The sequence below is a fragment of the Amblyomma americanum genome, chromosome 5, assembly GCF_052857255.1.
Source record: "Amblyomma americanum isolate KBUSLIRL-KWMA chromosome 5, ASM5285725v1, whole genome shotgun sequence".
NCBI classification, from domain to species: domain Eukaryota; kingdom Metazoa; phylum Arthropoda; class Arachnida; order Ixodida; family Ixodidae; genus Amblyomma; species Amblyomma americanum.
The window spans coordinates 38,984,926-39,057,014 of record NC_135501.1 but is presented as its reverse complement, the minus strand read 5'-3'; the positions used below and the strand labels follow the sequence as shown (position 1 = coordinate 39,057,014).

The following is a 72,089-nucleotide window of genomic DNA, read 5'->3' as shown; positions in this document are numbered from 1 at the left end:
ATCCCACGGATAAAGGGCTGCGTTCGTGTACACTGTGTTTTATAGTTTAGCCAAATGGCGTTCCACATAATCTGCCCGCGCCTGTCTTCTAGACGCGCGGAGAATCGGGTCCATGTTCTTTGGTATAGGACAGACTTGGAGGGTTTTTAGGATGTTGTCGGGTATATCGGCGGATCGATCAAAATACCCTTCCATGTCGTAACCTAACTTCTTTAGGAGTGCTCGGCCGGCGGCTGACGTTCGGAGTCTGGAACTCTGCGTCTTGAGCTGTGCTTCCGCTAGTTCGCTGAAGGTGTTGCTGAGCCCCAGCTGCAGCAGCTAGTCGTTTGGAGTGTTTCTAGGCAGGTGTAGCGCCGTCTTGTATGCTTTTCTTGAGAGCGTGTCAGCTTGCTCCCTTTCTTGATTGTTCATGGGGTGGTACGGGAGGGAGTAGGTGACTCTGCTGACCACCAGACTTCTGACCAGTTTTATCGTATCCGCTTCTTTCATTCCGTATCTTCTTTGGGAGACCCTGGTTATCATACCACTCACCTGCTTCGTTTACTTTTGGAGCAGGCTGATCGTGTGGCTGCATTTCTTACTTCCTTGGATCCACATGACCAAGACTTGTATCATGTTTCTCTCTGGTTTGTTTTGTCCCTCGAGCTTCACTTCAAGCTCTGCTTGGGTGGGGCGTCTTCCTACCCTCGGGTGCTCGGATTTCTCCGTGGAGCAGGCTAGTCCCCTTTCTTTAACATAATCTTCCACGAAGCTTGCTGCTTCTTGCAGTTTCTCTTGTTTTTCTCCCAAGGAGCCTTGGTTGACCCAGACTGTAATATCATCTGCGTACATAGCGTGTTGTATAGCTTCGATCTTGCTGAGTTTCTTGGCTAGACCAATCATCGCTATGTTAAATAATATGGGCGAGATGACGGAGCCTTGTGGCGTGCCTTTGCTCGGGGTAGTGAAGATATCGCTTCTCAAGTCCCCAAGTCCTACTGTGGCCGTTCGGTTGGTCAGGAAGGCCCTCACGTAGTCATGGGTCCTTCTTTCGCAGTTGGCGTTGTTCAGCCCTTCCATGATGGCTGCGTGGCTGACATTGTCAAAGGCCCGTTTGATGTCGAGGGCCATGACTATGTTTTCGCCCGTTTTGGGTGCTGTCTCGAGGACCTCCTCCTTGATCTGTTGGGGGACGTCTTGTGTCAATAGGTTTGCTCTGAAGCCGTACATGCTGTGCGGGTATAGCCCTTTGTTTCCTAGCTGTAGTTGGATCCGTTTCGTGATGATTCTCTCGTAGAGCTTCCCCAGGCATGAAGTGAGAGAGGTGGATCTGAAGTTCTCTATCTGCAGCTTCTTGTCCGGTTTAGAGATCATCACCACTATGGCGTGCTTCCACTCCTCTGGGATTCTTCCCTCTTTCCACAGTGTGTTGAGGTATGCTGTTGGTTGATCTGTCGCCTCGTCGCTGAGGTTGCGTATCAGGGAGTTTCTGATTCTGTCAGCTCCCGCTGCCGTGTTCTTGATCCCTTAAACATTCATTTCACAATTATCCGCCAAATGTATAACAACTCATCCTCTTTCCAGATTGAATTCGATGACCATTCCTATCGAATTCTTCTTCTTCGTCCTCTTAAGGAATGGCAGAAGCTGCAGCCCTTTCCTCTTCTTTAGGGTTTGTTGCAGGACCACCCCATGTCCTTTCCCTCTCATATACTTATGGCTACCAATGCCTCGCAGAATCGCGAAAAGGCAGGTGTGGGAATTTTTTTACCTTCACTGGGTTGGTCTTTTTCTCTCCGTCTTCCTGACTTCAGTCCAATTTATCTGGTTGAATTATGAGCCGTATTCTTAGCGTTACAAAAATTAGAAAGTACCGTTTCCCAGGTCGTGGTTATGACGGACTCTCTCTCCATTCGCTCTTCAATATCCTCACCCACTGAGTCTCGGGCGTTACGCCTCTTTAAGTTACTGATCCCGCTCCTTCTAAATTCGTTAAGGGTGCTTTGGGTACCAGGGCACATGGGCTTTCACTTAAATGAGGTAGCAGATTCCTTAGCAAGGGCCTCTCTCTGCGGCCCAATTATTGCTGTCATGCCAACCTGTGCACATACAGCTGCGATGAGGTTTCGCCGCTACACAATAATTCAGGAGTTTGCTGCCTCTGCTCTTACATCATCTCCCGAATATCAGCATCTTCTGCATCCTTGGAGTAGGGAAGACTGGCGCTCGCGCAGACTAGAGGTCTCTTTCACGCGTTTGCGTTGCCGGGTTCCCTTTCTAAATTTCTACCTTCACAGATCTGGCCTTGCGGTTTCCCCGTTGTGACTTTTTGTGCCGAACCTGAGAAAATAGATCACTTCCTGCTGTTCTGCCGCCGCTTCTCTCATTTGTGGAAGCGTCTTTTGCTAATTCCGTCTCATCAACTGGGCTTGCCTGTGTCCTCTGCGGTTGTTCTTTCCATTGGCGCTTCTTTGCTTGTACGAAGTGACAGGAGTGTGCGCCCTGCTGTACAAAATTTCCTTCAAGAAACGCAGCGACTTCCATTCTAATCTCTTTTCCCGCTCTCAGTCAGTACGAAATTGGAACATTACAGACATTGTATACCATTATGCACATTAAGCCATTGCCCCGTCTTCAATCTTCAAGTTAACAGTGCCCCGGTCCATGCGTCTTCCAAGCTATCAGCCTATACTATACATACTGTAACTACTCCTTTTCCCGCCAAAACGTTCTTGTATCCAGCAATTAACCGCCTGTGTCTTGGCCCCTCCCCCCGCAGTTGGTATGTGCCAGCAATGTTTAAGGTCAAGCAACAAGCCAACCCAAAGCAAGGAAGGTAGACGCCCATCCCAATCGACCAGTCAACAACCCACGAGCGTCGTAGAAAGCTGACTGTTCCCCCACTTGTCCGGCCGCAAGTTGCTGCTGGCCCGTCACGCGCGGGACATCGCAGACACCGCTGGGATTCCAATTTAAGACCACATAACATCGATTTCTAAACACTAATAAAGATTCCTTTCTCTCTCTCTTGTCTGGCCCCCACATGCGCGAGCCTTGGCGACGCCGGGGCCCCAATGCAGTCTAAATTCCGGGAAAAATTTCCCCGGAGAAAACGCCCCCCTTTTCGAAGTAAGCAAAAACAAGTCCTCAAATGGGTGCCACCGAACGTCGCGTAACCCCCAGTGAGTTCAGCATTCGCCCAGCATGCGGGAGTTGAAGGGTTAGAAATTCACTACCGTTGGGTACCTATCGTTATTGTAATGGGTACAGGCTTTCCCGTGACCTGGTGCTCGGCTTGTGTTATGTTACCTGCAGTAGCGGTATGCAATGCGCTATAAATTGCATACTTGTACCACTGTTGATTTAAAGGATGCAGTATTTGTTTTGAGAACGGAGACCATCACGTTCAACAAAGGCGGCCTAAAGCTGTGCCTTGGCAATTATACGTTGCCGCGCCACAACGATACTGCCTGTGGCACTCGTCTGTGCTATGTTAAACCTAATGGCCTTTATTAACGAACAATTTTTCAATAGACTATTGACAAAATCTGCCCAATAAATATTAGATGGTTTTGATACAAAAAATGTTTCCAATACCTATTGGCGGGTAAAGAGGGCTAAAAACATGGCAACTTTCCGGCGAATGCCTCCCAATTATCCCCTTACAATGTAGAGCGTCCACTCGGCCACTCTTGATGGAGACCAAACCAATAATCATGCAGCATCGTATGTTAAAGCGATTCCCCACCCATCGGCATAGAAGTGACGCCACAACGAATAGATGCGGGCGTCAATAAAAATAAAATGATGGAGGCGGAAAGAAAGTGGGCGAGGGCAAGTGCGTCTCTGTATCGGCGCTTCAACGATGCCACCGGCGGAAGTGCTTTGTGGTGCGATTTGTTCTTGGAATGACCAGCACTGGATCACCGTGGCGTGATCTGGTACTGCAAAATGCTTTATGCTTACAGTTATTCTCAAGGTCGGACCTCGCTGTGGCTCAATGGTTACGGCGCTTGGATGCTGAACCGAAAAACGCGGGTTCGATCCTCGTCGCGGCAGTCGCATTTCGATGGAGGAAAAATGCTAGTTACCTCCGTACTGCGCGATGTCAGCCAACTTTAAAGAACCCCAGGTGGTCGAAATAATCCGCAGCCCTCTACTACAGTGTGCCACATAGCCTTGGTCGCTCTAGGACGTTAAACCTCATGAATCCTGCTCCCAGTGTCAAGGAAGAGTCCAATAAAAACGGCATAGTTTTGTCAAGTGAGTTCATGAAGAATTCATTCTTTGGGTAATTTTTCAATTGCGGACTTGGTTTTTCTAGAGAACGCTTACTCAGAGGACTTTTTTCTCGGATTCTTATCTTCCAGGAACATTTTTTTTTACATTCCTAAATTCAATTCGGGACCAGCTGACGCGCCCGTGGAACGCTCACACGCTGGCGCACCACACTCGTTGATCAATGCGCGCATATGGCGTCGCGCCACCCTCATATCGCCTGCCGCACAGGGACTATCCCCCGATAGCCTGCAGCCTACGTTTTTCTAAATGAGAAGTAAAGGGGTCACATGTCAACGGGTGAAGGCAGCGACGCAAGTCTATTCTTCTCACTTCTCTCGTGTTTTAAATATCCTTCCACCGCCATCAAACCTTTACAACGTCGTTGAGGGACTCAAAATCATCGCTTACGAGCAAGATATTTGTAATCTAATTGGTTACCTGCCTAATAACTTTTATCTTGGTTAACATGGAATAGCAGCCAAGTTTATAAAAAATATCTGAACCTAGCGTTAAGAAATCCTAACAGAATTTTGCACGAGCAAATTTATAGATAATCACTTCGTACTGCTTTGAAAATAAGGAAGGTGGTTCCACTACACAACTGCCTTCAATTTCTCTCACCAAAACTTCCTGCAAACATTTAGAACATTGACTTCCTGCTATAATTAATTATTGTTCCTGTCTGAGCATAGGCTACTCATATGCAATGCATCTTACCTCCTTCACGCACAAACTACACCACATTTCAAGGTATTCCTCACGGCTGCCGATTTCATTTTTTTAGGTTTCTGAAAAAGCTTTCGACAAGGTTTCCCGCAATCTCCTCCTAGTGGCTATTTTCTTGGCCACTGGGAGGAGATTGCGGGAAAGAGTGTCGAAAGGGAGAAAACTACAGAAAAGGAATATATCACCAGGATCAGATACTTAAACATGCAAGAGTGTAAAACGAGACAAGAATGGTTAGATGCATAATAGCAGTTAAACCATGATGAAATATGTATGTACGCTTTGTGCAAGACACATCTCAAGATCTAGAGGATCCACCGTTTACCGATGGCTATGTCTGGTAAGATGAACAGACCACCAACGAAGAATAAGGGGGAGGGATATGTGTACTGAGCTGATATATCAAGGAAATATTGGCAAAAGAAATATCAAATTTCAAACAACATGTCTGGATAGCGGGAACAATTGCCGGTAAAAGGAAAGGGATAGGGTAATCCAATTTGGGGACAGGGGACAAATGCAGGCAAGAAAACAAGGGCGTAGTTAAACTGTGTCAGTGACGATATAGAACTGTTCGGAGACGGTGCCGATAATCTTCAAAGGTGTGACATAAATGGCTAAATCTAGCATTTCGATGGACACACAGATTGTAACGGGAAGTTGATGCTAGAACTTTGTGAGCATCGCAACGTAGACATTACGAAAAGAAAAGCTAAATAAGTGGGAAATATTGCGGGGGGGGGGGGGGGGATTTGGACGATAACAGGTTGGCAGCGAAGATATTTAAATGCTTATACAAATAGAGCGTTGAGCCACTGTGGCGGAAATACTGAGAAACTCAACAGTAAGTATGCAGGAAACAAGGACAGAGAAATAAGGAGCTATAAACGACTGGTAAAAACGCTGAAGGTAACTGGGTTCATTCAATAGAAAAGAAGCAGACTGCAGAATTATTCAAACGTGAGAAAAGGCAGATCAGGAAGGAATCGTTCTGTGATAACTCAAGAGGCAGTACCATAATTTATGAAGCTAGATCAGGGTGTCCTAGAACGCGAAGCTGCGAAAAGAATTTAGCTTAGGCGATAACACATGTAGAGTGTGTGGAAAATCTGTAGAAATAATTCAGTGTCTTGTACTCGAATGTGGCAGTATAAATCTAGATTTCGATGCAGGCTGAGTCAGTCTCCCTGGGGCCCTTTAGTATACTGTATAGAGATAACAGAGATAAAGAGCGTGAATCTACGGTAGAAGCTAGCGAAAGTAATCACAAGAATGGCATTTAAGCAAACCTTGAGGATTTATAGATAACACTTAAGTTGGAGCGAATTGCGTAAAGAAATATAAAGGGGGAAAAGGCCGAGCATGGTGGCAACGGCCATCACCCTGTTTTAAAGGAGACGCTCCTACGCACAGGACTTAAATTCAGGGAGGGGGGGGGGGGGGGGGGGTCTCGGAGGGTCCCAGACCACCTGCCAGTTTAAACAAGGGACCAGACACCCCGCGCGCAAGAGTGCAGAGACTGCATAATTCTGAAGCAGACAACCATTTGTTTATTGTTCTTTTCAGTAGGGACCGGAAAATTTCGTTCCTATTGCTTAAGAAATTTCACCGTGATATTTCGCAACAATCATTAACATGTCTTCTGAAACCGGAAGCAGGAAAAAAAGTAAAATTTGGAAGAAAGGAATGTCAGGGTTTTAATGTAGTCACACCGAGTAATCACCATCATCAGCAGCCTGACTGCGCCCAGTTCAGGCCCAAGGCCTCTCCCATGTGCTCCTGCGTGTTCTTTGGCTCTATCCACCGCTCTTCAACACATGTCACCTCACCAGTGGTGCTGCAGATCTCCTGATGACTTCCATAAAACTCACCATACGTGGTTATAGCATGCACAAGAGTTTATTTATTGAGTTTTGTGTCTCTGTTTTCCCGGTTCTTCCTGTGACATGCCAGAGCGAAGAGAATCAAGGCAATCAAAATATTTAGTGCGCTGTGCAGCCTGTAGAAATTGTCGAAGGAGCCCATTCCATCCCGGAAATAGCCTGCAAAAAAATAGGTAAAACTGTCATTATCTTTTAAAGGTTTTGCATGAAAAATAAAACAGAAAATTTGCACTTGCAAAACTGAAGACTGGGTTTTTAAGTAAGGCGAATAGGATTTTCTTTATGAAATGTCTCTCCTGCGGGAGCACGGCTCCTATATTTCTTCAAATTCGCTAATTTAATTCCAAAATCTGGATTTCTTTCCAGGCGAGTGCATCGCCCGAGCGCTCTATACAAGGGTGACGCCGACTGTACATCCGTATTCACTCAGCATGGCGAGTCTGTCCAAGTCAACATCATCCTCTTAATTTCTGCTGTGATATGCACCACATAAATATATTCTCTAGTGCACGTTCAATTCATCATCATCATCAGCCTTATTACACCCACTGCAGGTCGAAGGCCTTTCCCTTGTCTCTCCAATTAACCCTCTCCTTGCCAGCTGCATCCACCTTATGCCTGCGAAGTTCTTAATCTCATCCGCCTACATAGCATTCTGCCGCTTGCCTCCTCTTGGAATCCACTTCGTTACCCTTATGGAGCCGCGGTTATCTCGCCTTCGCATAACATGTCCTGATCAATCCCATTTCTTCTTCTTGATTTCAGTACGATGTCATTAACCCGCGTTTGTTCCCTCACCCACTCCACCCGCTTCCTGTACCTTAATGTTACACTATCATTCGCCTTTACATAGCTCGCTGCGTTGTCCTCAATTTAATTGAACCCTTTTTGTCGGCATCCATGTTTGAGCCCCATAGGTGGGAACTGGTGAGAACCGGAGCTGCTGTATACTTTTCTCTTGAGGGGCACTGGCAAACTGATATTCATGATATGAGAGAACCTGCCAAATGTGCTCCACCCCATTCTTATTCTTCTAGTTAAGTCCCTCTCATGGTCCAGATCTGCGGACACTACCTGCCCGAAGCACACGCATTCCTTTACCTCTTCCAGCGCCTCACTGCTGTTTCTTTGCGAGACTACTGTACATTACTTTGGTTTTCTGCATGCTATTTTTTAGACCCACCGTTCTGCCCTGCCTGTCTAAGTCATTGACCATGCTTTTAAATTCATCCCCTGAGTGACTTGGCAAGCGCTCAATTAAGAAATCTTATATTTGCCCCTGTCATGTTTTATTCACAGATGGCTAAGAGCCAGTGAGCTCACAACATCGGTGCCCACTTTCTAACGGATCTCCTTCACGTCAGTTGCATTGATGCCTCATGATTTGGTCTGCTATAGCTGTACCTTACACTCATCCTGTTATTCGTTGTCAGTGTGGTCCCTCTGTGTGGGCAGGTTGTGAAGACGTCAGGCTACGGCAGCTAGCTGGCCCACTTGACACCTAGGTTGCTTCTCTGGGGATTATAATGCGCTAGTACAAGCTTGAACGAAGATTCTTAATGCGCTTGAACTGCTGGGTGGCTGGGTGTCGCCTGCCTACTTGGGTGGTATGTGGGTAACCTAGGTCACGTAACTTTGTGACGGTATTCAGTTAATAGTTAGTTTCGAGAGGTTGCTTCATCAGAAAAAGAAACAAGCCTCACAAGGCCCACCGGTGGCAGCAACTGTCATCGCAGGGCAGTGGCTCATCGCTTAAGAGCTGCATCACTGTGCCTGAAATGGCTTGGAAATTCCCAGGGATTAATTAATGTGAATTAGAGGACAGCAAATTAGAGAATTAAAACTGAAATTTTAGCGCACCCAATTTCCATCTGGCCTAACCACGCTAAATCTTCGGTCATTTTTTTTTCACTCTTTTCTTAATTTCTTATAACCAGGATCGGTTGTCACCATCTGCCCTTAATAAATGCACTCTGTCCCTACTCTATCGTAAGCTGCTCCTCCGTCGGACCAGTGAACATTCGTTTCGTTTTCTAGATATTAATTTGAGCCAACCGTTGCATTTTACAGTTCTGGCGCTTAATTCAGCACTGCATTTCATCCGCAGAATTCAGACGAAACTGCCATTTGGAAATACGCAGTTGCGTTTGTAACGTACTCCTAACAGCACCCTCTTAATATTTTTACAGCCGTACTGAACACACAAACAGAAACATTTTTCTTTTGCATGGAAGCATTTCTACTTATAATCTCTTTCTCGTTTTATTAGTCACTATTCCCACAGTTCTGTAGCTGCATATATTTTTAAGACGTTAGTGTATCGTTCCACAAACCACAAGTCGAGCCAAGCTTTCGTCTTATCACGCACTGAATTCTAGCTGCAGTAACGTCGCCACTCACGAATGAGCACGACTACTGCGCGTGTTCCCGGCTAGATTTCAATACCGCTCATAGCAGCCACGGGCGTGGCTACCTTGACGTTCACATTTGGTCCTCAATGAGGTTTTCTGCCGCCTGTCTACAACATCATTCTGGCAGCTGGAGCGGTTTCCACACGTCCCCCGCAGGGGACAGAACAAATAACATGCAGATACGGCACTGTGCTTACGCTCTGATCATAATACGGTTAGCTCCGCAGAACTAGCCTAATAATTGTACAGAGACTGAATTTTTGCACTGATTGAATAGTATATTTCCGCGAATCTTTTCAGTGTTTGTTCATTCTTCAATGCTGCCGGCACGCCACTTTATCGCTTTGTTTGCGATGCAAGACGCGACCAGATTTATCTCGAATGATCGCATCAGGGCAGAGCTGATTCTACATTATCGCAGAATGTTCCAGTAACTTTGAATTCTTTATCTCGAAAGTTCGCTATCAGCTTTAAATTGAGGACGGCCAACAGCGCGCGGGGGGGGGGGGGGGGGCATTCTGTTAAACGACTGCCGAGCACGCTTGTTGCTACGCCGCCGCCGAGTGATTCAATCCATTGTGGGGGCAATTCAGCCCAATTAAAGAGTTCTGTTTAGACACCATTTTCGCAGCCTTTTTGCTCTTAGGACCGCAGTCACCACTTCGTGACAATATTTTCAGGTTCCTATTACCTCTTGGGTCATTGTCATATCTAAATGGTCTTGCCGTGCTTGTGCGTCATTGTCTCTGACAGGAAACTGTATGAATACATTGCATTAGCTTCTCACGAAATAAAGTTGAAAGTTAAGCGCTTCTCTACGTGTCGTACTCCTTCATTCCTCTTCGTTGTCCTTTTGCGCTGGTTCTTCTGGGACCATGGCTTACCAACAAGCCCAACAAGTGTTGCTGACTTACTAGAAATTTTGGTGGAGTGGGAAGCTCATAGCCCATTCATGAGCACTTCGTTAACAGCGCACGCAGAAGTAATTTAACGTAATGCGCAGGGCCGGAATCGGAAATGATGGACAAAAACTTTGTTTTGTTATATTAACTTGTGTGCCTCGTTTTTTTTATTTTGTTCCGAAGTTTCATGGCTGAAATCAACCAGGAGGTGATTTCCAAAAAGGGGGGTGCTGTAAAAAAATTGCTTTAGTAAACCACGGAGGCTCTGAATTGCAAAAACTCGGAGAGGTGTTTTTCCTTGCCACGGTTTTGTGCCTAGATACTGACTTTTCGGAGCAGATTTTGTCATGAAAGTTTTATCTCTTTAGGCTCGGTTTTTTTTTTGCACTGTTAGGAGCATATTGCAGGTCAAAACATTTTGTTTTTCATATGTGTGAATTTAAAATTTTTGTATGATAATTTTCATTGAATCTGATACGTCGACGGACGTTGCGAAACCAATATTTCTGATCTCGGAGAACAAAATCTACGAATGTGTTGACCTCTAGCACGCCAGTAGGAACTCATCAGAATGTTCAACCAACATTCTGCACATATTTTTGACTGCAGCCTTTTCACAATATCAGAGAAAAACTATATATTAGAAAAAATTTCTGGAAGTATAACAGTTAAATGTTTATGACATCAGTCATTAAATTATTTCTAATATGCTTAAATTTTTCATGTATATACATCAGTACACCAAAACATCTTTACGGAAAATCCGTGTCCTGCCTTCAGATGATATCGTCGATTATAATGACTGCATGTGAATCTCATACCGGAGCTCCCTAGAAATGGTTGCGTCTGGGTGATGCTGCAATGCGTATCATGCGTAAATTTATTTTTAAGATCAACTTAGGATTCAGATGCTGCTGTGGGGTGAGCTGAAAGCATTATGCATTTTGCAATTACTGGTGTGTGTAGCGACTGCAACTTTAGGCAAAATATGGAAATAAACGCAGTAGAAAGTTTCTGCACGCACCTACAATCCGAGGATTGGACACCATCAACGGCACCATGAGGACGCCCATGAGGCCCCAGGTGGCCGTCATCATCTCGACGCCCACGTATTCTGTCACAAGGACGGGCTTCATGGAAAGCACGCTTCCCGACGCGATGCTGACTCCGACGACCAGAACGGCCATGTGCGCATGCGCTGACACCTCGGGCAAAAGAGCCACGCAAAGTGCAACGACCATTATGTTCCAGGCTACGAAGACATCTCGCCTCAGGGCTAATGAATCCGACGCGAAGGGAACGACCAGGCGTCCAGCCATGCCTGACACTGCGGTGTACATGATGAGCGATTCTGCCAGTGGTAACGGCGAGCCCTTGTCGACGGCGTAAGCGACAATGTTGCTCATGATTGCGATATAGGAAAAGTCGTAAAGCACGTATATCCCTGCCAGTGCGTAGAGGGATGGAGTGCGGAGCATAGTCCAGATTTCAGGCGACACATCTGCAGCGATGCCACTAGGCTGCCGTGTATCCAAGACAGAGCCTTCCGACGAAGTGTTGCCGAACAGTTTCCTCCTCCAGGAACGACTTGATGCATTGTTTCTGTCTCCACCGTTCTCGCTCTTCGCGTCGACAAGACTGCGCGGCAAATGTTCACCATTACCATGAAGGACGACAGAATTCAAGCGACGTTCATCGACATCCTCGCCTTCTTTTTCGCTGAGGGTGCTGAACGCATGTTTTCTAAACGAGCGCTTGCTAGTGTCCTGGGGAACGGGCACAGGATCAAAAACGTTAGTTCCGGTTCCATTTTGCCGAGGCAACCTTTGGTCCAGAGTTGAATTAGTGCCTGAACCCTCCACAGGAGAAGTAAGATGGCTGACACCACGGGCAGCACAGCCTTCTGTTGATCTGACCGAAGCAGCTTCAGCGGGCGGTATTGAGCAGTATTTTCCCGGGCATGCGCCGCGTTTGTCGTTCACAATGCCTTTGTGGACACTCCCTTTCGGCGAGAAGTGCTTCATCATTGAGAGCAGGCAATCCCACCTCATGGTTACCCGAGGGTGCTTGAGAAGAATCATCATTGGCGTGATGTTTGCCATGAGGCCACCCAGCAGCAGGAGCATGCCCCGAAAGTTGTAGGCGTCGACCACGGTAGCGAGGATTACAGGGAACACGAGGCCCGATGCGGACCAGCCAAAATATTTCAGCCCACTCGCGGTGCCCCGGAACTTGTCGAAGTAGTCCATTGTATAAATGGACAGGCATATCATGACGACTCCAAGGCCGGCACCTGCAATGGTGATTGAAGGTATTCATTTGTCTAGCAGACACCACAGCGTTAAGGTTCAATAAACGCAGTAGTCTGAGGAAACAGCAATTCGACGCGCATAATTCGATGTTAGCGTCATATCATATCCTCGAAGCCATCTAGTGGCATTTATATAGACCGTTAAAGCTCCGAGCAACGGGCAGACAACACAACGGTTGGACGCCAGTCCTCGCAGCCAAGGTCGCACGCAAGGCAGCGCCAACTGCCCCTAAAGCGACGTGGTTCGCGGTTCGCAGCTCGGTTTCGTACCGCACTGAAAGTACGCTGTACTCTGCTAGTCATCTTCTGTTTTCTATCTGAATATAGCGCCTTTCGTGTGACCTTTCTTGTGCATAGTATCACAATATATCTGTGGTTGGACCTTACATCGTCGATCTGTCTCATGCTTCATTAACAACTCTAAGCACAAAGCGGCTAAAGCTACAAAATAAAATACGTTTTCTTCTGTCTTGGTTCGAAAGCGTGCGCCGCATTTCTCCAAGGCCGCGAAAACAATAAAAGAAAAAATCAGCGAATATTATTAGAAGCCTATTTTATGATGCGGTTTCAAGTCATCTTGAAGACTGATCATTTTGTCCCAATCTTCGGAGCATATAAGTGTCATGTAGAACGAATGTCTCCATAACCTGCGAAAGGAAATTAATGCGTACATGCCCATTTTGTGTCAACGACCAACTCATTTCATCCGTGCACATTAGAGAAAGCCAGTCACGCATCAACCTAAGCAGGTGTGGTCTCGAGTAATCGGCTGATAGCACAGCTACGCGCATCGGTTGCCGCGTCCTGCGGACTTTTGTCCCCGATGGTACATGAAGTGCGTCAAATATTCATGTTCTTCAGTTCACTCTCGCTGAACGTATGCATATTTGTTTTTTTCAAATGCATCAAAAGGATATTCTATCACCATACCAAGCTTCTAAATATATTTGGTGAGAGAAAGAGAGAATTAAGGTTAATGAGTGGAAAGATCGAGAGGTCATATATTTGGTAAATAATTTTCGCGGTTCCAGTACCTACGATTAGGCTTTCTGATACATACTCTGGGAGGAACATTTTGTGGCCACGGATTTAAGGACATGGACTTGCACTTGAGAGCAAAAGCCTGAATTTCACAGATATACAAATATTTCGGAGATTTTTTGCATGTGTTCATGATGGCGTTATCCTGGCTGCTATTCGCCTTCGCACGAAAATTAATTCGCCTTCTCATGTATAGAATATGTACCAGCAAAGCAATGACCACATGGGCCAGGCAGGTCATGAAGTGGCCCGCTCACGAAAATGTGTCAGTTGAGGTCCTGCGACCTATGTTAACTTTTGCGAAAAAGGGAGAGCTGCCGCACCTCAAGGAAGAGTTATAACTGCAAAAGTCTCAAAAGGAAAAAGACCGAAACCACACCGGCCGAGTTTGAGAGCATATAATTGCTGGTTTGACGCGCGGTTGCAGTCTAATCTATAGCGAACCAACTAACGCGCTTGGTACAATGTTTCATAACTTTTTTCTGCAATCTAAACATTGTCTTGTTTTCCTTAAAAGCAAAGCCCCACTGGTCAACTCATTTTATCCATATGTTACAGCGCAATGGCCAGTTTAATTCACATTTGATGAAAACGAGACACACTCAGAATGTCTTTACCGTAAATCACACCAAGTGAAAACGTCAGCCAGGCAATTTCTGTAGCGAAAGCACTTGCTATGACGCCCATCCATGTCAAAATGCTGCCGACGAAATTTATTCGGTAGAGAGAGATGCGGCGCTGAAGCAGGTAAACAGGTACTCCTGCAGAGATACACATATGACATAAGAATATTACTGTAGGCCCACTCTATTCAAACAATTCTTTATATGGTAAAACGTCGGAACCGGAAGGTTAATGAAAATAGGAGCAGGTTCCCGATGAAAAAGAAAAAGGGCTTTTTGGCCCTCACCTAGAGAAACAATATCATTTGTTTGTGTAAGTGCAATTAGCATGTGATACAATTAAAAAAAAGTTTGAAGATAGAGGCATTATTTACACGGTGTTAATGAAGCGATAATCTTCCTTCTCATCATAACTACTTTCTAGAAAGACTGGTACAAGATTTCAAATCAGCTTCTCGGATTTTGCTATTCTTCGTAGGGACTAAAGTGGGAAAGGAAAATATACGGGATCCTGCTCCTCTGGTGCGCAAGTTTAAAAATTGGCCAACGCACTCTAGGAACACGCAACCTAACCATGTTCTTGCGGGGCAGTTGTGAAAACGCGCCAGTTTTGTATTATGTTTATTTAAAACAATAACTAATTTACGATTCCAAACTTAAGGATACAGAGAAAAGGGAAATTCAAAACTTTCAAATTTATACAGCGTACCAGAAAAAATTGTTTACTTTTTTCACCTCAGCATTTCTTACAAAATGTTTTGTGCTTGTTTAAAATGAAAAATATCAAAAACGGCCAAATGACCAAATGCTTGTTCGCAGGCAACGGCAGGAATGTCCACGAAAGAGCAGCTGATGAACGCGCCCTCCTCCTAGCGTGTATTTGTGAAGTGGCAGGGCAGTAACAAAGGCGAGGCGTCGGCGGAGAAGCTCGAACTCGAAAAGGCAAAGTTGCGTGGCGCAACAAAACTAATCAGAGCGTGGAAGATCATCCGCCAACGACGGTGTCGACGAGCACGAGGGCAACGCAGAATTTCTGGCGCATTTACTTATGGTCGCTCGTGGTCCGCGTGCCTTTCCCGTGAACTGCCAACTTTTTCCCGCACTGAACGCGAAATTCTGTCTACATCTAGCTTCTCCGTCAGCGCCTACATCTTTGTCATTGCCATTCCACCTACAAAGTACAGGGTAGGAGAGTAATCGGTTCATCCCTTGCTCGTTGAGACGAATGCGGAAACATCAGAGAGCAGGTGATGATCCAGTACCTCCTCTACATTAGACTAGCTTATCGCTCAGCCGGTGACAATGTTTTTCAGGCATCAAGTGCAAGATGTTTTTTTTCTCTCTTCCCTTGCCCGTCATTCAGTACTGCTATTCAAGCACGTGCGCTGCTGCTCACTATATAAGGCAAGAAAGCTTTTAGCTTCCACTCCTGGCAATTTCAGTAGAACGTTTTACCGAAACCGCGAAGAAACTTGAGCCAAAGCTGAAACCTGAAACGACGCGTATTTCCGTCCGAAGGGTAGTCATATACAACGAAGGAAATTTTTACACCGTTCGACCTGGATTCGAACCCATGTTGGCAGAGTCCACTACCTTGTTCGACAGACACCTCTAACCGCCACCAGCTCATTTCTGCATATTATGTTACCTCTGAAATCTGCTAACTCGTGTTCCAGCGATATTTCTCTCTGCATCTTACGGTTTGCTTCTATCGGCCTAAAATATGATGTGCTCTCGATTTCACATGCGTTTTACATTATGTTTTAAGCAGTGTCTCATTAAAAGCATGCTCGTGCAATGCCAAGCGTATTTTTCTACAGCAGGAAAAGACTTAAATCTTCACCGACGTACGTGCTCTTTAGAGCGCAAATACTCTCAATCGCCTTGAGAAGGAGACGCCCTCGAATAGGCAGAGCTACTTGGCATCAGTTAAGCATTTCTCTGTATCCTGCACCGAACAGCTCGACAATGGGCGACATTAAACCTGTAAAGCAGCTCTAAAGAATCGGTCAAGCATGTTTAGAGAACTAATAGCCAACCAGTCTCATGAGACATTTAATCACACCACCACGCCACAGGAGCCAGCCACTGTGTACTATTTTAATAAATCCCAGCTGACTGTGGCATTTTGGCCAACGAAAAAGTGAACGAAGCAGCCCGCCTTCGTTTTGTAAAGAATGGTTTTCTTTACAAATTGAGACGCCTCTTAAATGGAAAAATATACACGCTTATGAACGAAGGCATGGCTATAGAGCTCATAATCTGCTATTTATGCATTCCTTCATTTCACTGACCGGCACCTCAACTCCAGATTTGCACATCAACTCTCTCACTCTCTTCAAAACCTGTACACCGACTGAACGCTGCGCTCCCGCCAGGTATTGCGCAGGACAAGCGAATAATCCACACTGTGACAGCTGTGGCTCAATTGAAACGATGCAACACATTTTGTCAGAAAAAAAATGAATACTTTAACTCTCCTTAAAAACGAAATGTGCTTTAGGTCCTGTTCTTCATACTGAACTCTTTGTTTACCTTTTTTTGGACATGCGGCTTCTTTACAAGTCTTTTCTGATCTCCCTTTGATATGTATACTTTCCATTTCTTGCGGGAAAGTTGTTTCCTCTTCTCCCTCTGTGCGTTCCACAATAAAGGGTCGGGACAACTCCGGCTGGGCGACGCGATAATTAGCCCCCTCATGGGGAAAGGGGAAGCAGCGACGGGAGTGCTCCCTAGACGTCTACGCGGATCGCAGCGCAGAGACGAGGTCTTCTGGATCCGACCAGCGACGCAAGCGGTAGCGGCCACACCCGCTCTCCCGACTACTTCTTCCTGGCAGCGAAGCGAGCGGTAGACCCCTGGTTCCGGGCAGCGAAGCGATCACTATCGCCCGCTTTGCTGCCTGGAGCCTGCAAACTTCGGCCCTATGCGTGAATATGCGTAGACGTCTAGAAGCAGCTGCCGTAGCTACGTCCATTGCTCCTAAGAGGGCGCTAATTATCCCTTGCCCAGCCGATGCTGTGCACGTGCGTGACGATCGATCGCGTAGAGGCGGCAATCATTCTGGCGTAGGAAAAAACAAATGCACATAAAACCGTACCAGCCAAGTGCGAGACTACAGCCACGATTGTGAGCGGCCACGAGGCGGCTTCATGGGTGGCGCCGTATTCGTTCAGGAACCGCACGTAGAAGAAGGGCGCGTTGGTGATGACCACGGTGGAGAGGAGAGCCGCCAGCATCACCAGGACGGGCATGCCCCACAGGGAGTCCACATCGGCAGCCCGGGCAGAGCTCTTGAAAGGTCTTCCGGGGAGAGCTTCAGTTGGGGCGATTGACGCAGTCATTTCAGGCCTCTGTTTTCACCTGCAAGTACCTGAATGGAGGAGTGGACAAGGAGGCCAGTTCTGAAGGCGTTTTTTCACAGCGCCTGTTTCAGGTTTCCCTCTTGATGCCCAGTGTAAATGTATGAGTTGGTTTATCCCTCACGCCACTACGCAGTTCTTTCTCAGCAATCTTCCTGTCTCCGGTCCTGAACTATAAGAGAGCTTGACGACTCCAACTGAAGCACACTGCCCTACGCTGAGACCATGACTCTCCGAATTTTCACTTAAACGACCGTTCTAACTTTGTCAGCGATATGAAAAAGAGCTAATTTTAAAAATCATCTCTGTTGCGCCCGTAGCTTACATGCAGCCCCAAGATTTATACGTCGTAGGGTAAGTAGCCCATGGTCGGTTCCTTGGTCTTCATGCAAAAAAAAAACATGTAACAGTGAATGCGATCACTACTTCGTTTCAGAGAACTAACCTCCAAGCTCACGGTAGAAATGTGAACTAACCATCGCCTCGGGTGCTCTCAATATGAAGCACTGAGTACAGGAAATAACTGCAGCAAAGTGTACAAGGTGCGAGTGGGCGGAACAAAAATTATTTCGGCGCATTCACGGAAACCAATCACATGTAAGGCCTGGAACCATATATATGAGGAGACAGGCATGCTTCACTCACTCATACATCGATACCAGGCGGATGGGTCACGAGGTTGCACTACGATTCAGCTGTTCCCGAGCATACACGTCCCCTACTACTACTACTACTACTACTACTACTACTACTACTGCTGCTGCTGCTGCTGCTGCTGCTGCTGCTACTACTACTACTACTACTACTACTACTACTACTACTACTACTACTACTACTACTACTACTACTACTATTACTACTACTACTACTGCTACTACTACTGCTACTACTACTACGAGCGTTCTACTGTTAGCGGTCGGCGTTCGTGCTCACGGTTGGTTCGGTGCGGATGCGGCGTTGTATGGGTCCAGTAGCCTGCGTCGAGATGGCGTTTGACGGGCTGCGGCTGGCGTCGTTGGCTGAGTCGTACAAGCTCCCGGTCCTTGCGCCCGTGGAGGTGATGCCGGTGTTGTTGGCGTTGGGGGTTGTTGCGGGGGTTGTTGGCGGTGTTGTTGGCGTTGGGCACCACCCGGATGGGTGGAAACAGCGCTGGAGATACCCCTGGCCGTAGCAGGTGGTAGCGTTCTCCGTTTACTCCCCGGAACAGGCTCAGAAAGGGCAGGAAGTCCACGATGCGAACCCGTAGAACGCGAGCTCACCGGAGCAGTAGCCGGCGTCGTTCTCTTCCAGCCGAAGCGTCCCTGACCTGCCGGAACCTCCGCTTCTCTGTTCTCTCCCCCCCCCCCCCCGTGCCTCGCTCTCTCTCGCCATTTCATAGCCTTGGCATTAGTCCACGTAAGCCTTGTCGTCGTCTTCTTCACTTTTCCACCAATCATCTCTCTCCTCCTCACCGAATGCTTCTTCTTTATCTTCTTTAGTCTTCGGTTAATCCGCGTCATCCTTATCGCCTACCTCGTCGTCTTCTTCAAACCTTTCGTTCATACTTTTATTTCGAACTTCCTATTATTTATATGCGACAAGGGCCCCCTCTCTCAAGAGTTTTTTCCATGAAAAACTGCTCACGTCATCCTCATCTTCAAGCCATCCAGCCAACCGACTATCTTCTGTGGCGATTCTGGACACAGCACACAACACACCGCAGATGTCCAGCACACACCAAAAGCACACCACTAGCACAGCACACCAAATTACACTTACGGAACATTAACACATCCCTGCCGTGTCTGTGCGGTGTCCATAATACACATGTTAAATGTCCACAACACCCACCCTTGTATAATCACATATCAATAGCAACAACAACAAATCAACAACACCAAATGATACATTCGAGATAGCTAGAGCCGTTTAGTTGGCTCTATCTCTAGAAATGTCTAATTTGCAACATATCACCTTCGTTTTGCCTGGCACATCCGAAAACTCCTCATCCCTTCATATGGAGTAGAGCTGAGACCGACTGTGTTCGTTCAGATTGGGCTTCCTTAGTACCTCATCGCATCCTAAACTTTTCTTCCCACTGCACGTGGGCACCCCGGCAACGTCACCTGTGCCCTCTACCATTACCTAGCATGCTACCTTGAGGTACCTTCGTACGGGACCTCTTTCTTTGTATTTGTTCAGCATTTTTACATGGAACACCTACTTGGTGGTATTTATCAATAACTCATAATCCATGTCATTTTCCTTCTGCGTCACAAGGTAAAGGCCCTTTTACTGCATCAGTAACTTATGATCCATGGGTAGCAAGATGAAAACCCTGTTGCCTGGACTCAGATTTCTGTGAATGGATTTATTGTCATAGTATCCCTTATAGCGTTCGCGCGCCCTTTCCAGGCCTTGATGTGTAAGCCTGCATGTTTCCTCCAACTTGTCCCGCAACTCAAGAAAGTATGTGTATGCTGTCTTGAGATTTGATGCAATCTCTTTATTAGCCCACAGCTCCTTGTGTATTGCAAGCGGACCTCTAACTGTTCCCCCATACAACATCTCGAAGGGCGAGAAACAAAGACTCATTTGCGGTACTTCGCCGTAAGCGAACAAAAGAGCTGGGAGATATCTATCCCAATCAGTAGGTCTCTCCTGGCACATTTTGTTAATCATATTTTTAGGGTGTCATTGAACCTCTCCACAAGGCCGTTACACATGGGATGGTAAGGCGTTGTCAGTAACTGTTTTACTGACAAACGGCGGTCAACCTCCTTCATTAGTTCCGATGTGAAGTTCGAGCCCCGGTCACTCAAAATTTCTCTCGGGAACCCATAACGCGAGCTGATCTACACAAGACCCTCCGCCACTTGTATACTGTCAATAGCCTTCAATGGAATAGCGTCAGGATAACGAGTGGCCACTACAACCAGAGTAAGCGCATATCTATTGCCTCTGGTGGAAACTGGAGATTGGCCCCACAATGTCAATAGCCACTCTTTTAAACGGTAGGTCGATGGCTGGCATCTTGCCCAGAGGTACGGGAGCAACGCTTCTCTTCGGAACTGTGCGCTGGCACACGTCACATGAGCGAACAAAGCGTTTAACGTCATTCTGGACACCTGGCCAGACGAGCCCCTCGTTGATCCTAGACACTGTTTCTTGAACACCCTGCTGTCCAGCCATAATGGCATCGTGTCCTAAGCGTGAACACTGTCTCTCTCATATATTTCGGTAACACCAGCTGTTGGGTTCGCCTTCCTGAGCTAAATATGCGTTCCCTATGCAGAAGACCGTATACCAATTTATACTCGAATGACGTACGACTCCTCTTTCTTTTCACTTTTTCTCCGACTCTTTCGAAGCAGGCTTTCAAGCGCGGGACTTCTTTTATCCTAATTGCAATTTCGCCCGGTGTTACGCTCAGGTACGTTGTAACGGGAGTAGACAGCGGACGCTGCGTTGCTCGGGCTGTCGCTTGAGCTTTTGTCTCCACAGCCGACGAGATACTGTCCGATCACCCGCCAGGGCTGTCGTGGGTCATTCCTGTTTTGGGTGTTCTTCAACGTCGAGCATTCTTCACTCGGGATCGCGGTCCTCGACAGTTCTTGCACCCGTAATGTTTCCCAAGATGAGGTCGTAGATGGGTTGCTCTATGCATTTTGCCACTACCTGTCTAGTATAATATGGCGTGGACACTAGAATCCTTGCTTCTGGAAGGTACCTCACTGTGCTATCTACAAGAGTGACGGCCGACGCTTCCCCTGTAAGACCCTCGTCCTTCACCAGGCTTCTACGAACCAAAACTGTGTTAGCTGCGCTGTCTCTAAGCACCAATATAGGACGGTCCTCTATTTGCCCAACCACCCCTGGCATTGCTGCTTTCGACTTGGGTGTTCCACTCACTGCCTCATTTTCCAGCGGCGTTTGCTTTCCTTTCAGTTGTGTAACTTCAGAAGGTGTGACAAGTTCCACCCGATAGTCAACAACACATGCAGCTCGGTCCTGCGTTCTGTATCGGCACTCATCCAGAGTATTACCCCTCCTCTAACAACCTTGACCCACAATCTGTGTCGTTTGGGCAACGCTACTAGTCCGACAGTCAACTGCACGGTGTCCCACCTTGCCGCAGAGAAAACATCTTATTGGCGCCTTAGATGCGCCGCCATATGCTCTTGGTTTTGTCACATCTAGCTCTGGAACCTTCTGCGTTTTTTTCCTTGCCTCACACATATTTCTCTCCCCTTAGGCCTCGAGAAATTGATCTGCAGTGTCGGCAAACTCTTCTAGTGAAGGCAACTTTCTTTCAGGAATAGCGCCAGGCTTGAGCTGCTACATGCTAAAAATTGCTCTGTGACCAGCTTGTCACGCACCCCTTCAAAACTCTTTTCTGTGTTTGACATATCAAGCCACCTATCAAAATAGTTGGTCAGCCTGCAGGAAAACTGCTTAGCGGATTCGGAATCCTCAGGTGTCGCGGTGCGAAATCTCTCACGAAAATCCTCTGCCGTAAGCCTGAATCTTTGGAGGAGTGCCTTCTTCACTTTCTCGTAGTCTATGGGTTCAGCAGCAGGCATCCTTCCAAACACATTCAGCGCCTCTGCGACTAAACACATGCTCAATGCCGAGGCTCATTCACTACGCTCGCAGCCTTGCCCCACAGCTATAAGCTCGGATCGTTGCAGATATGCGTCCCAATCATCTTTGTCATCAAAAGGAGCCATCAGCTTTCTTGGACAACCTCTGGCCAGTCTAGGAGATTCTCTACCCGACGAGGAACACTGATCATTGTCCGTGATCTCCTCATATCCTCCCGCGACATGTACCTGTTTACACAAAAGAAACTCTTTCTCCCGTGCTGTCCTTCTTTTCTCCTGTTCTTCTGCCTCCCGAGCTCTCCTATCGTCTCGCTCTTCTGCCTCGCGTGCTCTTCTCACCGCCCGCTCTTGGGCCTCGCGAACGTCTGCGCGTGCTTGCGCCTTTTTGCCTCGTCTTTCTCCTCGTAACAGAGATGCATCGCATCTTTCTTGCTTGACCTCAGCTTGAGCTCCAGTTCTAACGTTTTTGCCAAATCAATACTTTCTGCCGTCGAGAGATCGGAACGATCTGAGACAAAGAAAAAAGAAACAAGGAAATGAATTCTGGCAGGCTCGGCACTTATCTTTGTCAGAGATCTCCCCGGAGAACACTCGGAACCGAAAGAATGAACTAGGCGACAGGTGTTCCCCCACACGCACATTTAATACACCTTACGTGACACAAACACTAGCGCACAAAACTAACTAACAAAACTATCACAAAACAGAAAGACTATCAATACACCCGACCCGGTAACACTGCTACTAGCGTCTACTACTAGCGTTCTACTGTTAGCGGTCGGCATTCGTGCTCACGGTTGGTTCGGTGTGGATGCCGCGTTGTATGGGTCCAGTAGCCGACGTCGAGATGGCGTTCGACGTGCTGCGGCTGGTGGCGCTGGCGGCGTCGCTGGCGCATCGTACAAGCTCCCGGTCCAAGTGCCCGTGGAGGTGATGCTGGTGATGTTGGCGTTGGAGGCACCACCCGGATGGGCGGCAGCAGCGCTGGAGACACCCCTGGCCGTAGCAGGTGGTAGCGCCCTCAGTTAACTCCCCGGAACGGGCTCAGGCACGGCATGAAGTCCATGATGCGAAGCCGTATAGAACGCGAGTTCACCGGAGCAGCAGCCGGCGTCGCTGTCTTCCATCCGAGGCGTCCCTGACCTGTCCGAACCTCCACTTCTCTGTTCTTCCCCCTTCCCCCCGTGTCTTGCTCTCTCTCGCCCTTTTATAGGCTTGGCGTTTGTCCACGTCATCCTTGTCGTCGTCTCCTCCTTCTTCTCTTCTCCACCAATCATCTCTTCCCACCTCACTGAATACTTTTTCATCTTCTTTAGTCTTTGGTTAATTCACGTCATCATAAACGCCAACCTCGTTGTCTTCTTCAAACCTCTTTCGTTCATACTTTTATTTCGGACTCTCTATTATATGTGACACTCAACAAAAAAGTGCGAATTTACCGCGACCACTGAATAATTGCCGCGCTATACTCTGCTCAGAACTGGCCGACTGTAAACACAAGCGAACACGTTACGATCGGGACGCACAGGTTGTAATTAGCGGACAAATGTTTCGCTTTATACAAAAAGAAAATAAACGATAAACATACGCTGAATTGAGTTTTCGAAACTCAGCTTTAACCGGAAAAAGACAATATCCTTCAGTTGAACGCCATAGCGTTCTGGCTGTTCAGCGGTGTAAGAATCGCTCTCAAGAGAGAATAACAAAACACAGAAGCCAGCGCCGCAGTGAGGCAAAGGTATTTTGTGACTACGCAGTGCCGTCGGTCGTTTACGCGCAATGCTCCTCTATTTCAGACAGACCCCGGGTGCAAAGAAAGAGGGTCCAGTTCGCCGTCAAGCCTCGTCTACAAGCTACTCGTGTATAAACTGCCATCACCTTATCAGAGCTCTTACTTGGTTTAATAAGAGTTTTCAGAAAACATGCAGGGACAATGACAACGTCCACAGCCGCACAGGCAACCGTCAACTCGAAACCACGCAGAAACATAAAAAAAGAAAATCTTCATGTTCAGGCTTCTACGATGGTCTAGCAGTGATTTCGTCGCTGCCATCATTATGCGCACCCCGTGACCAGAGGCCTCACTTTTTATGTTCTCTAATCGAAGATCTTGTTCTTGTGAAGCGTTTGATGCTTTAATAGTTTGTTCCGTGACTGAACGAGTGAACACATATTCCAAGCATCAAATGCACTTGCATTTGTCACAACCAGATAAGAGATATGCGACATGAATGTGACAAGGGAGAGAGGCATGGGTTTTCTGCTCAAAGCGACGCCAGTCTATAAGTGTGTTGATGATCTGTTGCTTTTTGTTTCTTTATTGGGGTTAACGGCCCAAAGCTACCCAGGCTACGCAGGACGCCGTTGTGGAGGCCTTTGGATAATTTAGAGCACCTGCGGTTCTTTAACGTGCTCTGACGTAGCGCGCTAAGCGGGCCGCTTGTGTTTCGCCTCCATCGAAATACGACCGTCGCGGCCGGAACCGAACCCGCGTCTTTCGGGTCAACAGGCAAGCACTATAACCACTGGGCCATTCGTTTAAGATTTTGCACGGCCCAATTTTTGGAAATAACTTCCTGTTTATGTTCTCGCCTTATACGGACCAATCACTAAGCTTGTACGCTGTTGCTGGGTTTTATGGCGACAATTATTGACAGTGCAACCACTACTGTAAAAGCGACCATCTGGGCGCTGACGACTTGTATATAAAATGTTCTTGCTAACGGATGATTAACTATAAACAATACGCAAGATGGGAGCCAACAGTCACCGAGACAAAGGAGCATAGAGGATGTCTTTTTTTTTCTTTTTTTTTGGAGGGGGGTGGTGGATTCTCAACAATATGCGTGCCGCATCTATCACCGGGCCACCATGGTGTCTCAGTGTTTATGGCCCTCGGCTGCTGACCCGAAAGACGTGGGCCTGCTCCCGGCAGCGACAGTCGAATTTTGCTGAAGGCGAAATTTTAGAGGCCCGTGTGCTGTGGGATGTCAGTGACCGTTAATGAACCCCCGGGTGGTCGAAATTTCCGGAGCCCTTAACTACTGCTTCCCTCATAGCCTGAGTCGCTTCGGGACGTTAATCCCCCATAATCCAAACCAAACCAAGCATATATCGAAACATATACCGAAAACTAAGCCCTCCACGAGAAATAATATACCCCGCAAAAGTATAAAATGCTTTTCTCAAACAAACACCTAAAGAGTCCGACAGAGTCTCGAAAAAAATACGAAACTTCCAGTCCCTAGTTACGATGTCTAGAAGAAATGCCTCTCAACGACTTCTGATAGGCGTCTGAGCAGCCACCTCCTCAAAGCGAGGTCCTGAAAAACGATATGGCTACCTGGCTGCAAGTGAAAGCAGCTTATGTATTTTTAATAAATTTTTTCCCTCGAAAGCAGAGACGCCAATTAGAATATTTGTCTCCGAAGAGCAGCTCTTGAAAAAGATACTTTAGACGGAACTGAAGAACGCAAATGCGTGTTTTCTACAATTATGTGAGCAGCGTACAAGCCACACAATCGCGTTTTCATAGGAGCCATTGCAGCAGTAACGAGTCAAGTACTCGAATTAATGCTGGCAGCTCAAACATTGCGACTTTAACGAATAATTGCACTGATTCTCTCCATCGCCACGTGCAGGAGAAAAATTTTTACGGTTCACTGCCTCAGGAAAACGGGCTCATTGTCTGCGGCAGAGAACTCTGATTACAAGACTTGGGAGCGGCAGAATAATGACCAAATGAGACGTGAATTATCGAGAACTTACTTTCAGTCACAATGGCAGCTCTCTGTATTTTGGCTTTCTACTGTCTCTCGTGGCATTTCTACACCTCTTTGATATTTTCTACGCCGCGCATCTGCAGTTATTGATTCCACTTTCTTCTGAACAACTTGGAATAAACGATATTAATGATGCTTGCAACTATGATTGCGCAATTTTGAAATAAGAAATGCATTCAGTGATACTGCAGGCCTGAAGACAGTTATTATTTTAAAATTAGAAATCATGCTCGCCTGCTATCCAATATTTGCGTTACTGAGCTGCAGCTATCTTAGAAACACTCGTTACTAAAGTAAACACCTAGCTCGATCTCTACAGCTCTTCATCAAATTTCAGCCATGAACAAGATTTTACAGCAAATATTGCGATAATATTGTCACGTGCCATATAGCTGCGTGACAATATATCAGGAATACCGTAGCTATTGTCAGTAATGAGACCGCCTATGTAAAGTGCTGAAGGTGGCTTCTTACCTGCCAAGATATAAATAGAAAGGGCGGAGGTTGTACATCGAAAGGCAAAGCAGCACATTTGATCAAAAAATTAATATACACAAAACTAAGGTAATGTTCAACAGTCTCGGAAGGAAACAGCTGTTCACAATTGGTAACGAGATGTCTGAAGTGATAAGGCAATACGTCTACTTAGGGCAGGTAGTGATCGCTCATCCGGATCACGATAGGCAAATAACTAGAAGAATAAGAATGTGTGGAGCGCACAAGGCAAGTATCTCAGTTTATCTTATCTACCATCCTCTCAGAGCCATCCTTTACAACCTTGATAGGTAATGATAGGTGTGGCATTAAGAGAAAAGGCTAGAATTGGTCCGAGAACAAACACAGGTTTATGCCATCCTAGTGAAAATCAAAAAGAATAAATCGGCTTGAAAAGGGCATGTGATGCGAAGGCAAGATAACCGCTTGTCCTTAAGGGTAACGGAGAGAATCCCAAGAGAAGGCAAGCCTAGCAGGGGGCTGCAGAAGGTTTGGTAGGTCGATGAGATTAAGAAGTTTGTGGGGATAAGTTGGCCGCAGCTGGCAAAGGACAGGCTTAAATTGAGGGTCAAAGCCACCGGTGCTTTTCGCTTTGTTTGGGAACTGAGATGCGACCACGTTTATCTGGAATGAATGAAGCGAGGACCGGCATTTGCTTCTGCAGGTGGATGTAAGTCCTTTTTGAGCCAACTGGCTAAACTTTTTCGTCAGCTTTACAGAGAGTGCGGCCCGAACAACAACCAACTGTCTCTTTTGCGACGACGGCCGAACACGCTTGTGTTACGTCACGGCAACCGTGTTTTTCAGTTCCTTGTGGGCGGAAGTCCTTGTGGGCCGATAAGTAGTTCGTTTCAGTGCCACGTCAGTCTGTTGGTCTGTTGTCGACAGCATTGTCACTACAGATTGTAAATTTCCTCATTACGGTAAAAAACACGTTAGCACGAATATAAAATGTTCCGGTTGAGGCTTACCTTTTATTGTCGTGCGGAAACCTTTCCGTAGGTTCGTAGGCTGAGCAGCAGTTGTCATATCGTTGTCGCTGAGCAGTTTGGCGGAAGCAGAGGACCAACCCACCTGGTTCCATGTGCGAGCACCGGGCAACTCGCTCAGATGGCGCATCGGTCGTTGACATTCACCCGCAGCTGGCTAAGCGAAAGGAAGAGGGGGAGCGCAACACGTAGCGGCTGTCGGGGTCTCCTGCACAACGTGTTAGTGAGTCTCACTGTGACTCCTCACATACTCTTCGAACACCACGTTCATAGGTAGTCGAAACAGCATAGGATTGAATAGTAAAATGTAAATTTCAAGGTTTACCATCCCGGAGCGACAAAGGGGGCATGAGGGCTCCGGATTTATTTAGACCATCTGAGGTGCCTTAACATGCGTTCACACCACGGCCGCCGTGGCAGGGATTGTACTGGAGTCATCCGGCTCATTAGCCGAACGCACTACTAACCACGGAGCCAGCGCGATGACGGCAGGTCGAAAAGTGACTTTTTTTTAGCTGCCTGCAATTTTTTTTATAGCACAGATTGCTTACAGGTATCGAAATGCAATCTGACTACCGAAAACACTGAAAATTGTTAAAAACCCACTTTTCTGACTGGTTTGTTTTGCAAGGCCTCGCGCTGCCATAGAGGCTCTTCGGCCTCTCGTGCGTGCCCATGTCGAATTTTCTGCTGTCGGCACTGCGGCGCTTCTTTTGCTACTTTTCGAGACCGGCGGTCAGTTTTCAGAGACAAAAAGCTCACAGAACGATTACGATATTTGGAAAGCATTGGTACAGCGCAGCTGTTCCGAGTCAATTCTGCGATTGAGTAAAGAAAGTATTACACCAAACCACAAACCCTTGCTGGTGACGTCATGAACTCTCATAACCCATCCGATGAGTAGGAGAGGCCACGCGAATGATGACCTCATGATCATGAGAACCAATCAAAACAGTGTATGAGTTATGTAATGCACGAGTGGTCACGTGATCTGCTTACCAAACCTGCGAAGCCACCCAACCGACAACGAGCCGTTAACAGCTGCGCTATAAAAGTTTTTCTTACACAGTACCTTCGTAAAGGATCCGATATTGGAGTCCTAGTAATGTCTACCAAGGAATGCGAAGGCGCAAACAAAGTTTATTGCCCAGATTTAAGATGAGCCCGAGAACACGGGTTCGTTACTCGTCATTTAGCTCTCTTTTTATTTGAAAACTTATATGACATCGTCTTATAAGCAGAGTGAGAGAGTGTGCGTGTGTCGGTATCGCCGCGCTCAGACAATGGCCCCGCGCTATGTTTTTTCCGGGCGCAGGACATCCAATCAGTGCCGCCGTGAAAGACATCGCGCTGGCCGCGACCGGCCACTCCCATCCATCCATCCATCCATCCATCCATCCATCCATCCATCCATCCATCCATCCATCCATCCATCCATCCATCCATCCATCCGTCCGTCCGTCCGTCCGTCCGTCCGTCCGTCCGTCACATGCTCCCCCGTCCGAAATATTGTGATCGCGAAGGTAAGTGCTTTATGGTTACATGCCATACTTGGGGTGTGACATATTGGATTTGATTTTCTGGGGAACACTGGCGAAACTCGTCAATGGTGAAAGCCCTCTACTCTAGTCGGGACTGTCACATGGCAGCGGCAGCAGTAGCTTGGGCCATCGCTTCGAGTGACAGCAAACATCAATATGACCGACTGCAGCCGTTTAATTACGCAACCGAAGACTTCCAGCGTCACTTTCACGTGTAGAAAACGGCAGTGCGCTGGCTGCGCGACGAGCTAGGCGGCTAGCCACGCCTGGGTAGACTGCGTCGCGGGAGTACAGGACCGGGAGTTTACTGGGAAGCGTTGGCTCAGACCAACACATTGCGCGTCACCCGGCCAGTGTTAGCTGCTGTGTAAGGGACACCTCCGACGCGCTGGGAAGAAGTTGTGGCTTTCTTTTCTTCAAGACAGTGGCAAACCACGCTTATATTGCCACGAATCATCGTAGTGTTTGGTCATTCTTCAAAGCTGCCGCCAAGCCGCTTTATCACTTTGTTTTTGGATAAGAGACGTGACCAAATTTGTCTAGATTGATTGCAGCAAAGCAGAACTGATTCTACATTGTTCCTGAATGTTGTAGTAACTTTGAACGCTTTATCTCGAAAGTTTGCTGCCAGCTTTAAATTGATCACAGCCGAGAGCGGTGGACATTCTGTTCGACGGCCGCCCAGCACGCTTATTGCTACGCCGCCTAGCTATTCAGTCCATTCAGACACCATTTTCGGTGTCTTTCTTCTCTCCGGACTTGAAGGGGGTAGCCTTCCATGTACCAGACACCCCCTTCAAGTCGTGAAGCCAACCATCTGCGTTTCGCACCGGAAGACGAGTCAGCAACAAACGGACGGACAAGGTTCCATTGAAACTCCGAAAGAACGTAGCAGTCAATGGGTGTCAGATAGCTGGAGGAAGAAGAAATGCGCCTCGATCCTCACTCCCACAGTGGAAGATATAACCTTCTTTGAGGAGAAGGTTGCTGGTGGAGCCCTTGCAGCATCTTGGCTTTAGTTTGAGCAGCGCGCTCTTGCTACCATTTGGTGCCACCACACTCGATTCAGCCAGAGATCTGTTTGTAGCGCTTTTGCAAATTTCTTGCTAGAATATCATCGACTGTCTTGCTAAGTGTTACAATATTTCCTTTTTTATGCATTATTATATTTTGACTCAGTTATTCATTTTAATCGCATTCCTTTTTATTTCCTTTCATCAATACTCTTATCCCTTTTCTGTTCATGCCCTTGTTGAGGTAGAATCCATCGGTGTTGCATTCTAGCGTGCTTTTCTTTTGCCTTTACTGAGTACAGGTGAATAGCAACCTCTGCCTCCCGATTCTTATCCAATGGCCCTTTGCGGGTATGTCCCATCTTCTGAAAGGCTAACAATAACAACAATAAATATGGGAGGCTTCAGTCTTTGCAATGAAAGCGAAAGTACTCATCATCATCATCATCTTCTTCTTCACCGTCCTGACTACGCCCACTGCATTATAACGGCCTCTGACATATCCCTCCAATTCCCCTACCCTGTCCTGTGCAAGCTACCGACCTCATCAAGATAAGTCAATTTTGTGCGCGTCATTAAAATCATAACGTATAATCATTCATGGCTTCCTTTCGGTGATCTCGAATCGCTGCTCACGAGCTCCACCAGTCAAGATTACACCACCCGGGCGTCAGTCGCGCTGAACAAAAGAAAAAGAGAGCGAAGTTTCAGCGAATGAGCTCCGCCCTGAGGCGTCATCAACCTAGGTCGGGTGGACCTGAACGCATTCCACATTATATTTTTAAGCCTTGACCGGCCTACTCGCAGGAGTTCTGGGCCATGGAGTCGACAGAAAAGAATGCGGACGAGACTCCTGCTGATTCAATCGCCGCGGCCGGCACCACCTCAGTTAACACGCGCAGCGGGCACAGGAGGCATCACAAGAGGTTCTCCAAGAAGCGCCCAAGGATCTCAGGCGACGTGTCTCCGAACAGCGACAAGTGAGTAACATGTCACGAAGAAGAAAAGAACATTCACTGAGGGAGTTTCGATTGGGATCAGTGCTCCTGTGAAGTATAACAGCACAGCTGAAGCGCTCAACGAGCTCAGCCCACAGGAAACCCGGGACTATAGCATATACGGGAGGTGGGGCACCTCTGGTACGGAGAAGTGCATCGCCGGCTCTGTCACACTCTGGTTAACTTTGATATTCTTAAATCAGCAGCACGGGCTGCCGGTTCTGTTGACTGAGGGTAGATTATATATGCTAACAATTTAATTTAAGAGACAAGAACCCCTTTCGTCCAGGTTACTTGCTGACCTGCCTCTCATGGCACGTCGCGGCATCTGCGGCTGTGCAGGGATAAAATGCTGTCCGTTTCCTCCCGAGCTTGAACTGTTCTTGTCGACAGTGACTGAGTTATCTGATCCTATGCTCCCCGCAATTTATTCCACGATTGCACATCGCACCATATTCAACGAAGTAAAAGCGGCATCTGGGGGGGGGGGGGGGGGGGGATTAGCGCCACCAACCATGCTGTATTTTCCAGTTAATAGTCTTGCTCGCTTTGCTGTCAATGTGATATTTCATGAACGTATTTCATACACTTCACAGTAGTCATTTCGTTATTTCTTCTCGTGTTCTTGCTTCTGATGAGCTCCAGTGTAGCACATGCTGTTGGGCTAGTTCGTGCATTGTGGTCAGAAAAAAAACAAACCAGCCAAAAGACGCGCACAGGAAAACTGAGAAAATAGAGAAGAGGCTGGTTCCTCCAGCGCAAAATTTCTGAATGGTCGCCATGTGTCGCAAGCTTCATTAGTGGCTTCATCGGGTGATATTCGGGCTCAGTTACTACGGCACCCGTCGGTACAGCCAAACTACCTTCTTTAAAGGGACTATGCAAAGAATTCAAAGCCGCTTTAAAATGTTTTCTACGTTTAGAAATGATGCTAATCAGCATTCACACCAAGTATAAGTCTTCGGAACTGAGCCGGCAATTTCTTATAAATCAAAAAAAGTTTTTTTTTTAATTCGCGGGCCTATTGGTGTGCTCGTAGTGACAGATTTTGGAACTAAAATCGTGGAAGAAAGACGTCACACTACCCATGACGTCGCCAGGCTACCACACGCTGTCATTAGATGGAGCCACGGCAGCCACGACATCGCGGGCACACAGCCGGTAGCCGTGAAAATCGTCTGCTCGGGCCGCCGCGCGACCCTCTCGGGCAAGCGCGGGCCAGGGCATTGCTTTCGCGCATATGGTTTCAATTTTCCTCTGCCACCTCCTCCTGTCGGGAGTTCCGGAGCCACTCGCACGGCTCTTCGTGGGTACACATAGGGCTTGATGCCCATCACGGCTCTAAGAGCGAGCAGTCGCGCCTCGAGGTCCGGGTTTATTACTGCCAACTACAACACACGACAAAGAAACCCGACGAGCGCCGCAATCCAGGAAGGCGAAGAGAGACCGGAGAGGTGCCGCCACGCTGCCGACGCTGCAGCTGGGGTGCTAGGAGCGACAACCGGAAGTTGCAAAGCTAACGTCTTCTGATGACGTATTCAAAGGCGGTGCCCAGTCCCAGACCTCTTTATTTTTGTCTGGTGCCCCGCGTGTATGAGTTGAGGGGGGAGAGGTGGAGCGTAATTTTTAATCGTCTATATCTTCGTTGTTATTGATGCTAGCTTAAAAATTCTTGCGTTGGGGTTACGAGTGATGAAATGCCTATCTCTCGTCTGCTTTACGTAATCTCAATTAATTTATTGCATAGTTCTTCTAAGTACCCCCCTCACTTCCATCCAGACAACCATTCAAAATGCTGACTGATTTTTTCCATGCCATAGCAAGAGTGATGCCTCTTAATCGGGCTGCTGGGTAGAAATCGGGCTATCTTTAACAGCGTGTATAAATTATTAGCATGCACCTAAATTTTAGCATACAGACCCTGCTGCATTTAGCCTTCAAACTCCTGCCACAGCCACCGCAGTAGACGCAACAACCGCCAGAGCACAATATTGTAACAAAGGCTTGCAACAGTGTAACTGGCACAAAATGAGAAGCACGGCGGAGAAGAATGCTCAAGATGGCTGACTTGCCCACAGGCCCATTTTGTTCTCGTCGTGTACTATCCCATGGGCGACGCGGCATTACTTCCTCCTTCAAAGCGGCGTCCCGACGCCGGCAACGAACAGAAGGTCAAGGTGGTAAAGTACTGCGCACCATGGGGAGCGGAGGGCATAGCCTACAGTTAAGCTGGCAACACAGCTAGTTGCAGCCTGTGCTGATAAGGTTTCATGCGCACCACGTGGACAGTCTCAGTCGGTTGGCGCCGCCGTGCTAAGGATCTCGATTCCCGCGGTACAACTTCGTAGGTGACGTCACTAAGACGTCGAACTGCCTCCCATGGACCGAAGTAGCGGCGGAGTAGCTTCTCGGACAGCCCTTGATGGCGCACAGGTGTCCAAACCCACACAGAATTGCCGGGTTCATACCGAACGTCTCGGCGTCTGAGGTTGCAGCGACCAGCGCCGAGGTGTTGCTGGCGTTGAATCCGGCATCTTGCGAGCTGGCGGGCTTCTTCAGCCCGCTGGACGAATGTGTCGACGTCAGCAGAGGCGTCGGTGTCATCATCTATCTGACCAGCGGGTAGCATGGCGTCCAGCATAGTTGCGACACGACGTCCATAGACCAGCTGTAATGAACCAGCTGCTCTGTCGTATTGTAGGCAAAGGTTGCATACGGGAGAACTTCATCCCATGTGCGATGTTCAGCATCGGCGTACATCGAGAGCATGTCTGCAAGCGTTCGGCTAAAGCGTTTAGTCAGTCTATTTGTTTGCGGATGATAAGCCGGGTTCTTCCTGTGACAGGTGTGAGTAAGCTTGAAGAAAGCCCGCATTAGGTCAGCTGTAAAGGTCGACCCAAAGGCAACGTAAAGGCATTGATATGACGACCGATGGTGCACCATGACGCAAGACTATGGATGTTACAAAAAAAACTGAACTACTTCGGTCACTGTAGCGCGGGCAGCGGCTGTGTCTGCGTACAGGGTCAAGTAGTCTGTCGCTGCACCAATCCATTTGTTCGCCGATGACAATACTGGGAATGGGCCCATCCAGTCTATGCCCACTAGTTGGAAAGGTGCTGTATGCGGTGGCATGGATTGGAGAAATCAGGTTTCACGGGCGGCGTCTTTCGCCGCCGGCAGTCGCGGCACGTCTTCACGTAGTGGTGGACTGAAGACAGCAACTTGGGCCAATAGTATTTCGCACGGATGCGTGCGAATGTTCGGGTGGCATCCAAATGGCCGGCCGAAGGTTCATCGTGGCAGGCGGGCAAGATTTCTGGACTGAGTTCGGATGGCACCACCAGAAGAAAGGTTTCCTTGTTATGTGCGAAGTTCCTCTTGTACAGGATGTGATCTCGGAGGCTGTACGAGCGCAAACTGCGGACGGAAGCCCGTGGAAAATTAAAGTCAAGGCCATCGAGATGCTCGATGAGCGGGCGTACCTAAGGGTCAGTCCATTGATGCTAGGCTATATCGGACGACGTGACGACAGCAGAAAACGGGAAGTCGTCCTCGGTGTCAGGCGGGGAAACATCAGCAGGTGCACGCGACCAACAGCAGGCATCATTGTGGTTACGACCGGACTTGTAGACAACTGTGATGTCTTATTCTTGGAGCCGGAGGCTCCATCTCGCAAGCCAACCCGAGGGGTCTTTGAGGTTGCAAAGCCAGCATAACGAATGGTGATCACCCACAGCTCGAAACGGGCGACCATACAGATAAGGTCGAAACTTGCTGATCCCAGACTACCGCAAGGCATTCCTTCTCTGTGGTGGAGTAATTTGCCTCTGCTTTCGAGAGGGAGTGACTAGCGTATGGTATAACTTTCTCATGTTGATCTTGGCACTGAACGAGAATGCGCCAAGGCCAAGGTTACTGGCATCGGTATGGATTTTGGTGGAAATATTTGATATTTCGGTGGTGAATCTCGGTGTATGCAAAAGGGACATTATCTCTGATAAGCAGTGTAAGAGGCTCGGCATTTCTTGAAAAGTTTTCGACGAAACGCCAGTAGTAGGCACACAGGCCCAAAAACCTTCGAACGGACTTTTTGTCTTTCGGGCGCGGGAACTGTGCCACAGCAGCGGTCTTCTCGGGGTTTAGACGAACGCCCTCCGCGCTTATCACGTCACCAAGAAAACGAAGCTCCTGGAAACAAAAGTGGCATTTCTGTGCTTTTGTCGTCAACTGTGCCGAACGGAGCGCCTGTAGCACCATTATCAGCCGGTTGAGGTGCTCCTCGAAGCTAGAAGCAAAAATGTTGACATCGTCAAGGTGCACTAGGCACGCCTGTCGTTTCAATCCAGAGAGAACGGTGTCCATGCGTTGGAAGGTTGCTGGCGCGGATTACAGGCCGAAGGGCAGCACGTTAAAATCATAAGTGCCGTCACGAGTCACGACCGCTCTTTTCTCGCTGTCCCTTTCCATCACTTTGATCTGCCAGTAGCCAGTTTTAAGGTCGAGTGAGGAGTAGGGTCAATAAAGTCGGTAACATATGCGACAGCAGTTCCGTTCGTAATGGGCTGAAACTAGGTTCCGAAATTGGTAAGCAGGAGTGTCGCCCAGTGATTCCGTAAGCAAGCAAGCCCTCTTGCTACGCAGATCCCCTTCTCGAGTAGAAGGCTCAAGTTTCTGTTCGCCAGAACATCGTGGTCTCCGGGTGAGTCGCTTTGCACTAGTACCATTATGCTGCACCCCGGTGGCACCGTCACGTAGTCAGTAGCAACACGTAAGGCTGACAGCCCGGAGTCGTCTCTGTCGGTTTGCGCAATGACTTGGGTCGGTGAAAACGTCACGCGCGGCTCTTAAAGATTGATAACGGCGCCATTAGCTTGCAAGAAGTACAGACCTAGTATGAGGTCGCGCGAGAAGTGAGGTAGGAACGCAAAGTCACAAATCTATAGACGAATCCGTGGATTGCAACCCTCTCAGTACACGGGCCAGCACGCGTAATTACATGCCCCCAGCCGTGCGAATCTGAGGTCCTGACCACACGGTTAAAAATTTCTTACCTTTCGTTGCCAGCCCTTTGCTCACGACCAAATAGTCCGCTCCCGTATCGACCAAAGTTGTACTTGCGACATCTTCGATAGCGACCGAAGCTACGTATCCGTGTTATTTTCACGCGTCCTCGTTTTAAGGTCGTCATTTGGTCGTAAACGCGATGAAGGATGTTCGACAGTTCGCTCGTCAGTGACCTCACCTCCGCAGGCCGCTGGTTCTAGTTTTCCCGACGGGGTCTCGGCGAACGGTAGCGGTTAAGGTTGGTGCGCGATACTCAGGAGGAGGAAGATCAGGGTGGCTACGGTACGTCGACAGGTAATCCTCGATTTCGCGTGGGCATTCACCATTGCCTTGGCAAGGGGCCCTCGGATGTTAGCCACGAATGCCAGCTCGGCGATAAGGACACTGCCGCAACATATGGCCAGCTTCGCGCAGTGGTAACAAAGGAGCCAGTGGTCAGGTGCCCGCCACAGACCATTCCTCCGGAGTAGTGCTTCGGCCAGCAGAGGGACATGAGAGGAGCTTGGCTGGAACGCAAGTGAGTTAGCGCTGGAAGAGCTAAGGCCGCCGTTCTTCCGGAGTAACGATGCGTGTACGTCTGCGAAATAGGTGCCGGTGGTAGGGCAACAGGCGCAACCGGTTGAGGGACCGCCTGCATCACTTCGTCTCGCATAACTTCCACTAACGAGTGTAACTGCGGCGTCGGCATCTGAGCACGGAGATGCATCTGGCGCAGCTCTTCTCTGACGAGCTCCCGCAGGGCGTCGACGAAACCGCTGTAGTCGGACTCAAAGGCGGCTGCGGACAAGGTGTTCACGTCGCGGTTGTAGTAGCGAGCGCGTCGTTGCAGGGTGTTTTCGACGGTGGTGGCCTCCGCTAGAAATTCCGCAGTGGTGCCAGGTGGGTTACGCAGAAGCCCAGCGAATATTTTTTTTGCTTGATGCCATGCATCAGGTGGCGCACTTGTCCTCCGGCATGTTCTGATCCGCCCTTTTGAACAGGCGGGTCATGTCTTCATAATACACCGCGACGCTCTCATCCGGTCGCTGGTTTCTAAACTGCAGCGCAACTCGGCTCGTTCCAGACGGCCATTTTGGCGTAGGCCGCCAGCAGCTGGCCACGAAACCGGCCCCATGAAAGTAGCGTTGCGTTGTGATTCTCATACCACGTCTGCGCCCAGCCGCAAAGAGGGAAGTGAACATAGTGGAGCTTCCGCTCCGCATCCGAGCCGTTGTACCTGGCGACGCGTTCGAATTGGTTGAGCCAGTCCTCCGCGTACTCGAACATCTCGCCATGGTAGGTCGGTGGCGTTCGCGGCTGAAGAACCAGGAAGTGAGTGGGTGAGCTCCCGTTGCTAGCCGTAGTAGCGGCGTCCGCCCTGTGCATGCCGACTGGAGGTCTGGTCGTAGAGGATAAGGATCCGAATTCTTGTGACCGATCTTGGAGTCGGCGGCTTGCATTGCGGTGGACCGGAGTCAAATTCACGTTCATGGGCAGCCCTCGCGGGGTAGGAGTCGGAATTTACCCAGCGGCACCTCCACCAGAAAATGCAACGACGGCTTGCGGCCGTTGCACTGGCACAAGACCAGAATTGCACAGCGGAGAATGCACAAGATGGCTGACTCGCCGACTGGCCCATTTTGTCCTCGTCGTCTGCTATCCGATGGGCAAGCGGCAATATTCATTGAGTCACCAAGGCGTGCACTCAAATATGGGATATTTCGAACACTATGTTTGGCTTTACGTTACGCATTAAATCACTATTGTTTGCTGCTGGTTGCTTTGATTGGTCATTGAGAAACAGTGGCCAACCGGAGCGAACAATAGTAGGTCAGCTGTTTCTTAGATTAGGCACCGACCTTAGCAATAAGGTATTCTTGGGCGTCGCTATGTTTATTCGCATGCCTTGCACACCGCGCTAGCATGATGGAAGCGGCAGCGGAACCTATTTGCGACAGTCCAGAGAGAAGTCATTTCGACGTCTCCTTCGCCCGATACAAAGGTGTAGGTATAAACAGATGTTCCACGTGAACATAACATATAAAAGCCAGATCCTCCAATTTTATTAAAAAGTTTTTGTGTTTTTTTTATTTTTCTTGGACTGCATTCAGCGCCGCTGAAGCCAGCGGGACGTCTTCGCCACACAGTCGCAAGAAATCCAAAGGGTCACGAAAATCCAGTAGCGGCCGTGCAGGAAGAGCTTCGCCTGATTTGAACAGAGCCCTGCAGGCAACGGATGCGGCTCCTGCTTCGGCTCTGGCTTCGACTCCTGCTCCGGCTTCGGCTCCGCCTTCGGCTTCTGCTCCAGGTCCAGCTTCTGCTCCATCTCGGGAGGGCGCTCCTGAGCCAGTCTCAGCCTTTGCTGCTGACAAAAGTCCGTACGAGCTTTCCGAGCTGGGAGCGGCCGAAGGTCCTGCTCGAGGATACGCTAGTCCAATGAGGAGCGCACGTCAAATCGCAGCCGTGAGAAACCTATTTGTCATTAATACGAAAGGATACTTAGGATGAAAGTTAAGTATGCTAAGCAATGTCCCAAAGTCAGTTTACTGCTTGAAGGAAGACGTATATATGCAGCGGAATAACTTGAAACAATACTAAACTCTTATCTGGACGTTCCACCTTCCCGCTGCTTACGCCAGTTCTATTAGGCAAGTATGAGTGCGTGCGAAGTTTGCGTCTTGTTAGCTTTTTCTGGAATTTGCTGTATGAAAGGACAGATGGAAAAAATGTCCTATTTTTACGTTATAATTCCGCTGTTGCGGTTGCAGACAATGCGCTTCATGAGCAAAAACGTGATGCGCAATCCTTACTTAATCCCATGCTCACCTGTATGCACACCCAACTACATACCCGTACGTGCCTTATGGAATTCCTTTTATACAGCCATAAGACTTGAGAGTATGACTCCCTGCTTGCTTTCTCACTAAAAGTCGGCTTGGTGCACAGACTTTAGCTTTATGTTTCAAATGAGTGCAGCTCAGCCCACTTTCCGCTTCTAAGACCGCTGCGCCCAAACATCAGGTCAATGAGCCGTCGCTTTCAATGAAATACTATGAAATGAAATAATGAAAGCAGCACGGGTGCGAGGCACATTGTAATGTCACATGTAACACGCCTGGACAATTACCGCCATTATTAGGAGGAGGATTGTCCGGTTACGATTTCCGTAGCAAAGCGGCCAGTAAAGGTCTGGTTTGTACCGACTCCTTGTCAGCACATTATCAGTCTGGTGATAGAGAAATCCCAGAATTTTATAACCTTCGAAAGCGCTGCTACGGGGGAAGCCAAGAGAAAGAAAAAGGAAGGACCTGCGCTGCTATCAACTGAAGTTTATTGGAAAAAACACATAAGGTTAAGTAGCTCACACAAGGCAGCCAGCAGCGCATGCGCCTACCCTCAGAATGACAAAACGAATCACTGTGTTGAATTAAGATACCGAATTTCACAATCGTGGATGACAACAGACGGTGTGCTGACGCACATGTCGGAGTTTTTGTGAATATTAAATGCCTCAGATAATTCCCTTGTTAGCTGATTGGAATGCCTATGCAGAATTTTGGTACTATTGAACAGAGGTACACATGCATTTTTTTCCAACGGGTTAGAATGGTTAAGTTCGCTGTCTCTGTAATGCAGGGCCAAATTAGAGGAAGGAGCCACCTTTAAAGACAAATTATGTTGGCGTAGCCGTGTGTTTATACATTTACCATTTTGGACTATATAACTCTTTCCGCATGTGAAGGGTACTTCATATACCACTCTCTCGACACAAGGTGCAAACAGCAACTCATGTTTTATATTGCACTGTTGTGACATTCCGTGTGTGCTACGAGGATCCACGTTCGACGGCGCGGCGTAGACGGAGACCCGTGACAACGGCATCATCAATTACCCAGCCATGCTCTTTGAGTGACGACCAGAAAAACCGGACCCGCCGCCGCCCCGGGGAAACAGGCTTTATCCTCCCCAATTTCCGGTTACATTCCAGGACAAGGGAGCTGTCAGCGGGCCAGAGCGCGCCGTACCACAGCCGACGCTATGCGATACCGCGAAGACGACATTCTTTCCCTCCCCCCCTTTGTCGTGGGCTATCGCCGGGAAGGCACCCACAGCTTCCCAGAAGGGCCGCGACGGACACCTGTCATGGCGGACAGGCAGTACTCGCCAAGAATGTGGAAAGACAGGCGCTAGTGAATTAGCTCCGAAGAGAGAGCCTGTGTATACTCTCACTTGAGAGAGAGTGGTGGCGTTTTTGTTGTTTATTTAGTTTGTATCGTTAACAGACTCTGGGTTCGAGGCTAAGCCCAACCCAAAGGGGTGGTCCCCATCTCGCATGTATTTTTGGATTGGAGAATTGATGCTTTGGGCGGGCCACTGGAAATGACCGCCCTTAGTCCTTTGTTAATCAAGTGCTTAAAAGCACATGTAAACGGATGCAGTCCAGTCTGAGCTTGGGCTCCATGCTTAGCATGTAATGTGATGCTACTTAGGCACTAACCTGCCCGGTCGATGAGTAAAGTAGTGCAAAGTTTGTTCTGTTGTAAAATTATGCTCTGCTGTCATCATCTACAAGCTCGCCTCCTGTTCATCTTCCAAGCCGAACGACACTAGAGGAAGGGTTTGTGAACCATCCTCGAAGAAACGGACGACTATTGAAATTCTACTGCAAGCACGCTCAGGACGACATCGTTTGCCAAGAGGGCCTTCAGCGCCGAAGCCCGTCGGCGTGCAGCTTCTGCCAGCAACCGCTCGAGCCCAACTCCGGAGCCACTCCATCGCCCCCATGAAGTCGTCGGCACGTAAGCTCGGACGCCCCAGCCTCTGATGTATAATCTTAATCATGTGTAATTATTGAATATACCTGTTTGTTTAAACTGAGCCATACGGTGTCTCTTTGCCTCTCCGTCCCGTGTGGACCTGCGCATTATGGGGGTCATCACACTGGTGTCAGAAGAGGGGTCTCAAAAGCAAATGTCCTCTGAATGCTGTGACATTCATGACTTCAAAATTGTAATCAAAAGGGAATCACGGGACTGATTGTGGGACTTTTACCCCCATTTGAGAGGCTTGAGGCACTGGAGGGCTTGAAAAAAAAAATGACTGTATCTGAGGGAGCTCCCACTCCACCGCCGTCGCTCGGAGCAAGCATGCTGGCATTAGGAAGCGTCATTCCGACGTTTACGGGAGATAAGACAGGGGTTCCAATCTGCGATTTCTTTTCCATGCTAGAAGAGATTGGGAAAATGGGGGGATGGTCCGATGCTCAAATGCTGGGAATGGCGAGGTGTAAGATGGCAGGAGCTGCTCATGATTTTGCATGGCGAGACGAAAAAGTAAAATCCACAAAATCATTTGCGGAATTTAAGAAGCTCGCGTTTGAGCATTTCGACACTGAACCACGTCACGTGCGGGTACAGAGGTTCCGTGACGCCGAACAGATGGTAGGGGAGGACGTGCGAACATTTGCGTCGCGGCTTCAGCGCCTAGCACGCGATACGTTAAGCAGGGAGGAGGAAGGAGACCAGCTAAGGAAGAAATACGCGGAGGAACTACTTAAAGAGGAAATGACCGCTTTGTTCGTGGCTGGTCTGCAAGACCCCGTGCGCCGGTTCGTGCTCTCGCGCAAGCCGAGCAATTTCGACCAAGCCGTGGAGGCCGCATTGGATGAGGAACGAAATTAGGCGTTAACGACAGCCGCAGCGAGAGTACGCGTCATAGAGAGAGCGGTGCTCAACCCTGAGGTTGCTCTCTTGACAGAGCGATTAGATCGCTTAGAACAGCTGCTATCTCAGCAGGTAGAACACCAGGCTGAAGCGCGCGCTCAACAGCGCTCATTCGCTGGAAACCGGAGACCGCCACAAAGCTACAGGCGCGGTATGCGAGATTTTGAAGAAATCGTATGCTTCGCTTGCCAGGGTCGCGGACACATCGCCAGGTTCTGCCAAAACGTGCGCCGTGGGGAGCCACAAAGAGAAGCAGGCGAGACATGCCCTAAGCAAGCCTACAGCGGGGCTCCAGATACCGAGTCAAAAAACTAGTTAGTCCTCCCCAGCCTGAGGAGCGTGGGGAGGGAGCAGTAGATGATGAGGTGGTGGTAGTTTGTGTGGCCGACGAGGCATGCCCTGTTGTGCGTTGCAAGTTAAATGGTTGTTGTATGGAATTGTTGATAGATACGGGGTCAAAGGTGACATTGCTTAAGGAGAGCAGTTTTAACACGCTTCGAAGGAAGGGGGACCGCGAGGTGTTTGAAGCGTCTGGTGGTATGGCAACCAAATTTGTAGGCATAACGGGGGATCCTCTTGGCATAAGTGGACTCTACCGGTTACACTTCTCTCTCGGCGGAATTGCATTGGAGCACCCCTGCTACGTATGCCCGGACACGGTGTCTCTGCCAAACGGAGTGTCAGGTATATTAGGGCAGGATTTTTTGAGAAAAGGGAAGGTAGTAGTCTCATTCTCTGAGGAAGAGGTTAATGCGGGCGGCTCAAAAGTTCCGTTTTTGAACAGGAGAGGGGCTGAGATTCGCATTACCGATATTGACACCCGTCAAACAGTGGGATCATTGGAGAAGGTATATTCGCGGGTTGCCGTCCGGCTGGTCGAGGAGGCGGTCGTCCTTCCTTGGTCGGAGCACATTTTGTACGCGTTTGTGCCTTCAGATGTAGAGAGCGGCGCCGTGGGAGTGCTTGAGCCGGTCGACTCTCTCAGCAATGGCCTGAAGGCAGCCGCGTGCCTCGTGACAGTTAATGACGCCCACAGAGTGCCCCTACGGGTGGTTAACTGTAGCCAGCAGCCACTGAGCCTTCCCAAGAACAAAACATTGGCTTTCTTCACCTCTGCGATAGAGCAACGTGAGCCCACCGATACGGTACTCGCAACTGTAGAGCATGCTAGTCCTTCGGCTGCTCCAAAGGTGTCGTTCGATCTTTCTCACGTAAAATCCAGGGAGAGGGAGGCTCTGGCTGGTTTGCTGAACGACTTCTCGGAGGTATTCGCCGTGTCCAACCTGGATTTGGGCTGCTGTGGCGTTATAAAGCACAGGATAGAAACCGGCACTTCATCGCCCGTTTACCAGCGTGCGTACAGGATTCCTTACTCCCAACGTGAGGAGATGGAGCGGCAGGTGCAGGACCTGATTGATCGCGGCATTGTCGAACACTCAAAGTCACCCTGGGGAGCACCAGCACTATTGGTGGAAAAGCCAGATGGCTCGTATCGATTGGTAGTGGACTACCGCAAACTAAATGCCGTAACTCGCATCGATCCATACCCCATCCCCAATATACAGCAGACGCTTTCTCAGCTGGGCTCTGCCAGGTACTTCACGGTAGTGGACATGGCGGCGGGATTCTGGCAGATAGCAATGGATCCGGCAGATGCCGAGAAAACGGCATTCAACACGCCCTCAGGGCACTATGAATGGAAAAGAATGCCGATGGGTCTGGCCAACAGCCCTGCTGTCTGGCAGAGAACCGCTGATGTTATCCTGGCAGGTCTTCTGGGGAGGCTGTGCTTCGTGTATATGGATGACATTATCATATACAGTGGCAGTTTTGATAACCATTTGCGCGATATTGAGCAGGTTTTGGTGCGACTAAGAGCAGCGGGTCTCAAACTGAAGCCCTCTAAGTGCCAATTCCTCAAAAACGAGGTGAAATACCTCGGGCACGTTGTTTCAGCTGACGGCGTGCGACCGGACCCGGAGAAACTAAGGTGTGTCTCGGATTTTCCATCCCCGACTAGCGTCCGCCAGGTCCGGCAGTTTCTCGGCCTGATCGGTTACTACCGAAGGCACATAGAGGAGTTCGCCAAGCTCGCTAAGCCGCTCACCGCCTTAACAGCCAAAAATGTCGCCTTTCGCTGGGACGAAAACGCGGAGAATGCTTTTGGGGCCCTGAAAAGGAAGCTAATGAGTGCACCGCTGTTGCGCCACCCGGATTTTTGTTTGCCCTTCGTTATGGCCACAGATGCGTCAAAGTTCGCAGTTGGTGCCGTGCTATCTCAGGTTATCGAGGGCAAAGAACATCCCGCTGCTTTTGCTAGCCGACAGCTGAGCCCCACAGAGCAAAAGTACGGAGCTACGGAAAGGGAGTGCCTCGCCGTTGTCTGGGCAGTAAAGCACTTCAGATGCTACCTTTACGGCCGCAAATTCAAGCTAGTCACAGACTGCCATCCTCTGAAATGGGTGATGAGTGTCAGGGACCCTAGCTCGCGACTCGCTAGATGGAATCTACACCTGCAGGAATACTGCTTTGAAGTTGAGCACAAGTCAGGAAAGACGCATCTGAATGCTGATGCACTCAGCCGCACAGCTGCCGTGGCAGCTATAGATGAGTTTGTCCCCGTAGTCGACCCCGCCGAATTACGCACAGAGCAGTGCAAAGATCCGGACCTGAAGCGAATAATCGAAAGCTTAGAGGGCGCACCGTCTCACCCCGAACAGCTAGGTTATTTCATTGACAAAGACGGCACCCTGTGTCGGCTCACGAGGCCAACCAGGAAAGGGAGACCAGAGAAAACCGCTTGGGAGAGAGTCGTCATACCTCGGTCGTGGACAGAAAGGGTTCTTCGCGCGTTTCACGATGCGCCATGCGCCGGTCATTTTGGCGTAGCGAAGACACGCAGGCGTGTGGAGCGTTTGTACTTTTGGAGTGGCATGCGACAGGATGTTAGAGACTACTGTGCGAAGTGTCATTCCTGTCTCGAAAGAAAAACACCCAAGGGACGAAGACCAGCTCCAATTCAGCCGTTCCCTGAGGTTTCGGCTCCCTTCGAGCGGACAGGTATGGACATAATGGGCCCATTGCCCACGACCACTTCCGGAAACAAGTACATTTTAGTATTTGTCGACCACCTTTCAAAATACGCGGAAGCGGTAGCACTCCCAGATCAGAAGGCAGACACGGTTGCAAGAGCATTTGTCGAACAGATCGTGCTCCGACATGGACCCCCGAGGCAACTCTTGACAGATCGGGGAACGAACTTCGTGTCGCAGCTAATGAGGAGAGTTTGCGAGCTGCTTAAGATCGCTAAGAAGCAGACAACACCGTACCATCCGGCTTGCAACGGCGCGGTGGAGCGACTGAACCAAACCGTGGCCGGGTTCCTGTCGCATTTTGTTTCGCGCGACCAGCGGGACTGGGACTTGTGGCTCCCGTATGCAATGCTTGCCTACAATTCCGCAGCACACGAGAGCACGGGCGAATCGCCATTCTTTCTTCTCTACGGCCGAGACCCGGACCAGCCTAGTGAAGTGCCAGAGGGCCCCGGTCGTGTCCCATACGCTTCACTGGACGACTATAAGGTTGAGCTAGAATCGCGCTTGCAAGTGGCGAGGGACATCGCAAAGGAGTCCTTAAAGAAAGCGGCGAAGCGCAGGAAGGAGGTGCACGATCGCAGTGCTAGAGACGCGCCGTTTGATGTGGGGGACAGCGTGTACATTGAAAACTGCCAAAGGCAGATTGGGCTAGCTCGTAAGTTCCAGACGAAGTGGAGAGGACCGTGCGAGGTTCTCGAGAAGCTTTCTCCGGTAAACTTCAGAGTCCGAGACGTGAACCGGCGTTTGATAAGGATACACGCAAATCGCCTCAAGTCGGCACCGGTTCAGTATTCACGAAATGAGGAAAGGGAAAGCGCGGATTTTGATGGGGACAGAAGTGAAGCGGAGCGCGCAGATAGTTCGCAAGAAACGCCCTCTCCTGCATTTGTTCGGCAGGCGCCCGAGGTGACGGCCGGAATGCCACCGGATTTACTTCATGCATTGCTAGAAGAAGAAGCGCGTCAGGTTGCCGCGCAGATAAAGCCAGGAGAGGCTCCTGCCACGAGCCCTCGCGAGTCCCAAAGCAGACAAAGGGGCACAGACTTACTTAGTATGACTCATGAAGGCCGATATCCGCTGCGAAATCGGAAAGCTAAGTCGGACTAATGGCGTAAACAGAGCGGAGTTGTGAACTGGTTAGAATTGTGTAATGCCGCAGCTCATAACATTGCTATGTGCTTATGTGTTAAGTTATCGGAGTTGGTAGTTAAACCTTTCTGTCATTAAGTAACACCTGCACAGGAGAGCATGCGGAGTGCATGCAGAACCTGCCCTACTTCCTTTCGTTATCTATATTTTTGTCTGTGCCGTGATCGTGCTAGAAGTGGGAGCTCCTTTGTAACTGTGGTAAATTTATTTCGTCCAGTTTGGATTAGAAAGGAGAGGCTTGGGTGCTGAGTTTCATGTTTATCTGTAAAAGAAGATCAGTGCTGCCCCTGGAGACGCCAGTATTGACAGCGGAGGCATATGGTGTTGTGCAGTGGTGTTGAGTGCAGCGAAAAGTGTTTTGTCGGACGCACTGTGCGAGGCGATTCAGAAAGACAAGGGGAGCTGCGTGGACTCAAATGTTCGGAGAACATTCTTCTGGAGGGTGAGCGAGTGTGACATTCCGTGTGTGCTACGAGGATCCACGTTCGACGGCGCGGCGTAGACGGAGACCCGTGACAGCGGCATCATCAATTACCCAGCCATGCTCTTTGAGTGACGACCAGAAAAACCGGACCCGCCGCCGCCCCGGGGAAACAGGCTTTATCCTCCCCAATTTCCGGTTACATTCCAGGACAAGGGAGCTGTCAGCGGGCCAGAGCGCGCCGTACCACAGCCGACGCTATGCGATACCGCGAAGACGACATTCTTTCCCTCCCCCCCCTTTGTCGTGGGCTATCGCCGGGAAGGCACCCACAGCTTCCCAGAAGTGCCGCGACGGACACCTGTCATGGCGGACAGGCAGTACTCGCCAAGAATGTGGAAAGACAGGCGCTAGTGAATTAGCTCCGAAGAGAGAGCCTGTGTATACTCTCACTTGAGAGAGAGTGGTGGCGTTTTTGTTGTTTATTTAGTTTGTATTGTTAACAGACTCTGGGTTCGAGGCTAAGCCCAACCCAAAGGGGTGGTCCCCATCTCGCATGTATTTTTGGATTGGAGAATTGATGCTTTGGGCGGGCCACTGGAAATGACCGCCCTTAGTCCTTTGTTAATCAAGTGCTTAAAAGCACATGTAAACGGATGCAGTCCAGTCTGAGCTGGGGCTCCATGCTTAGCATGTAATGTGATGCTACTTAGGCACTAACCTGCCCGGTCGATGAGTAAAGTAGTGCAAAGTTTGTTCTGTTGTAAAATTATGCTCTGCTGTCATCATCTACAAGCTCGCCTCCTGTTCATCTTCCAAGCCGAACGACACTAGAGGAAGGGTTTGTGAACCATCCTCGAAGAAACGGACGACTATTGAAATTCTACTGCAAGCACGCTCAGGACGACATCGTTTGCCAAGAGGGCCTTCAGCGCCGAAGCCCGTCGGCGTGCAGCTTCTGCCAGCAACCGCTCGAGCCCAACTCCGGAGCCACTCCATCGCCCCCATGAAGTCGTCGGCACGTAAGCTCGGACGCCCCAGCCTCTGATGTATAATCTTAATCATGTGTAATTATTGAATATACCTGTTTGTTTAAACTGAGCCATACGGTGTCTCTTTGCCTCTCCGTCCCGTGTGGACCTGCGCATTATGGGGGTCATCACACTGTTTCTTACTTTCTTTTGACTTCTGTTTTCTAATCTGGCTCTCCTATCGATATGCAATATGCTGTTTCAAACTTTTTGCAGAGTAGCTTATGTTCACTTTCAATTGAAGACCAATTTCTTGTGTCTAATTCTTTTGCTGTTGTCGAATATTTCAAGCACAATAACACAGGCTTGGGCGGTATGTTTAGCATTGATGTACAGGACCTATTTTACTCATTACCTCATGACAAGCTCCTCCAGTGTGTTAATAGATGTATATTAGAAGATAATGATGAACAAGCATTCATTACGAAGTGTGGGGTATCTGTTGGGTCTTTTTTTGGAGCTTCTGTTTTTTTATTTAGAATCCACCTTTATTGCTTGGGAAGGAAAACTGTTCATCCAAAGGACTGGGGTGTGCATTTGCTCAAAGGTGGCTCCTGTGCTAAGTAGTGTCTTTTATCCTACGTTGACAGAGTTTTAAAGGTTAGTTTAGGTGACACTGTTAAGCGCGTCTTCCGGTATGTCGATGATTATGTGGTTTTTGCTGAAAGCGTTGACTTTAAGAGACAAGTAGAAGAAATCTTAAAAACTTTTGTCGACAATAGTTATGGTTTAAAATTTTCCTTTGAAACCCCGGACAACAATCAACTACAGTTCTTGGATATCAGACTGGAACTAAGACTGGATCACGTTTGTTGGTCCTTTCTGCAGCGTTCGGAGAAGCCTTTGCTTAGTTTCCACTCAGGGCATTCTAAGCTGGTAAAGTGCGGCATAGCAGTGCCGTGCTTAGGATCAGCAATTGCAAAGTCGTGTGTTCACGCTATGGATAACAGTTTCAAGCAACAGGTCCAGAGGCTGAAGTCAGCAGGTTTCCCTAATGGCGTGATCACACTAGCCTGCAATAAACTCCTGAAAAAGCTTAGGTCATTCAGTAAACCCGATTCACCAGAGCCTCCCAGTAACGAGAAAATACAGTGTGCAGTAATTTCGTATATTCTCAGATTATCCCACCGATTAAAACACGTAGGCACTAGATACTGGGTAAGGGTACTGTTGTCAGCTCCCCAAAAACTTGGAAAAATTTGCGCTATGGTCGATAGGAGAGCCAGATTAGAAAAAAAAAGTCAGAAGAAAGTAAAAAAATAGTGCAATGTAAAACATGAGTTGCTGTTTGCACCTTGTGCCGAGGGAGTGGTATATGAAGTGCCCTTCACATGCGGAAAGAGTTATATAGGCCAAACTGGTAAATGTATAAACACACGGCTACGCCAACATAATTTGTCTATAAATGTGGCCCCTTCCTCTAATTTGGCCCTGCATTACAGAGACTGCGAACTTAACCATTCTAACCCGTTGCAAAAAATTGCATGTGTACCTCTGTTCATTAGTACAAAAATTCTGTATGGGCATTCCAATCAGCTAACAAGGGAATTATCTGAGGCATTTCATATTCACAAAAACACCGACATGTGCGTCAGCACACCATCTGTTGTAATCCACGATTGTGAAATTCGGTATCTTAATTCAACACAGTGATTTGTTTTGTCATTCTGAGAGTAAGCGCATGCGCTGCTGGCTGCCTTGTGTGAGCTATTTAACCTTATGTGTTTTTTTCAAGTAAACTTCAGTTGATAGTGGCGCTTGTCCTTCGTTTTCTTTCTCTTTGTGTCCCCCGTAGCAGCGCTTTCTAAAGATTTAAAACGATGTACCAACTCGCTCAACTGTCCGTGTTAAATCCCAGAATATAACCCCTATATATTATCCCCTATATATAGCCTTCATTGATTACGAGAAAACATTTGAATCTGTGCAAATCTCAGCAGTCATGCAGGCATTGCTGAAATAGGGTATAGAAGAGCCTTATGTGAAAATACAAGAGAATCCGCGTCTTTCGGGTCAGTAGTAGAGCACGGCAGCTATAATGACAGAGAAGTTCTTCAATTAAACGCTTGAACTGGTCATGATTGCAGCACATTACCAAGGCAACAGCAAGATTATTCCCGTCCTTCGGTGTGTGTTCGAAAAAAGAGGAAAGATGGGCTGGTGGATTCGCTGAAGGTGGGTACACGGTCTTGTCATGGCTGAGGCGGAAGGAGTGCAATGTGCTGGTAGAATGGCAGAATTACGCCTGGATTCATAATAAAATTGATAGAAGAGGAAGAGGCAGGCGACTTTGTCATGGTATAGAAGAATGAGGAGGTTAGCTTTCAATTTAGTGGTATGTGACGTCTATGAATAATCGAAAAAGTTAAAACGCGCCGCACGGTTCAAAACGGATTCTAGTAAGTTGGTGTTAGATCGTTGTGGGTCCCAGATAGCGCGTGAGTATTCGAGTTTACGCCGTACAATGTGCAGTATGTTAGTAATTTTACTGAACGAGGGGCTATCCGACGGTTGCGGAGTAAATATCCGGTTTTGTTGTATGATCGGTCTATGAGAGGTCGGTAAACAGGTTATTTACTAAGTATCCGCAAGTAGTCACAGAGCTAAAGTGAGATCAAGAAAGAGGTTTATTTACGGATCGGGCGGGATTGTCTGCGATAGATGGTATGAGATTATTACTAAATAATTAAAGACATAGACCATTCTTCGCAAAATGTTTTTTTATGTTATCAAGATCGGTCTGAAGCGCCTTAACATCGTTTATGTTGTAATAGGGCGATAGATCACACAGTTTTTCGAAAAGCAATTGGCATTCCTTTTGTCTTCGCAGTCCTTTTAGACGATTGTTGATTCGCCGGCCCGTCTGACCTTTTTGGCGCGTTGAAGGGACTGCGAATAACACTAGAAAAGGCAGTATTTAGCGTTTTTCGCAACAACTGCAATTTTATGCAAACACAAGAACCGTCTTGCGCGATCAATGTTCGAACCGTGACATATAATGCAATTTTAGGGGCTGTCAGTTGCGATGATGCGCAGGAAATGCATTTGCACTTGTACTCGCTAGTCTATTCAGGTTGTCATTCTATTTCAATTCTATCTGCCTTCAAATTATGTTCTTGTAATTTCTTGGGTTTAAGGTCCCAAAGCGACTCAGACTATGAGGGACGCTGTAGTGGAGGACTCCGGAAGTTTCGACCACCTGGGGTTCTTTCACGTGCACTGGCATCTCACAGCACACGGGCCTCAAGCATTTCGCCTGCATCGAAATGCAACCGCCGCGGCCGGGATCGAATCCGCGTCCTTCGGGTCAGCAGCTGAGCGCCATAACTATTTAACCACTATGGCGGGGCAAATTATGTTCTATTTTAGTTCTGATCCTATTATTATTCGAATTATATTCGTAATCTCTCCTTTCATATATTTTGCTCAGCCATTCCTAGCTCAGACCCATGGTCCAAGCTCTCAGTCTGTTCCCCTCTAAGTGAAGAGATTTTCCCCTCCACCTCCCTCTGCCACCTGTCAATCGTGGTAGATGGCAGGTGGAGAGAGAGACATTTCCTCTAAACACTACCTGCCATCGTTGGCAGGTGGATGTTTCACAAGTGCGGCGGCGCCCCGTTGACGCCGACGCCGCACAGTGTTCGCCTTCATAGCCTTTCTAATGTTTTTGCGTTAAGAAAGGAAAAGAATATGTAGACGAGACACTGGAATCTCTTGCTGATCATAAGGTACGATTCCTAGACGTTATTTGAAGTTGTAACGGCAGCGTTTCTTGCAGTCTTGATGGTTTCTAAGCATTGTGGTCCTTTGGTTCACTGTGTGTTAAACGCGATGACATATGCACTGTATATACACATATACACTCTGTATGTCATCGTTCACCATAACATATTCAGTTTTCAGTCCACGTGAGTACTGACCACTTCCGTTTTCTTGTTTTACGCGTGTCTTCGCACTCACTAGTTTTTTTTCGTCATGCGTCTGACTTCGGTACTCGACTGTACGAAAAATGTTGAAAGCATGTCCGCAGATATCACCCACCTGAATGAAAAACACAAGAAAGCACTTAGGCTCCGCTTTAACGGTATGACACGATAGTGTTAATCGGGAATGCCCATATATGCGAAATTGGCCATTCTCTACTTTATATTCATACATCGCTAGGAGTCTTCATACACTACTGGCGCAGTGCTGCAGCGGTTAAGCGATGCGCCACTGCTCTGCGATGGCAGGTGCTGCCAACGGTGGAGCTTGTTAAACCAAGGTTGCTCTTCCCAAGCAACCTCTCGCGACCATTCATTAATTTGATTGCCACTTGCAGCGGTGCACAGTTTGTTGGTGGGCAGATTATGATGACGCCTCAAGGCTACGTGATCTAGGTGGCCCACCTGCCCCCTAGGCAGCTTCTCTGGGGATTTTTGGGGGGATTTTTCGTTCACTGTCAGCGACGCCGACGACGCCACCGATTGTTTGCGACACAAACACTTTAAAGTCATCGCGTTAATATTTTATTTACAATAGTGATAACTCCTGTTGAAGGAACTGTGGCAAAGTGGGATTTACATAATAGGACACCAATAGCAAAAACATAGAGAAACCGCCAGTTACAACAGTGTCAACAAACATTCTGACAACTCTGTGACGGTCTTAACGTGATAATAAAAAGTTAACTACACCAAATCATGCTACATTATCGGCAACAAATTCGTCAAAATCATTTAGGAATACAGCAGGTTAAACGAGTTCATTCCAGTCTATCATAGTATGCGGAAAGAAGGACTATTTAAACACAGCGTTCTTTCATTGAAACCGAAGTAAAGTTATTCCTATTTCTATTTGGGTAACCAGACGAAAGTGCAATATACTCGGATGTGTTGCTCTGGAAATGACTCTTTAGTATTTGGAACAAGAAGCCCAAGCGATATAACTTTTTTTTTCTGAAATGAATACCAAGACCAAGATCTGCTTTCAGAACCAGGTTAGAAACTGAGGTTACGCTGTACTTATGAAAGATAAATCTTACGTAAAGAAACAAAATAAAACCAAGTGACGGTTCGCAAAAGATGTCAGTTGGAAAATTCCGGCACCCTAAATTATACTGTATTTGTATACGGGACTTAAACGCGACCCACAGCAGTTTCTCTGTGGCACTCGAAACCAAAGACATTGGGCAGTCGTGGCCTAGTTGTCTGGACGTCCGCCTCGGCTGCGGGAGGTGGTTGGTTCGAAACCCACCACCGGATGCCCACCGGTAAAAATGGGTACAAGCCACCCCTGGTCCGGCGCCCGGCTTCTTCAGGGGTGTGTGCTTGGAGGAGCCTCCGCAAACCCCGCTGCGCCCCTTCGGGGGCAAACCCAGATTCGAACAACTCAGCCTTTAATTGTGGTTCGTTTTTCACTCCCAAGCGAAGAGTTCGACTCAAGGCTCGTACGCTCTAACCAGCGTCAAGTTCAAACACTAAGGTCCTTCGTCAGAAGGGATTCAGAGTATCACTGCGGTCATGGGCTAGTCTGGCTTTTCGGCTGTCCGACTTTGTAAGCCATTTCTCAGGCTTTGTTTTTATTTGAACATGTAAACTTTTGTAAGACTCTCAACCTTCGCCGTAATAGTAGACGTGATAACGCTTTTCCTCTTTTTTATTTTTTAATTACTGTAACATCATTGCACATCCCCAAATCATTTCACTGTCATACTCACCACAACGCGTTCACCTGGTGCCCCTCTAAAACTATTGAACCAACGATCCTTTGTGGCCATATTCTTTCTCCTCCTCCGTCCATGTTTTAACCGATAAGGTACCAGTGTACAACTTGATAAAAAATGTCTTCACACCCGTCGGCGCCACCAATTTTCTTACTCTTTTTGAAACATTTCCTCCTTGGTCTCCACTATAACAAGATCGGTGCAATGGCTCGGGTAAGAGACAGCCAAGAATCTCTGAGAACTTGCTTACGCGTGACATTCGTAAGGTATTCGAAACCTAAGCGAATATTTTAACCCGAAAAGCAAAGATCAATTCGTTCAAAAACCGACTTGCACTGTATCTCATCCCGTCTGCCGTGGAAATAACATAGCTTGAGAAAGCCGAAGAAAGCCTCACTTGGATGGAATTCCCGAGAGAGGGTTGCGTTGATCCCGAAACATAAATGTTGACACCACCTGCCTCAGGTCAAGTATGGCCAGTAAAGACCCCCTTTTCTCAAACGCAGAAATAAATTATCGTGCTTAGTCCTCCTCGTCAGTACTGCCAAACAAAAACTGCGAAGATACGATAAAACTTTTAAATGCTAAGTCGAGAGCGCGAAAGGACCTCCAAGAAATCGGACACTTTTGAAACCAGGTTTACACTACGTATGTTTGCGCGCGAGAAGATAGACAGTTCCTTTCCCGACGATTTCTGTGTACGCATGGGCAGTTCTTGAATCGTTATCTCGACGCCTATCGAGAGGAACACCTAGGTATTTGGCAGGGACATGTGACCATTTTGCTTATGCATGAAACAAAAGCGCTGATGCCAAGTTTATATGCCAAAGACCCACATAATTGTCAACATTGACAATGCTAATTGTTACATCAGAGAGAGAGAGAGATAAAACATTTATTATTTCATTGAAGTGTTCTACGAGCCAGGTAGGCCGACTCCTCAGTTCAGGACTCCGTCGGCTTGGGCGGATGCCTGGACCAGTCTGATGATGCGACACTGGTCCTCCAGACCATTGCGTCAGGGCTGCCTCCCACTGCTCGTATGATGTCTGTAATGTTTTAGATGAGGTGGTTTTTGGGGACAATTCCAGGATATGTGAAACAGCGTAGGCTTATCGCCGCACCATGGACAGAAGGGGCGGTATTTGGAAGGGTGAATGAAGCTGTACAAGTACAGGTTAGGGATGGTATTCGTTTGTATTCGCCTCCAAAATGTGGCTTCTTCTGTGGTGAGATTAATATGGGGAGGGGGATATATTCTACGATCTAATCTAAGTATCTCCAGCCGTTCCCCATAGTTTGATGGTAGAGGGGTGAGGTACGGGCAAGGATCCGCTCGGTTTGTTAACTCACGAGCTAGATCGTTTGCCGCCTCGTTGCCTTCAAGTCCTGAATGGCCCGGGGTCCAAGTAATGTTACGGGGGCGTTGAAGTGTAGGTGAGAGGCCCAACGGTATGAGTAGAGCCGCTGTCATTTTTGGGACTCTCCCTGTAATGTAATATTGACAGGCTCGCTTCGAGTCAATTATTATGTGTGCTGATTTGTCCGCCAGATCACAATGCCTTATGGCAAGGGCGATGGCGGAGGCTTCCGCCGCGGCAGGATCCTCAGCCCGGAGTGAAACACTCGTCAGTAGTTGAAAATTGTGGTCAAGGGCGACTGCAACAAAGATGCTCGGTTCAGTGTACGCCGCCACGTCTACATAGACTGCTTTGTGATCTGACTCTAGACGCCGGCGTAGATGAGTGACCCTAGCCTCCCATCTGCCTTTGTGGATTTCTGGATGCATATGTTTTGGGAGCGGAGCCACCGAGATCTGTCTTCCTATGTTTGCAGGTAGGGAAGTGTGTCGCCAGAGCTCTTGTAGATCTCGTGGTGTACCAATGCGCTGAATAATGGCTCTTCCGGCGGTGGTCTGTTGGAGTCGGGCTCTCTGCGATGCTAAGATGCATCTCTGATCTGAAAGGTGTTGTGGACTCCAAGCTTGATTAGACGTTCGGTCGAGGTGCTTGGAGGAAGGCCGAGAGCTGTTTTGTACGCGCTGCGAATGACAGTGTCGGCCTGCTTAAGTTCTCCCTTTGTGAGATGATGATACGGAAGGCCGTATGCTATTCTGCAGATAACCAAGGACTGTATGAGACGAAGAGTGTCTTCCTCGCGCATGCCTTTCTTGTGGCGTGTTGTACGACGAATCATACGTGTAATTTTGTGGGAAAAGTGCTTGGCCTGCAACGTTTTTGAGGGATGATCTCTACCAGGACGTGATGTAGATTGGTTTAGTGAATAGTGTGCTGCACAGCCGTGATCGTCTTTGGGACCAAGGTGGCGATCCTTGGAGATCTGTCATTTATAACCGTGTAATATCCCGTAAGGGTAGTCTGTGTGCCTGTTTCTTGTATACAGATCACGTCCAGAGTTATTATAGCGTTTTGAATGATGAATTTTAGGGAGCTTTTTTTGCGGTTGATGCTACGACAGGCCCACTGCCATATTTCTAAACTTTCTTGATGGTAGGTATTTCTATGCTGCGCCATCCAGACTAAGGACTAATTCGGAATCGCTTACGTCGCCTGAGACGGTCGAGCGACGGTAGTACATCAGAAAACCTGCGAACCAGCAACATCGCATGTTTTATGCTGCTCGGGTCGCTACAAAAAATATCCACATCATCCGCATAAGCCAATACTTCAAGGCTTCAAGTTCAAAACCGCCAATACAGGCGTAATTTATTATATTCCGGCAATGCGGATTTGGGTATAGAGCGAAAAATAACGGTTACAATGGGCAGCCTTGGCGCTCGGATGCTCTAACCGCAATTGTGTCTGTAATCTGTAATTTCCCGGTTAACCACTATATTTGTGGTACAGTTACTATACGCCGTTTTAATCCCCTTTAAAATTACTTCTGCAACACAGATATGATCGGGTATCATAAACAGAAAGTCATCATATAGAAGGTGAAACGCCTTCCCTGAATCGATTTGCAACGCTGCCACTCGCCTAAAGTCGGCGCCTCATAACATTCTAGTATACTCCGAATGACAAGAAGATTCGTGAATATGGTCCGCGTTTTAATTCCACACGTCTGGTGGGAGCGCACAAAGGTGTCCATAACTTACAGTAAACGTTTGGCTAATATTTTCATTAAACGTTTATAATCAACATTAGTAAGCATTATCGGCCGATAACCAGACATTTGCACAAGCTTAGCTTGATCGTCTGTTTTCAGTATACTTACTGTATGTGGACGAGAAAACGATGGTGCTAAAATACCCATTCTAAATGACTCTTCATACACGCGTTGTAAAATTAGAGCAGTTTCGCGTTTGAACGCTTTATAAAATGCCACTTATTCCGGCGGGACCAGGCTATTTCCCCAAGTGGAGCTCATCGTTGGCGTATTCAAATTCCGCCGTTGATAAGTCGGCAGACAGGACGTCAGTGTCTTCACTGGTCAGTCGAGGTAATAGACTTTAAATTTCAACCTGAAAGGCTTGTACATCCTCCCATTTGAAAGCGAACAAACCATGAGGACCGGACTGCTTCCTGTGGCACAAACCAGTGTCAATAGAACACGTCTAATTCATTGCTGGGATGCGAAGCTGTTTTGGGACGTGCTCCAGCGGACAACATAGACTTGCCCTTGATGCTGTATGCTGGACGTTTCAACGTGGAGGATGCTGGAGGTTGAGCCGCATCTTTTCAAATACGATGCATTCTTCCTTCATGGCCTCCACAGTATTTACCGCTGCAGCATTACTGTAAGCCACAGCGATCAAGATGCGCAGTCTGTCCGCGATTACTTCAGAGAAAACGTGTTTAAGCTGTGTGAGGTGTTCAAAGAGCTATGTTTTGTAGATCGTTATCAGTTTTCTGAACCAGTTGTGTAGCTTGAAACGTTTTTGAGTGTCCCATGTGAACGAAACGCATGTCCACTCCTGATATTTGAGACTGCAGTGATAATATTAATAATTGGTTTTTTGGGGAAAGGAAATGGCACAGTATCTGTCTCATATATCGTTGGAGACCTGAACCACGCCGTTAGGGAAGGGATAAGGGAGGGAGTGAAAGAAGAAGGATGAAGAAGGTGCCGTAGTGGAGGGCTCCGGAATAATTTCGACCACCTGGGGATCTTTAACGTGCACTGACATCGCACAGCACACGGGCGCCTTAGCGTTTTTCCTCCATAAAAACGCAGCCGCAAAACCAATTATTATTATTATCACTGCAGTCTCAAATATCAGGAGTGGACATGCGTTTCGTTCACATGGGACACTCAAAACCGTTTCAAGCTACACAACTGGTTCATAAAACTGATAACGATCTACAAAACATAGCTCTTTGAGCACCTCACACAGCTTAAACAAGTTTTCTTTGAAGTAATCGCGGACAGACTGCGGTACAGAACACGTTTTTGCGACCTATTGTAAACTGTAGAAACAGGCAATAAAGAGCACAAAAGAATACCCTTTGTGGCACATTCGTTGAGCGCTCGCCTGGAATGCCGAGGGCTTGAGTTCGAAACCCGAAACCTGATTGTTTTTTTTTCATTTCAAACTTCTGGCAATAGTTTCGACGCGTTGCGAAGGCCCTCCTGTCAATCCTAGGTCATGGCGAAAGCTTTTCGGCCGAACGAGATGTATGCTTTATAATATGAAAGTACTTTAAGAGTTACCGAACAGTTAGGACCGACAGCATCCTTGACTTCAGCTGAGTTAATGTATGAACATAAATTCAGACCTTACGCAGCAAGCTGGCAGCCACTGCTTGCAATCAATTTTTTTTTTCACGATGGGGCCTATTCAGTGCATCCCTGATTAAGAAAGCTTTTTGTCCGCTTTCTTTCCTGGCGGTAATGTAGACGCCTTTGTGCCATGAGAAGCAGAAACCTCTATTGGGCGCAAGATTTCGCCCAAAAAAGCAAGTGCTCATTGTGCACGTAAGGTTTTCGATCAAGTAAACATTGATTTCGTGCTCACTCAGTGTTATTTCTCTTACAGTTAATGTAAGCCGTGCTTTTGTTTTTCATGAGACGCGCTAGGGTGTTGGTTTTGTGCTTGGAAGCCCGCGGAGAGCCACAATGTCAGATTTCGACACGATTTAAAAATTAATCAAGGTTTCAACCAGTTTCAACTTTAATAATAGGTCTTCCTTTGAACAAGGCAGCAATTGCGCTGATCTCCAGGTTAAGTACGCAGCTGTGCTGTGCGTGGCACTCAAGTCATTGTGCTGAAGCCATATCTATTCTGCAAATTTATTATCTTCAATCAGGTCAACTTGTTTTTACACGAGCAAAAGTTTTATCTTGTTCACCTTTAGCGATAGCACTTCATGATATTTAAATGACATCTGTTGCCATTTCCACACACTCTGTATTCGGCGACAGGTTTTCCTGGCACTAAAGGGCAGGCCACATTGGCGGGGCGTCTGTAATTGTCTCATTCCGCTTAATAGTTTGGCCGCACGCTGGCACGCCTGGCGCGTTGACCTTTCCGCGGTGCCAACTTGCCGCTGTGGCGCTGTGGATTTAGCGTTCGGTTGCTGATTCCAAGGTCGCGGACCAGTTAAAGCCACTCCGCCCCCTCCGAGTATTGTCGCTTGGTGGCGACCGCTTGCACGTTGTTGGAACGGGGAGCTATGGGTTGAATGCCCCGGCACCCTTGACGGCCCTCGCAGTTTCGCTTACGCTCCTCATCAGGACCGTGGCTTTCTATCGCATTACTTATGCGTTTATTTCTATTTTCCTTTCAAAATCTACGTCTCACTTTTACGCTGCTCCTGAAGTTTTCTTTTTTTGTTTGTTTCCGACGAGAACGCGGCGGCGGGAAACCCACGAGCCGAGCAGTTGGCTTAAGACCCGCCGCGGTGGCTCAGTGGTTAGCGCGTTCCGGGTTCGAACCCGACCGCTCGGCAGCGGTTTTATGGAGGCAAAACCCTAAGGCGCTCGTGTGCTGTGCGATGTCAGTGCACGTTAAAGGTCCCCAGGTGGTCGATTATTCCGGAGCCCTCCACTGCGGCACCTCTTTCTTCTTTTCTTCTTTCACTCCCTCCTTTATCCCTTCCCTTATAGCGCGATTCGGGTGTCCAACGATATATGAGACAGATACTGCGCCATTTCCTTTTCCCAAAAACCTATTATTATTATTATTAGCAACATGTGTTGCAGCGCGAACCACAAGAAGGGACGACGACAGACAGAGTGAAAAAGAGCGCTGACTTCCAACTATTTATTTTCCTGATAGGCCACGCATTTATACACATTTGAACCTTCAGCAGGAAAGGGCAGGCAAAGCAATCAGCATGAAAGGCATAGGAGATTAGGACAATCACCATCGATCCAGAAACTTCAGCTCTTTCTTCGTTAGAACAACTGATGGCATGCTTACACACCTGTCCTCTGCACGAGCAATATCAGTTGTTCTAACCAAGAAAGAGCTGAAGTTTCTGGATCGATGGTGATTGTCCTAATCTCCTATGCCTTTCATGCTGATTGCTTTGCCTGCCCTTTCCTGCTGAAGGTTCAAATGTGTATAAATGCGTGGCCTATCAGGAAAATAAATAGTTGGAAGTCAGCGCTCTTTTTCACTCTGTCCGTCGTCGTCGTCCCTTCTTGTGGTTCGCGCTGCAACACATGTTAGATATGAACCAACTAGCCCGCCAAGCAACCATTCTATTATTAGCAGTTGCTTGGAGATTTCGGTGCGTGGGGACGTGAGTGAGCTCAGCCAGGGAAATGGTCGGCAAGCGAACCTAGGCGGGTGTCTGCGCATAGAACACGACGGTGGCGGCTCCGAAAACGCGTGCCCAAGTTCGACTGTATCGGCAAAACCTCATCAGCCCCGCGACGATCATCCGCAGCTCGACGCTCTCTGCGACCGGACCTTGCCACCTCCCAACTATGCCACCGTTTCTCGTAATTCACTTCAACTCATCTCTTTGTTTCGTGTTGCTCACTGTTTCTCGTCTTAATCCTTTGTACAGCGTTTCTTTCTCGCGTGGCATTGTTGTATAGCACTCGCCCTGATGTATCCTTCTTTGTGTTAATTGTAGTGTTCATGTCCCCATTTCGTGCTTGTTATTTGCATCGCGCCTGTGTACGGACGCTTCTTGGTGGGCTTGGTTTTCTGTCCTTTTGTTGTTGTTTTTCCCAAGTAAATGGGTTTGTTACGGAACTTGTATACGTCTAATGCCTCCGGTCAACGGCTAATCAGGCGTGGCTCGTATTGCCGCTCAGAAGTCGAATCTCATCTTTCGCACGCGGGGTGGAGAAATTTGTGTCTGCTGCCCCTCAAATTTGCGGAGCCTGCAGGGCTTGGCAGGCTATTCCAATTAATTATAATTTCGGCGCCAACCAACCATCAAGCCGGCCAGAATATTCTGACAACTTTATACCAGACAAGTGGAGTCAGGGCGTTATTTTGCGTCCTAGACAATTGGGCCTGAAAAGTACCGCTTCTAATTACTGCATAATTCAATTGTTTAAATCCTTTTTGCAAAGAGAAGTCAGGACTAACTGCCGTCAGTATACTATTCAGACAGATCCGGCCCTTGTGGGCATGGGGATGAATTCTGTCTCTTGTGGAAAGATGTATCTGCGGTTTACTTGTTCCACACGTATCTTCGCTCCAAACAAAAGGGGTAGGGAGAGAGCTTTCTCGGAGAGTGATTTAAATTTTGCCTGATTTTCTTCTTTGTTTACAGGTACCAGGCATGTGGACACCAATCAAGACTGCTGAAGAAGCGAAAAGCCAAGCGAAGTAAGCCATAATATGGGATTTGGTGTTAAACGAGGCCATAATGAGCCGTGCTTTAGAGACAGTGCAGCAGCATCGCTCTGTTATGATTATACAATGCGCAGCCTTGAATTCCTGCTACGTCGAGCGCTCTGTTATCGACTTTTAACTGCACACCGCTGACTACACCAAAGTGCACATCAAAGTTTCATTCTGTTCCGTCTTTTAGTTTAAAAGCCAAGGGCGTTCGCATTGTCAAAGGTGTTGAGATTAGTCCGTTGCTTTCCCTACTCCGCTCCAGTTATTTGATGTGAGAAGCCCTTGTGATCATGATGTGAAAATGTTGTTTTTGAAAGTGATGCTGATGACTGCAGGTTTTTCCTTGAGGCCTTGACATTTTAAATACTTCCTAGCGATAATTTTGCAATACAGAGTTCCAATACCATAGAACGATAGTGCGGTATCTAATTAGGATTGCTTTCTAGGTGAGTTCGTAATGCAAAATAAGGTGCTCAAATTTAAAGCAGGCCACTGCACATAGTGATATTGAGAAAGGACAGAATGTGTGACAGGGCTTATCGGAATGAATAGCATCGATTACTTGGTGCCTTACATGTTAGCGGAACTTATTGTTCATAAAAGCGTCGCTATAGTAATCGGTTTAATTTTATAATTGTTGCAAGCATCCTCGGCTTGGTTGTTGGCTCTTCAAAGTATGAAGCACCGCTAAGAAGACAAGTCCTTTCACAACAGGCCTGTCTTGCTCGCCTGCCACACCTAACAAGTCAGTCTCTCTCGAGGTCTGTAAGGCACTGCTTATTAGGGAGGGAAAAAAATGAAAACTCTTTTGGCTTTTGTAGAGTATTTGGATAGGTACAGGGCCACGTGCTTCCCTAAATTTTCTTGCCCTAGGTGCTTTATCGCTGAGCATTCAGCATGCAAACTATTGGAATATCAAACACGTGAGAGGGATCACATGATACAGAATGCAAATCATGCTCGAAGAAGTTGAGAAATGCTACAGAAATTCAGATACCTATGCTGGTTCCGACGCCTCCTGCTGAAATCATTTAGCACGCTGCATCAACAGACATGTTCCGCGAGTCACTCTAGTAACCGATTTGACTGATAGCTCACACATCTAAACTTAAACGTATTGTTTTGTGTAATGCAGAATCTATATTAAGCGACATCACTACTATACGAAGACGTTCTCGGGTCCCTTGCTTAATTCATTTCTGTGCTCAATGCCCTTCTGGATAGCACTGTTCCTGGAGTGATATAAATTTATTATCTAAAAATGACTAATAATACGAGAGGTGCGAAGACGTAATGTTTGGGTCTGCAAATTCGTAAGCTTTGCTTAGAAAACAGTCCAAAAAATAAAATTGCGAACAGTATTCGTGTCTCTTGTAGAACGAATAAATGAAAACAGATGCGGGCATCCTATTCCTTAGTCAGAACAGTTTTTGTTCCTGTCAGGCATTCTGTCTGCTCTTCATACCATGTACCTGGAAGCAGGCGGCAAATACGAACACGAAATATAATGGGGTGGTGCAGAGATCTGCCGCTTTCGATACGCTGCTTTTGGAGCATTGAGGTGGGTGGTGGGGTGTAGCTTCTGAAAGGTGGGTGTGGATGGCGCGTAGAGGCTTGTAGGTGTAGCATTCTTATCGGAGGGTGCTTCTTCCGGAGAATGGAAACGTCGCACACACAGAGACCGCAAAATTTGGGGGGAAAATATATACTGCTAACGCAGTAAGAACGTGCATGCCGCTTCGCGATTTGCCGAAGCATTTCTAAGGTCTTGGCGTCGGACGCATGCAAGCGGTTATCGCAGCGACTTTCTCCCTCATAAATATGGTCTATAAACATTCCGCAGAGCTATTATAGATTACACTGCCTTCTTCTAGCTCTTTCATTTCATCTATTCATAGTTTATGGACTGTCTATAGAAAAAAGTGTACACAAAGTGTACAGCCATAAGTCAATAAAATGTCAATAGGCTGGGGTTGTTTTGTCCATAAAGCAGTCTATAAAATTTGTCTATAGAAAGTCTATGGATAGTCTATAGGCGGTCTAGAAGAATTTTGTAAGCGGCTAAGAGACAAGTTTGGCAGCTTTTCTCAGTTGTTTTCAGTATATAGCTGTACCAACAAAGCACGGCAGTCTCTAACTCTAAACACATCCAGTACTTGTGATGCGACTTGCGAACCTTCGACGAGTCGTGCTGGGCGACCAAACCTAAAATTAGCGGTATAATCAAACTCACATACAACCTGCATAAATGCCGAAAGCTTGGCAAGTTGGTGCAGGTCCCTTTTTAATAAGCTCGCTGAATGCGAACAGACTGGACACGGAAAGCAAAAGAGTTGGGCACGGCAAAGCGCAATAAGTACAGCGCTCAGGTGAGATAAAACGACAGACGGAAGATGCGCTCTGAGCTTTACACCAACTTCCCGCTCTGCGCTTTAAACTAGAAAAGTGGAAAATAGTGTGGTGCAACCATTTTCAAGTTCATTTATGCTTGTTCTTTCTTGGTGTACACTTATTAGGTCTGCTTTGAAACGAAGCTTTAGTTGTGTGTCAGCTCCTGCTTCGTCTGCTTTGTTCGTGTTTCTTGTGCTACCCATCATTTCGTTGTTTCACAATAAACAAAAGTACCTTTTTATTGAGCGTCAATTAACATACCTATAAGGATGTCCTTGGAACGCAATGAACTCTATTTGCCTCACAGCCGACTAAAAACCAATCCCGACGGCGTTTTTTGTGGTCTCGCTATATAAATCTGGAAGAGGTGTTAATTGGTGTCTATACCATAGGCTGTCTGTAAACCTGCCGCACGAAGTTTTACCTACATTATGAGTGAAACCCGGAGAGAGGGGTTCCAAACGGGTGGATATCGTACACTCTAAAGAGCCCCATACGCTGCAGGATCGTCTTGCCTATCATCGTAGCCGCCCTCATCCTGGGCATTGTCGGGGCCCTCATCTTCTCCATGGTGGTCTCCGGCCACAGATCCAGGCGGCACCTGCACGTGCACAACACCCATGGTGCCAACGCCACTGGCGCGTCAGCCGACATCGGCCACCCCGACAGGACGGTTTCGGGCTGGAACAGCGACGACGCCGGCACCAAGCCGTCGCAGCGCGCTGCCCGACACCACTAGCACGGAATGCACTGCCCTCACGGGGTTCTGCTCGTGTATTCCTGGACGCAATGTCTAGGATATGGCAAAAATGTGAATAACTCTAGGTCTCCGTCGCTTTTTCACCTCACACTGCCACCACTCCCAAATTTTTCTATCACAAGATTACCAGCCACCAGCAGCGTTCGTATTACAGAACGTGGACCTTCTATTCGCATCTGCACGCCTTCTGTGAACCACTAGCAGTCAACTGGTCGCAGAAGCAGCCCTCCCAAGACGCGGATATTTCATATCATACATCATGCAGCGTATGTGCAAAGCACAACAACCAAGCTTTCTTGCAATGGAAGGCAGCGTTATTATTAAGGTCAGGGAGTAAGTGCAACAAATTCTTCTTCTTCTTCTGTTATTTGCTCGCGTTGAGAGAGGAGTGCACAGAAATATGAAGCCACTTATGTGTTTGGCCTTCTGGCTCGTGGCAATGGAGTTGTGTCAGTGGACAATCTGTTTGAGCCGACGCTAAGAGTTTTGCTCGTTAATGCATCTTGAAGCAAGAAGCAGGACACTTTAGGATTAAATATTCGCAGCGTGAGTTGCTGGGGCCGGGTCGATTGCGGAAGCTCGGGTGTCGTCTTAAATGCAAAAGCACTACCCTAGTTAGCAAGAATCTTGTCATCCTGTTGTCTTGTCTTGTGCTCCAAACTAACCCTAGCTTACCCTAGTTACTCGAGTTACCCGAGTTATCCGGGTAAGCTCAGTGGAACGTCGCTCAAGCTGCACGCAATCGAAAGAAGCTTGGGTAAGTTCGGAGGAGCGTCGCGCAAGCTCTAGCCAGTGGCAGGAGGGCGTCGCACCACCTAAATGACGTAACCTTGAGGCGTCATCACAACCTGCCCTGACAGGTGGCAGTTGGTTGGTCGGGAAGAGCAACGTGGGTCACACAATCCCCACCGGTGCCTGGGATAGCGTTTATCGAGACAGCGACTCTGCATATTCCGCTTTTATTAATATTTTTAAACCATTATATGATACACACTTTCCACGCAAATTATGAGGCTATCTAAAGCGTGGAAGCCTTGGCTGACCCGTGAGCTTCTGACATGATTAAGCAAAAACGTGTTTTATATGCCAAATGTGTGAAAACTAGGGATGAAGCCTTGCTTAAGAAGTTTAAAAAATATAGAAACAGTTCAACAAATAAACTTAGAGCTGCCAAAGATGAATATTTTTAGGACTATTTAATGACCCTACTAACCAACGAAGTGTTGTACTTGGGCGCAAATTGAATGCGTTGTTGCAGCCTAACTCCTACTCAGCTATTCCTGATATATTGGAACATGATGGGCAGCAAATTTCTGGAGATGCAGTACCAAATGCATTTAATGAAGTCTTTACTCTACCACCGCAACCGGACGTAGAACACAGCTTCACTAACTATGCTCAGTTTCTTCCAGTAAACAGGAATGGAGCATCGCTTTTCCTTGCTCCAACTACCTCTCCTGAAGTTTTTTCATGTAAAGCAAAAGCAATAGCAATAGCAAGTCACTAGATGCCGACGGTATCTAGATTCTCCCTGTAAACCATGTGCTCGATATTATAAGCCCTATTCTCGCCCATGTTTATCACATATCAACAGGTACCTTTCCTAAGAGAATGCAAATTACTCGCGTTCTTCCCGTCTTCAAGCGCGGTGATAAAACTGCCTTAAATAATTATCGGCCTATGTCAATAATTCCAGTATTTTTTAAGGGCATTGAGAAAGTAATGCATGTGCGATTACTCTCATTCATAAACCGTCACCATTTGATTGCAGACATTCAACATGGGTTTAGAAAGCACCGCTCTACGAAAACAGCCCTCCTGAGCCAAAAAGAAATAATTTTAGACGCATTCAGCCGTAAACATATGGCACTAGGCATATACATAGATTTCTCTAAGGCTTTGATTTAATCATTCTACCCTTCTTAACAAATTAACAACGTATGGTGTACTTGGAGCCGCCCACTCGCTTTTTACATCTTATCTGCCCCACAGGTCACAGTTCGTAGATGCCAATAACCAAATATCTTTAAGGAAGCCAGTTACCACTAGTGTGCCGCAAGGAAGCATTTTGGGCCTACTTTTATTTTTAATTTACATAAATGACATTTTACGCTGCCCAGATAACACTAGATTCGTTTCGTATGCCGATGACACAACCATTTTTATTACAGGCAATCTGGAAACAGATATAGAAATAAACGCTAATAAGACGCTGTCTGACTTAGAACGCTGGTACGCGATAAACTGCTTAAAAATCAACCCTAAGAAAGCAAAATTAATCCTGTACACGCCTACAGGAAAGTTGTTGACAACTAATATGACTTTGTGTCTGGGCAGTGAACAGTTAGAGATAGTCGATTCTATTAATATCCTTGGGGTGCGTTTTTCAAAGCACCTCACCTGGAATGAGCGTGTTGATCACCTCCAATCAAAATTGTCATCTGCCATTGGTGTCATTGCTCGTCTGCATCGCATTCTCCCGACCAAGGTAAAAATAGTGTTGTACAATGCTCTGGTGGTATATGTCATGCAGTACTGCATTATGTTGTGGGGCACAACTGGTGTGACAAACTTTCAAAAACTACATTTGCTACAAAAAAGAGCTGTGCGTTACATAGCTGATTTTCATTATACGTACTCTGCAGAACCACTTTTTTCTAAATATGAAATTCTTCCTGTGTTTTGTTTTTATAAGTAAAGGTTGATGTTGTGTTACAAAAGTTTCGTAAAATTTGGCATTGATGATACAATTCATCTGAGAAAACTCCGAGAGAATACAAATATTCGTCAGACCCGACATAAAGAAATGTGGTTCGTACCCATTCCGAGAACCTCCTATGATGAACAATCTTTATCTTATACATTACCTTACTTATTAGAGCGACAAAATTTTGATCCCTCCAGTAACCGAAACTCTCGCATTAAACATTTTTGTCAACTTATTTATTTGCAAGACTAGACCATGCCTTTTTATTCTCCTATTTTATTCACCACTGTTGCCTATGTGTGTTCAGTAATTGTATTACATTTTTTTCCTGATTGCTTGCCGTCTTGTTTCACTCTGTATTACCCGTTGCTTTGTGATGCTTTTTCAGTTCTTGTGTATGACTGGTCGTCATCTTGCTGTCATGCCAACTTGCAAGGGGTCTCAACCTTGTCAAGCTGTCCGAGCTTTTAGTTCCGTACTCCTCCTTTTCTAAGGAAATAAAATAATTGATTAATCGATTGATTGATTGATTGATTGATTGATTGATTGATTGATTGATTGATTGATTTATTTATTGATTGATTGATTGATTGATTGATAGAAACAGCCCCTGCCAGTGCAGTGGCGCAGCTGTCAACCGCTGCGACCCTGCGCGCTGGTGACATCGGTGCGCCACTGCGACCTATGAATGCTAAGGAGAGAACGTCCAGCTCTGCTTATATGGGCATTAACCCACTAAATCCATCGCGGGATACTCTTAATGCGGGTCTTATGTGTCCCCTCCAATTAGAGAATGAACACCTGCTTTCGCACGTCTACTCAGTTCAACTACGTTGAACCCCTACCACGTTTTTCTAATCCTTTGCCAGGTCACTAAAATTCCTGTTTTCTTTTTTGCATATTTCTTGGCCAAGCACACCGTTGGTTTAGTGCATTACAGCGTCCATTTGTGTACAGCTGTGCACGCATGCAGGTGCTGTAGTTATAATTGTTGTCACTTTCTTATCTTGTGCCATTGTTAGTCTGTGTGACTGGAAATTGGCACCACTTCCACTGCATTATTTCTTTCTTGGCTCCACTATCCTCTCACATTTAACAAGGCGCAACGATGTCACAGGGCACATCTCGATCATGATCAGCACTGCCCGCTATAATGCGATGCCTTACGATGCACGGTACAACATAGCCGAGTAAAAAATATGATTGGAATTAATTTCGAAACCAAATTGGATCTAAATGTGACCAACTGGACAGCCAAATGGATACAGAAGGATGTAGTAGGGTGAAGTAATCCGATTCGTTGGTCCAATTGGATCATTCAACTTTTTTTTCAATATTCATGTTGGCTATTCCAGTTGGGTCTTAAGTCCCAGTCGGTGTCATGTCTCAATTGGGAGAGATTGCAGCAAGTGGAACCTTGGGAAGCAATTGAAATTTGCAATACTAGTTGGATAAATCAAATGGCTTCACAGACTGAACGTTCGAGTTGGTTCCTTAAATTCCAAGTGGTGTCCCAGTGAAAAATATATCGGGTGCCGGTTATACTTTCCACCTGAAAATGCACTGTTGTATGTTTGCAAGCAGTCTAGCTACAACTTAAATGTAGCTGAGCACTCCAACTTGAATGAGCACTGCTACTGATATGCCAACTGCAAGCTACAGTGGGGTGTTCCAAATGGCTTCAAATAAACAAATGGCTATGCGTGTGCGTCTGCTCGCGCGCGCTGAGCAGACATACGCGCAGAGACACCAAGTTTGCTAATTTGGATCCAATGATTGTCTTCAGAGAATACGTCTGCTTAGGGCAGGTTCTGACCGCCGATCCACACCGCGAGACAGAAACTAGAAGGATAAAAAGCGGCAGAGCGCATTTGGCAAATACTTTCAGATCATGTTTGGCCGTTTACCTATGTCTCCCAAAGAGAAAAGTGTACAACAGCTGTATCTTACCGGTGCTCACCTACGGGGCAGAAACGTAGAGGCTAAAGAAGAAGGCTCAGCTCAAGTTAAAGACAACGCAGCGAGCTATGGAAAGAAAAATTATAGGTGTACCGTTAAGAGACCGGAAGCGGGAAGCGTATGCAAAAGAACAAACGCCGGTTAATGATATTCTGGTGGAAATCAAGAGGAAGAAATAAGCTTGATAAGTGCATTTACTGTGAAGGCAAGATAACCGCTGGTCTTTAAGGGTAGCGGTATGGATTCCAAGAGAAGGCAAGCGTAAAAGACAGCAGCAGAAAGTTGGGTGAGCGGAAAGTATTAGGAAGTTTGCGAGTATAAGATGGCCGCAGCTGGCACAGGACCAGGGTAATTAACAACAAACTTACTACGTAAATACGGAACTCCTGTGGACCATGCTCAAAGATGAAGGTATCGGCAATGCGATAATTGATTTCATAAAGGAGTTATGCGAGATAGTAAAACTCAAATTGCATGGGAAGGATAAAAATTACAACTGTCAAGGTAAGCTAGGGATTAAGGCAGGGTTTTCCTCTATCACCGCTGCTGATCATCATTTCTATGACAAATATGGAAAGAGGGCTACAAGAAGGTAATCTAAGTTCTAATCTATCGTACAGATTAGGCAGAAAGATTGCAGAGCCGCAACTCCCCGGTTTAATGTATGTGGCGATATTGCAGTCTTAGCTGATAGCCAGGAAGGTTTGTAGGCTCTGGTTAATTCTTCTGGAGGCTAAAGAGCCTGTTTTCGATTGTCTTGAAATCGACGCCACAATACGGCGGCACCGCGAACTAGTCTCAGAAGGATCAAGGCGTGGAACCGCATCGCTTGATCAGCTGTCTGAATGTTTCGCCGGTCCGTTCACACGTTTTCACAGTTTTGCTGTTAACTATTCCTTGGGAGCGCTGTTGATACCCATATGTATCAGCAGCGCGAACACAAAACAAGGAAGAAGAAGTAGAAGATAGTATAGAGTGCTGAACTTCTAACTTTTATTTGAACAAAAACTGAACCCGCACTTATATACACACACCAGGTAAAAGCCCACCAGGAGGAGTGGTCAAGGCACGCCAACGAACTGGGTCCCACACGATGTCCAGGGCACCAAACGATAACAAAATCACACTATACAATGAGTTCTAAAATATGAAGCACGAATTATATGTGTAAAAAAAGTGGAAAAACAGGGTTGAGTGTGCGCGAGTGAAAAAAAAGGCGAAAAATGGAAAAAATAGAGCTGAGGGCGCGAATTTTGCTAAAAACTGAGAAGGCGAGATTACGCTAAAAATATTAGCGAAACGAAAGATGAGCGCCAACAATCAACACGGCTAGAATGAAAATGCAACATGTGAAGTTCGTTCGCGTGTCTTGACTACTCCCCCTGGTTGGCTTTTACCTGGTGTGTGTGTGTATATAAGTGCGGGTTCAGTTTTTGTTCAAATAAAACTTGGAAGCTCAGCGCTCTGTACTATCTTCTCCTTCTTCCTGGTTTTGTATTCGAGCTGCTGGTACATATGGATCGCAACCAACTAGCCCAGCAGATGGTGTTATTCGAGAACATTTCTTGTTCTACGGGCCTTTTCCCTGCGGCGTAGTATACCTCACCTCGGCATCCTACTGCCAGGCAAGAATTCTCAGTTTCCGCATTCGGCGCAAGGTGCTCCCTCCTGATCTTCTGAAGCTTTTCGGCGGCATCCAGCCTACTGTCGGCCATCCTACCCGCCTGTGGCGGTGGTGGTGGTAGTGGTTTTATTAAAAATAATAGTAAAAAGGAAGGAAAGATTTTTGCTAGCCCCGGCATCTGCCATCGATAGTGAAGCACCTGAGCTGGGGCAGCGGAAATAAAGGATAGCAGGCAGAATGGAGAAATGAAATGAAAGAGGTGAGGGGACAGGAAGAGAGGATAGGGGGAGAAGTAATATGTACAAACTATTTACATAATAAGAAATGTGTCCAGGTTGTCCGCGTGATTAGTTCATTTTAGAGGAATTAAATCACAAACGCGCACAGCACTGTGTTGGTTACAACTGGAGTGGGGCGTCCAGTTAATAATCGTTCAAGGTAGAACTCGTGGAGCGTTCGGTCACTGCGTGTAACTACCTGACAGAGAACAGACGGGACGTCAAGCCCGTGTGTTCGAGGAATGCACAGAGGCTCACCAAAGTTCGCTCACGAGTGCGCGCACTGCCCTGCGGCCACAATAGCGTCTTGATGTCTGGTAGTATGCCCTGCGCCCTATAGGCCGCGAGCATATCGCGACGAGCATCGGCGAAACCCGCCTGTGCAAAATCTTGCATTCGGAATGGCAGCATCTGACGAGCCTCCATAGAGAACATGTGTGGTTAATGGTGTTCGCATCGTTTACCAATGCCAGCAGCAGCAAGAAAATGGTCGTGACACAAGTCAGCCGAAGGACAAAGTGCCTCTGGCAGCAGGTTATCCCGGGCCTGCGTGCGCTCGTGCCTCGAAAGAAGCAAAAGACTGGAAACGCCGTCCATCTCGTGGGAGGTGTCAGGAGCATCCCAGAGGAGGTCCAGAGTTTCCTTGGTCGCGGGCCCAAGTTCGCGGTGGAGCCGAGGAGGACAGCGCCGGAGATGTCCACGGCCAGGCAAGTTTCTCGCCTCGCCCTAGCGGCGGAAGCGGATCGATGCACCGTGGACGGAGTGGACCTGGTCACACGTTGTAGCGCTGAAAGGCACAGGTTCCCATTTAAGAAGACTGTCTCGTATTTAACGAAGCAAGATTTCTCATTGTTAACCGCTGACAAGAAGGGAGGGTATGCCGTTCTTCCTAAACAAGTGTTTATGTCAAAGGCAGCAGAGGGAGTTGAAGCAAATTTTGTAAAATGCAGAACATCCGAATCAAAAACTGAGAAGTAATGCAAAGAAGCTATGCCAATGATTGAATTTTGAGAGCCTTTCACATGCAATACAAGGAAAAAAAGACTGGCTGTCTGGAAATGTTTTTTATCGCCAAGACGCACAAGACTGGTTGCCCTTTGCGTGTGATTGTATTCTGAAAAGATGGCCCGGAAAAAAGAAGTCGCCAAGTTTCTCCAAAGCAATCTCAAGCGACTTACAGTCAATGACCCCTTTCTTGCAAAAACACCGACGAAGATGTCAGATTTCTGCACGAGAACATAACAAAGGCGTTAAATGGCTTCTCCATTGATATTGTCACGGATGCCGGTAGGACGTTCAATCTCTGGCAGAACAGTACCTGGCGAGCACACTGCGCAGAGCGTAGCCGGCAGGGCCTAGCACCGAGCAGAAGAGGACGAAGTCCGGCGCGCGACAAAGGTCGAAGACAGACCGCACGGGGGAGCCGGTAGCGTGATGGCTAAACTAAGTGCGGCATTGCCCCTCCCCTCTGGAAAGGCATCGACTCGATGCCTGACAGTGAGGGGGAGCC

At 47.6% G+C, this 72,089-nt stretch overlaps 1 protein-coding gene across 1 annotated transcript; it reads left to right on the top strand.

Moving 5' to 3' along the window:
• Window positions 1–30,628: 30,628 nt before the first annotated feature.
• Window positions 30,629–64,188, top strand: LOC144134644 (uncharacterized). The gene is made up of 4 exons (XM_077667510.1): window positions 30,629–30,902; window positions 38,078–38,429; window positions 60,790–60,845; window positions 63,756–64,188. The coding sequence occupies exons 1-4, from the start codon at window positions 30,742–30,744 to the stop codon at window positions 63,988–63,990; spliced, it is 804 nt and encodes a 267-aa protein (XP_077523636.1). The 5' UTR covers window positions 30,629–30,741; the 3' UTR covers window positions 63,991–64,188.
• The last annotated feature ends 7,901 nt before the right edge of the window (window positions 64,189–72,089 follow it).

What these genes read in the sequence shown, in the direction of transcription:
- LOC144134644 (XM_077667510.1), top strand. Translation starts at nt 30,742, where the DNA reads ATGGAGTCGACAGAAAAGAATGCGGACGAGACTCCTGCTGATTCAATC. An exon ending in GTGTCTCCGAACAGCGACAA is followed by an intron (nt 30,903 to 38,077) that starts GTGAGTAACATG and finishes GACTGCATTCAG; the next exon opens with CGCCGCTGAAGCCAGCGGGA. An exon ending in GCGCACGTCAAATCGCAGCC is followed by an intron (nt 38,430 to 60,789) that starts GTGAGAAACCTA and finishes CTTTGTTTACAG; the next exon opens with GTACCAGGCATGTGGACACC.